Source organism: Lycium barbarum, chromosome 7 (assembly GCF_019175385.1).
Source record: "Lycium barbarum isolate Lr01 chromosome 7, ASM1917538v2, whole genome shotgun sequence".
NCBI lineage: Eukaryota > Viridiplantae > Streptophyta > Magnoliopsida > Solanales > Solanaceae > Lycium > Lycium barbarum.
This window is the reverse complement of record NC_083343.1, coordinates 130452561-130520795: the sequence shown is the minus strand read 5'-3', so window position 1 is coordinate 130520795 and position 68235 is coordinate 130452561. Positions and strand designations below refer to the sequence as shown.

The window sequence follows — 68235 nt, the reverse complement described above, 5'->3', positions numbered from 1 at the left end:
TGGAGCAGTGACTTGTGAACCCCTTTTAAATCTCAAAATCTTGAGCAAACTAAATAATTCAGTGACCTTTAACGCTTTTTATTAATATTGCAATCAAATCTCATGAAGAAAAGAAAACATCTATCCATGCTATGCATATGTGGAGCTAAGCAGTAAAAAAAAAACTCAAAAAATAATTTCAATCCTTTAACATCTAGTCCAGAACAAAAAGTAAACCATGCAAACATTTTTTATCCACTAAGTAAAATTCCATGAGCACTCTATAAATCCATTTAAAACATCAACATGACCCAGGTTTAAAACGAACAGAAACTGTAGCAAAATTGTTTCCTACGAACCAATATTAATCATTATTTTGAACAATTAACAGATTTTTAAGAATTAAGAGTGTGAAAGTAAGCCTCAAAGCTTTAACCCAAGCTAAAAATATGTACATGAACAGAAATAGAAACCAGCCAAAAATAATGGAAAGAGACGACTAAACTATGAATAGAAAAATAAGAAGACATCAAATGTTTTTTTTTTCTTTTAAAAAAAACGGATTCTGCAAATAACAAACTAAAGCCATGATTTAGTATTACTAAGATAATCAAACAACATAGATCAAAACTAATTCATTCTCTGTCCAAAATATAAAATAAGTATGAAGCTCATAGCATCGGATTTATAGTCATGCTCAAATATGTTCATATAATCAGATCCAAATGAGATTTAAATACATATGAGAGTATAAACAAAGAAAGAGCATATGAACCTCAAATCAGACCGGAATGAACCTGCTGTAGACTTGGACCTCGACAACACCAAGACCGGACAGCTTCGAACTTGACAACAATTAAAATTTTTTGAGAATGAACCTATAATGATCTAATGATGAGTTTCATGGTGTATATGAAGGTATTTTCAGGTGGGTTTTAATGATGGAATGGAAGTTTTGGGTGGTTTTAGGTGGAGGAGGTGAGATGATTTTTGGTGGTGTGGTTGTTAATGGTGAGTGAAGAAAAGAAGAAGATATTGAGGATTCTCCATTTTTTCTCTGTTCGTCACCTTCTCCCTCTAAAAAAAAAAAATCCTCCATTTTTCTATTCTCTATCTAAATATAATGATCCCCCGTCACACGTGTTCCCTCCCATTAAAAATCTATTTTTTTATTGTCACGTGTTCCCTCCCATTAAAAATCTATTTTTTTATTTTGTCTTTTTGTGTGATGTATGTGTATATATTGTGAAGTAGTGAGCAAGAAAAATTCAAGCGGGCTACGTATGGAATATGTTCAAGGTGGGATGGTATATGTGAGGTGTATGAAACGTGCATTGTAAAATGGAGTGAGAGAAATTAGTTTGTTGAAAAGAATCTTATGAGGTGGAACTTTTGGTTGGTCCTCTTTTTTTTTTTTTTTTTTTTTTTGTTTTAATAAAAATCTAAATACACTTATAAGTATTTTAGCCACCTAATTTTAGACTAAGAAAAAATAAAACTTATACATTTAAATCCGGTTAAAAAGGAGAATTTTTTTTTGAAAATTTTCTCTTTATCTTAACTACGACTCTATTTTTGTTTTATATTTTTTATTTCCACAACAAAATCACTAAAATGAGATAAAATTCGAAAAAAGCAAGATTAAGCCAAAAAGAAATATTTAAGATTAAAAATCGTGTAAAACAACTCGGGGAGGGTCAAAAATTACCTGTCTACAGCATGTCCCTCTTTGGTTGGGGACGCGAAGCGTTCTCAGACAAAGACGTAGACAACGAAACAAATTTGGACCCGACCATTATTTGAAGAAAGAGAAAGGAACAACACAAAAATGTGACCGAGCCCTGGTCTTGGGCATCCTACATATACCGGGTTATAAGGGAATCAAGTCTCGTGTAGTTCAACAAACAAAAGGGTGATGGAACATAATGAGCTAGAGAGTCGAGTGAGGTCCTGTCGAGGTTCCGGTCCATGGCTCCTGTTATTACATAAAAATGAAAAATCAAGTTTAAAAAGAAAATACAAGTACAAGACCCTATCTATGCTGCTTTTCTTGGATCTTGACTTGAATCTTCATGCTTGCTTCCGAATTTAAAATTTAAAATCATCTTTATTCTCCAGGCGGGGCTCCTGCCATTTCTGACTAAACTTGAAACCAACTGAAAGTACACCCCTTCTTCAGGTTGGCTTCTGAGCTTGAAACTAAAAATTATCCCTATTCTCCAGGCGGGTTCCTAATGCCTTGATGGATCATGCTATTTGAAAGTGCTCCCATGCTCCAGGCGGGCCCTGGCTTTCTTTCCACTCTTCAGGCGAGTCCTGTACATTATCAAAACAAATAACACGAACAAAAAAAATCCTGTCCCAGTTTGCACCAGGAATTTTTTTTGGCGAGTGTTAGGACAATTATAACCTATAAAATGATTAAATTATGAAAGTAAAATCAAACGCTCCAACTAGGAAGTGTCTCTCCTGACTAAACTAAATCTCATTTTCTAGGAGGGCCCTGATAAACTAAATCCCATTTTTCAGGAGGGTCTTGATAAACTAAATCCCATTTTTTCCAGGAGGGTCCTGATAAATTAAATCCCTTTTTCCAGAAGGGTCCTGATAAACTAAATCCCATTTTCCAGGAGGGTCCTGACAAACTAAATCCCATTTTTCAGGAGGGTCCTAATAAATTAAATCCCATTTTCCAGGAGGGTCCTGATGGATTAAATCCCATCTTCCAGGAGGGTCTTGATAAGCTAAATTCCATTTTCCAGGAGGGTCCTGCTAAACTAAATCCCATTTTCCAAGAGGGTCCTGCTAAACTAAATCCCATTTTCCAGGAGGGTCCTGATAGATTAAATCCCATTTTCCAGGAGGGTCCTGATAAGCTAAATCCCATTTTCTAGGAGGGTCCTGCTAAACTAAATCTCATTTTCCAGGAGGGTCCTGCTAAACTAAATCCCATTTTCCAGGAGGGCCCTGATAACTACATCCCATTTTCCAGGAGGGCCCTGATAACTACATCCCATTTTCCAGGAGGGCCCTGATAACTAAATCCCATTTTCCAGGGGGGTCCTGATAAACTAAATCCCATTTTCCAGTAGGGTCCTGATAAATTACATCCCATTTTCCAGGAGGGTCCTGATAAAGTAAATCCCATTTTCCAGGAGGGTCCTGATAAGTAAATCCCATTTTCCAGGAGGGTCCTGATAAGTAAATCCCATTTTCCAGGAGGGTCCTGATAAATAAATCTCATTTTCTAGGAGGGTCCTGACTTTGATTCTTATAATACTTGCGCCTTGCATTTTCCAGAAGTACCTGCAGTTAGCGAATAAAATTTCTGCCCCTGTTTCAAACAAAGAAAAATTTGTTTCAAAACTTTGTGGTTGGTTTGTGGCTTGGCTGTGAAAGCAACTGCTTTTGCACTCATCTTGTTTGGCTCCGCTTTGAGATAGTTATCGCATCCTGTTGACCCACGGTATTACTGACTCAAACATGGTTGCCAAAATGGCTCAGAAGTAACTTTAACACCAGACTATACATCTCTTGTTTCATAATGTCCGTCAACTCAAACTTTATTGAACCTTGTATTTTACTGAATCCAGAACCTATTAACGGTCGACAGCTGGTTGAGTACCTTATGCTGACTGAATTATGTTACCTTTATGTGCTAGCCAAGATGTTTTGCTTCGCAATTGGGAAAACTGGTAGCAAGTTTTGTGATCCTTTCTTACTTATCTCGCAACAGAATGACTCAAAAGAAAAAGCATGAAATCCATTGACGAAAGAAAAATAAAAGATAAAGATGAAAAGAGGTTAACAAAAGGATGTCCCCTCCAAGAAAGAAAAGAACGGGGAAAACTTATCTGAACGTTGTAGCCAGCTCCAATGATATGACATGCATTTTGGCTTAATCAGTCTGATTTGTCCATCCTAATTATACATAAACTCTTACTAACGCTTTGACTTCGAAACCGAATGTCTACACCCAACAACTGCGTCAAAATCAAGGCCTTCATACAACTAGTGGTGCCCGAAAGTTTTTTTACCAACAAGTCTCACTCATTTTCAATTCTCTCAAATCACCATCACCTTACGGTGCCCGTGAGGGTTTTCACCTGTAAGACTCTCTCATTTTTATTTTTCATCTCACCATCGCCTTATGATGCCCGTGAGGGTTTTCACCAATAAGACTTTCTCATTTTCAATTCTCTCAACTCACCATCGCCTTATGGTGCCCGTGAGGGTTTTCACCAGTAAGACTCTCTCATTTTATTTTTTCATCTCACCATCGCTTTATGGTGCCCGTGAGGGTTTTCACCAATAAGACTCTCTCATTTTCAATTCTCTCAACTCACCATCGCCTTATGATGCTCGTGAGGGTTTTTCACCAATAAGACTCTCGTTTTCAATTCTCTCAACTCACCATCGCCTTACGGTGCCCGTGAGGGTTTTCACCAATAAAACTCTCTCATTTTCAATTCTCTCAACTTACCATCGCCTTACGGTGCCCGTGAGGGTTTTCACCAATAAGACTCTCATTTTCATTTTTTTCTTCCATTTCCCTTATGCTGATGCCAATGATGCAAATGCCTTATACTCATAGCTTGCTCAGCCTTGACATTCTTAATGATTGATCTGAAGGTCTTTTATTTGATTGTAACGTGGCTTTTGGATAGGGTTGGAAATAAAGGATGACATGGAGGCTCAAAGACAATACAAAAGTAATAAGGGATGAGACTTACAACGTTTCGAATCGACTCAAAAGAAAACAATAACTTATGTCCCAGTTTCTTCGAAACGAGAAATTTTGGATTTTCTTTGGTTGGACCGAACCCCAGAATAGGGCTGCATACATATCCTGCCGAGACAAGAATCAGGTCAAACGTAGTTTAGAAAATTTGTTTTGATTTTGTTGTTGTTGCTCTTTTTTTTATTTATGAAAAACTTGATTCCAGACGAGGGTTACGAAAGAAAAAATAAACTACGGCTCGAAAGGGGTAGCAAGGGACGACATAATGTACAAGTAGCAGAATAGAATGTCTTCATCATATCAACCCTTTAAAAATATCAAGCAGCAAACAAGTAATCAAAAGATAGGGAGATGAAAATCATACATAATATCTTTTCACTGCATCTGCATTGATGGACGTTTCAGACATTTTGCCTTCTATGTTTGTCAGATACAAAGCACCATTAGGCAAAGCCTTCTTCACCACGAATGGCCCCTGCCAATTTGGGGCGAACTTGCCTTTGGCCTCGGCCTGATGTGGAAGAATTCATTTTAACACTAATTGACCCACTTCGAAATGTCTGGGATGCACCTTTTTGTTGTGTACTCGTGCTAACCTCCTTTGATACAGTTGACCGTGACATACCGATGTTAATCTCTTTTCATCAATCAGACTCAATTGCTCTAAATGGGTTTTGACCCACTCATCATCATCAATTCCAGCTTCCTCAATGATTCGAAGGGACGGGATTTCAACTTCTGCAGGTATAACCACTTCTGTCCCGTATACCAACAAATAAGGAGTTGCACCTACTGAAGTGCGAACAGTCGTCGATAACCCAATAAAGCAAAAGGCAACTTTTCATGTCATTGTCTTGAACTTTGCACCATTTTGCGGAGTATCTTTTTAATATTCTTATTAGTAGCTTCCACAACCCCATTTGCCTTCGGACGATATGGAGTTGAATTTCGATGTGTAATCATAAACTGCTGACATACCTCATGCATCAAATGACTGTTGAGATTCGCCGCATTATCTGTAATCATTGTCCTTGGGATTCCAAACCTGCAAATGATGTTGGAATGAACGAAATCCATCACGGCTTTTTTAGTCACCGACTTGAGAGTTACTGCTTCCACCCATTTTGTAAAGTAATCGATGGCCACCAAAATGAACCTATGCCCATTGGACGCTTTCGGCTCAATTGGCCCGATCACATCCATCCCCCAAGCTGCAAAAGGCCATGGAGCAGACATTGGGTGTAATTCTGAAGGAAGAGAATGTATCAAATCACCATGTACCTGGCACTGATAACACCTACGAACGAAACGAATGGAATCCCACTCTATGGTGAGCCAATAATAGCCTTCTCGGAGTATTTTCTTTGCCAGAACATACCCGTTCATGTGCGGTCCACAAAGTCCTAAATGTATCTCAGTCATGATAGTCGAGGCCTCTTTAGCATCTACGCACCTCAAAAGTCCTAAATCTGGAGTCTTTTTATACAAAATTCCTCCACTTAAGAAAAATTCACTTGCCAGTCGTCGAATAGTTCTCTTCTGGTCATTGCTGGCATGTGCTGGATATTTCCCCGACTCGGTGTATTCTTTAATATCATGGAACCAAGGCTCACCATCAATTTTCTCTTCGACTGTATTACAATAAGCATGTTGATTGCGAGTTTGTATGTGTAAATGGTCAATGTGAGCCTTGTCTGGGTGTTGGAGCATTGAAGACAAGGTGGCCAAAGCATCAGCAATCCCATTATGAATCCTAGGAATGTGCTAAACTTCACTGTTATGAACCATCTACATAGATCTTGCAAACACTGTAGATATGGTATAAGCTTCAAATCACGGGTTTCCCACTCTCCTTGAACTTGGTGGACTAGCAAGTCTGAATCCCCCAATACCAATAATTCTTGAATTCCCATGTCGATAGCTAACCTTAAACCTAAAATGCAAGCTTCATACTCCGCCATGTTGTTGGTACAATAAAATGGAAGCTGGGCTGTTATAGGGTAATGTTGTCCTGATTCCGAGATAAGAACGGCCCCTACCCCAACTCCCTTGATGTTAGCGGCCCCATCAAAGAACAATTTCCAACCCGGATCATTATCCGAAATTACCTCCTCGATGCATGACACTTCTTCATCAGGAAAGTACGTTTTCAACGACTCATATTCTTCATCCACTAGGTTCTCCGCCAAATGGTCTGCCAAGGCTTGGGCCTTCATCGCGGTCCGAGTCACATAAGAAATATCTAACTCCGTGAGTAATATTTGCCATTTTGCAAGCCTGCCCGTGGGCATGGGTTTCTGAAATATATACTTCAAAGGATCCAAGCGGGAAATAAGATAAGTAGTGTAGGACCAAAGCTAATGCTTCAACCTTTGTGCAACCCAAGTCAAAGCGCAACACGTCCTTTCTAGATGAGTGTACTTAGCCTCATAAGTGGTAAACTTCTTGCTGAGATAATAGATTGTCTGTTCCTTCTTGCCTATAACATCATGTTGGCCCAATACGCAACCAAACGAATTGTCAAGAACCGATAGGTACAATATTAAAGGTCTCCCAGGCTCGGGAGGAACCAACACAGGTGGATTCGACAAATACCTCTTTATTTTGTCAAACGCTTCTTGGCATTCGTTAGTCCATTCAATCGCAGCATTCTTCTTTAACAACTTGAAAATGGGCTCGCAAGTTGTTGTGAGTTGAGCAATAAATTGACTAATGTAATTCAACCTCCCAAGTAGGCTCATTACCTCGGTTTTGTTCTTTGGCGATGGTAACTCCTGAATAGCTTTGATCTTTGCAGGATCCAATTCAATACCACGCCGACTGACTACAAACCCCAAAAGTTTCCCTGACGGGACTCCAAATATACATTTCGCTGGATTGAGATAAAGATTGTACCTACTAAGCCTTTCGAAAAATTTCACCAAATCCTTGACATGGTCAGGCTGCTTTCTTGATTTGATGATCACGTCATCCACATATACTTCAATCTCTTTATGCATCATATCGTGAAATATGGTGGTCATCGCCCTCATATATGTTACCCCAGCATTCTTCAACCCAAACGACATGACTTGATAACAATATGTACCTCATTCTGTGATGAAGGATGTCTTCTCTGCATCATCATCATCCATAACGATCTGGTGGTACCCTGTGTAGCAATCTACAAAAGACGCAATCTCATGCTTAGCAAAGTTGTCTAACAAAATATGGATGTTGGGCAATGGAAAGTCGTCCTTCGGGCTTGCTTTGTTTAGATCACGATAATCCACACACACACGCGTTTTGCCATCCTTCTTTGGAACGGGGACAACATTAGATAACCAAGTAGGGTATCGAGCGACTCGAATGACTTTGGCCTCAAGTTGCCTTTCGATTTCTTTTTTAACCTTCACACTCATGTCTGATTTTAGTTTCCTTAATTTTTGCTTCACAGGAGGGAATGTGGGGTCAGTTGACAATTTGTGAACCACCAATTTAGTGCTTAAACCCGGCATGTCATCATAAGACCATGCCAAAACATCCTTATATTTAAACAAAGCCTGGGTTAATTCTTTCTTGGAATGTGGTTGAACATGCACACTTAGCTTAGTTTCCCTGAACTGCACATCTGCATTACTGGACCCCCTCTAATTTCAACCATATCAGCTTCAACAAACAAGTTATGGAAACACCCAATCAACTCAAAATCCACGTCCAGTACTGGCTGGGAAGACCTGCTGGTATTCTTGACGAAGGACTTATAGATCGGTGGCACAGGCTTAGTAAGTTACCATGCTTCTTTTTTTCGCTTTTTAACCCTCTTTCTATCTTCAACCGTTGGTTTGAACCCCAGACCAAATGGACCCGGATTCTCTCGTGGACACACCGGATAAACCATACCTTGTAGAGAGTGTTGACACCCAATTTTGACCCTCCTTTATTTCAATTCATTTCCTGGAGCTTCTAATTTATTGACGAGCTAAACACTTTATTTTCACTACTATTTTTATTGCTATTACTATTAATATCGTTACTTTCATTTTCACTATTTTTACTATCAACATTACTAGCATTACTTTATCACAAATTTCAAAAGGGTTCTTTATCATTTCATTCTCGGATTTGGACTCGTTTAAATTAATTATAAGTCTACACTTCATTAAATCTGTATTTTTTACATATTAATCACTAATTGTCATTATTATACATATACAAGTTAATCACTAAGAAGCCCAAAAGAAATTAAATTGAAGGAGAAAAGGCCATAAAATTTCAGCCAAATTGAACCCAATCAGCCCACAAAAACTCCTTTTTCAGACCAGCCCAATTGGCCCATTTTCACCCAAAATGCAGCAACCCATCTTTTACTCAACCCAATCAATAATTATTTAATTCATTATCTTAAACCCTAAAGAAAACTAAGAGCCTTACTATATAAGAAAGGGACGGACAGAGAGACAAGGAGGAGGGGGAATACCCTAACAAAAAAGAATCATACACTTAGCAGCCGCAGTCAGCAAAAAAACAAAAATAGAAAACGTTAGTAGCTCAAAACAACCCAAACGCAACCAGCTCTTTAACCCCTTTACCACCATGAAAACAAGTTGTTAACCACCATAACTCCATTTTAGCGCCACCACTGTTACATTGGAAAAACAGTTCGCTCATGTCTATCACCTCAAAAACAGCCATTTAAATAACTTGAGCCATCTCAAACATCATCGAAACCCAACCCATAAAAACACCACGAAACGACAATTTTCGGCGAGATCTTGTTCGAGGTTTTCCGGTCCAGCTTCGATTGCAACTTCTTGCTGGTCGAGTTCGGTTTATTTGTTCACGACAGCTGCTAAGAGTAGATCTGAGACTTCAAAGCCCTTGTTCATTGCACCACAAAAAGGTTAGATCTTAACCCGATTTTATTTTCACCAGGTTACTATATTTTGGTGCGTTAGCAGTCATGTATCTATGTTATTGATAAATAGGAGGTTAAAAGGGTATATTCATTTAGTTTTATGCGTGTCAAGAGAAGATATGATCCGGACTGTTTTTATTTAGTGCCTATATTAGTTAAGTTTGAGTCTTTAATGCTTCTAAAAAATATGCCATATTAAGATTGTTCTCCATATCCTGTTGTACTGAAATGAGCCGTAAGATGATATTGAAGTTATATGACTTAACCTCTCTCTGTACTGGTTTATGTTTATTATTTAGCACAATAAAACTCACGCCTATTTTCTTTCTCCATGAATCAAATCTCTGATGGCATGTTTAAAACATATGTAAAGGTTTTTTTTTTTTTTCAAAAGAAGCTTGAGTTATAATTCTTCTTAATGAAATCTATCGTTTGTGTCCTTCACCCTGGTTGACATCGTAAGTACATGTAGTATGTTACGAATATTTGATTCTGAATGGGAAGATTGTGTTATCATATAGTAAGTTTTGTTTTAGTTATGTTAGATTCTGAATAGGAATATTATTTAGTATCATATGTTATCATATAGTAAGTTTTGTTTTAGTTATGTTAGATTCTGAATAGGAATATTATTTAGTATCATATGTTATCTGAATAGGAATATTATTTAGTTATCTGTGTACGTGTGCTGGGAGTTCTATTAATAAGCATAAAGCATGGATATGCAAGCTCAATAATTTGTTTAAATTATCGTGCGTAAAGCCGAGATATTTATTTTTCTTTTTTGTGTTGTTGTATTTCTTTATCCGTTCGTTTTGTTACATAAATCAGAATTGAGTGTTTTTTTTTTCTTTCTATTTTTTCTAATTTCCATTCCCTTCTTTTCTTTCGCATGTACAACCGGAGCCGAAGAGTTTCACTTTGAAACTCAACGATACACCTTACGGAGTTCGCACCCCTTTCATCGTCTACCCTCTTACTCTCTTGAGCCGAAAATGGCAGGACATTGCCGTCTTGCGACAGCCAAAAAATGGCGTTTATCATTTACATTACTTTGGCTACTCATTATAGTGTTTAAAATTTCCTCTGTGACTAATCCTTTATTTTGTTTTGTGATTGACTATTAGGATCGACGCTAATTCATAATTTATAGTTAAGTTTCCTTTAAGGATTCACTTTAGTTAATAATAGACTAATTAGTTCTTACATGTGATACGTCCTTAGGTGTAAGAGACTTGAAACCAGTAATCAGTTTATATCTATCTAGCAATATTTGGACCATAAGCAAATCATATTTTTCAAGATCTAGACATAAAACAGGAGTCTAAAACTTTTTTTCCAGTTCTTTTCTATTTAAGTCCGCTTCAAATTATTCTAGTTATAAATTTGGTCTTTGGAATTGGAAACATTTGCATCATCTTGTCATATATTCTTTAAAAAATAAACAAATCATTTTCCTTCAGGTTTTGGTCGTTTAGTTACCATTGTCTGCAAATCAACTTTTGCAAACTCAAAGGACTTGACCTTTTACAATTTGAAATCAACTCTCTAAAGTTTCTTTTAGTAGTGTCTTAGCTGTTTTACACTTTAAATTTATATTTTTTTTAAAAGTCTAATTAATTAAGTCCGGTCGGTTAACCATTGTTAATGGGTCTTAAAGGATGCCTAATACCTTCCCTTTAGACTAATTGAACTCTTACCTAGAATCATTTGGTTTCGTAGATTTTAAAATAAAATCAACTTAGGATAATCACTTTAATTAACCTTAGGTGTCCTAATTTACCATAAATAATTAGGTGGCGACTCTTAACTTTAATTAACCCCGGAATTATCAGAATGTTGTAAACTATTTTGACTCCGGTTAAAATAGGGTATAACAGCTTGGCGACTCTGCTGGGGACTCTACCTAGGTTCTAACCATAACGGACTTAGATTTAATTAGGCTTTGTGTGCTAACTTAGTTACTTTATTTGCCTAAACTGTTACAAATTGTTTGCGTGATTAATTGTTTGTTTGATATAAACTGTTTAAGTGTTACTGCTTTAATAAATTGTCATTCCGTTTCACTTTCCTCCACATCTGGAAATTCACACTATCACACGTACACGCGAGGTGTGTTTTGCGCACTCGCAAATTTCTTTCAAAATCCCAAATTTTAGGAGAGTTGGCGTATGCGCGGGGTGCCCGAATAACGGGGACCGCGTAGCCTTCTCACTCGAGTAGTCCACTCGGGAACCTTGCGTCTAGTAAACCCGCTCTTAGTCAACCTAGGATAGAGCTAAACCAACACCCTTTATTAAGAGCATACATTTCATGACCTAGGAGGTTTAATACCCTTGGTGTATTAAACCCATTAGACTATTTTACCCAAACGTCCAAGCGGGTTCACGACCCCAAGTGACACTAAGCATACTTTATGTGCATGTTTGAAGGATAATAGTGCCTAAGTATTGACTACTTGCTTCAATTAATTAAACTTTAGGAGGGAGGGAATAACTGACGTCTCTATGATAGGTATGAATTTGCATTGGAGTACAACAAACGACGAAGACCAAGGGCATCACAAAATGGAGCTAGATGTCATATTTACTTTACTTAGATTAGGAAACATCTTATGTAATAAATATCACATTACTTTTGTACTTTATTTTGGGAAATGGAATTTGTTTAATTAATCAAAAGCAGTGGGATGACGTATTATGGCACACTTTACCCTTCAAACAAACGTTAGGCCTACCTCTGGCACAAAGAGGTCACATGCATATTAGGACGCGTTATTGTTTGATACACTCATTTACAACTTGTTTGACTATTTGTTACATGACTTACTTGACTTTACGTGATCATGAATTTACCTAGATACACTCGTTTATGTTTCTTTTTATTTTATTCCCAAAGAGTTGATTCGTGTTGACGCTCGAGCTGGCTGACCATCCTTACCTCACAAGGTCAAAGACATCATCATTACCGCGACGTAGTTGGGCTATTCAAGGAAAAGAAATTATTATGTCTGATCCAGCCGCATCTATTTCAACTGGTTTGGAAAACATCGTGGTCTCTAGTGATCCCCCCCGAGACTTCTGAACACAGAACTACTATTCAACATGATGAACACATCGCCCGCCTGACTCAAGAAATTGAGAATCTACGTGGAGAACTAAATCGAGTTAGGGACTTGACCAATTTATCCATCACACTCCAAAGTCCACCCCCTGAACCTAGAAATACTGTACCAAACCCACCTCATTTTCCATCACTCGAATCTCCAGTTCCTGAACATTTTCCTCCACAAAACAATGCACCTACCAACAACAACTTACTTCCAATCACCCCCGCAAATCCACCAAATCCATCATCTGTCTATACCCCTCCACAGAGTCAACCACCCACCTACACTACCTATGCTACTCCTAATCCACCACCCGTCAACCCACCAAGTCAATCGCTGGTTCACACTCCCTATGTTCCTTTGCCTACCAACACTAATCCACCACCTGCAACTACTCCACTAAACCTACCAAATCAACCACCTACAAACACCACTTATAACACACCACCTCCAGTCCAAAACACTCCCACTGTCCAGACTTACCCAACCCAGCATATACAAGGGGCACATTTTGTCACCCCAAATACACAGTATGTTCCTCCGGTATATGAAACGCAAGCCTTTACCAACCCAGTAATGGTCAGGTTCCAACCCGAGGTAGATCAATACGAGGAAATGGAAAAGGATGCAAAAATAGGGGCAGATAACATATTGCTAAAAGAGATCCAGAGTCTCAAAGAAGCGATCAGAAACCTTCAAGTTGCTAGGGGAACTAAGAGTGTAGAATACAAGGATCTCTATGTTCAGCCTGACATCGATTTACCCGTAGGCTACAAACCGCCGAAATTTGATACATTCAATGGAACAGGCGACCCTCATACACACTTAAGGGCTTATTGTGACAAACTGGTTGGAGTGGGTAGAGACCAGAACATAAGGATGAAGCTCTTCATAAGAAGCTTATCTGGCGAGGCTCTTACTTGGTATACACAACAAGACGTCCGTAAATGGCATGGTTGGAATGACATGGCGCAAGGCTTTATGGACAGATTCAGTTTTAACACCGATATCACGCCAGATAGAGTCTACATGACTAAGTTAACCAAGAAGTCAACTGAGACGTTCCGCGAGTATGCGTTACGTTGGAGGTCAGAAGCGACCAGGGTTCAACCCCCGATGAGTGATAGAGAAATGACTGTCACCTTCATTGAAGGCCAAGCTGGCATATTTTACGATAAAATGATAGGCATGATGGGGCAAAAATTCACAGAAGTTGTATGAATGGGAGAAGCCTTGGAAGAAGGAATCAAATCAGGAAAAATTCAGGATCTTACAGCTTTGCAAGCTGTAAGCAAAGCTATTCAATCTGGTTCTATCAGTGGGACTAAAAAGAAGAAAGAAGTCGCAGCTGCCGTCATGAACATCCAAGGGCATAGGCCAAGCCAAGCCGTCACATACTTTAACTATCCACAACAACCTTTCTACCCTTACCACTACGGTGAACCCTACCAAGCTCCACTATCTCCTTACCCTGTCTACCACACCCACGCAAATTACTACCAACCCCGAGCACCTTCATATCAAAACCCACGTCCATATCAATCCGTTCAAGCTCCAACTTACCAAAATCGACCACACGCTACACCTAAAACCCGTCCAAACCATGACATCAAAAATACCCGTAATTACACTCGGTTCGCTGAACCCTTGGCTCAATTATTCGAAAGACTGAAAGCTGCAGGTCTGATACAACCAGTTGAAGGGAAAGTTCCCGATCCTATTCCAAGACGGTTTGATGGTTCCAAGTGTTGTGCATACCATTCTGGAGTTACTGGGCACGACACTGGGGATTGCTTTGGTCTCAAAAACAAAATCGAAGCCTTGATCAAGGAAGGAGCGATCAAGCTCACTGGAGCTAGGCCCAATGTGGAAAAAAATCCTTTACCTACTCACGAAGACACCAAGGTAAGGATTTGAAAGAAGCCATTGCGTCAATCAGAAAGGTGGAAAGGGGCATGTCATCAACTTCTGTCGCTCCCGTGGGAACAATCCAAAGACAAACACACATGAAGATTACTGCTACAACTACTCACAACACCAAGGCACCGACCATACGGGGTGCCAAACTAGGAGAGACTCTGAAGACTTGGACTTGTACTCCGTCCCTGATTCGCCGAGAGTCTTGGTAGTTTGAACATGTAGTGAATTTGTTTTTTTAAATTAAGACTTGAATCATGCCCAAAATTTGCTTTGCTTCATCTTTTGGAAGCTTAATTGCAAAATCTATGAATGCATTTTCTGATTTTCCTTAAACGTCTATTATTGCTATTTTTTTTTATATATTTTTTTACTTTATTTATCAAATCTTCCAACTCTATGATTATGACATAAGATGAAGACAACATACATCCTCGAGAGAGTAACAAAGAAAACTAGAGGACAACACAAGATTCCACTTGGAAAAATTGAAATAGCCGATAGACAATGACACAAGCATGAAGGCTATCAGTCAAGAAGAAATCAAGGACAACATTAGTTTAGACAACCTAGTTTGCAACCTTTCCTTTAACAATCCGTACGAACTACGCTGACCTGATTCCCTCGGCGGGGATACGTAGGCAGGCCACATAGGGTTCGGTTGCACTATAACAGAAAATCCAAAATCCCTTATGTAAGGAGAACTACGCATAGCCTGATTCCCTCGGCGGGATTCGCAGACTTTCAACATACGGGACAGTCATATTTAGGTGGAAAGCCAACAAACTTTTTACCATTTACACAACAGAACTACGCCGACCTGATTCCTATGGTGCGATACGTAGGCAATCCACATCGGGTTCGGTCCCTTTATCAGAAAATTTCAAACCATTTCTATGTACCTTACGAACTACGTTCTGACCTGATTCCTTTGGAGGGATACGTAGGCAACCTATATAAGGTTCGGTCACACCATAACATAGGTTTAGTACGCCTTGCTGAATCAAAACTGGGGCATATTTTGAAAGATTAGAGTTAGATATCGACAAGATTAAGGCTACCAGACAGGAAGTATTATAGACCAATTACTTTTGAAGTGTCACAATCAGAAGTTGGCAGAAATATTTTACAACTTACATACATATATTTACATATATATCTTTCCTTACATACATATATTTCACAACTTATACACGTACAGTACATTTCCTTATACATATACTTACATACCTACCTTTCAAATGAAATACTTTCTTGCAATTGTTTCACTACTGTTCACCTACCGAGGCTTGAACGGAGATCACAAGATCCAAACAAACAAGACGAATGGAGCGCCAACAACGTCAAGCTTCGAGTCAACACGAATCAACTTTCCCCTCCTAAACTAAGCATGTTTCTTTGAGTGCAGGAATAAGAGACCGCGAGACCGACAATCAAGTCTATCAATCATGGCCGAAAAACATCATCTGGCCCATTATGGCCTCGCCTTAAAAGCCAAACGGATTTATTTCTAACTTTATCTTTAATTTTATTTTATCACAACAACTTTATGACTTTATTAACAGATACACACGTTTTGTAGGTTGTCGGGATTGAAGGCAAATCAAATCAGGATTACGTGTCATTAATTCGGCCTATCACGATACCATCAACATCATTAGCCGAACGGCTACACTATCACTTTATTTTACCAATTACTTTTACTTTAAATACTTTAACACTTTATCCTGAACTTTACAGGATTGCATCAAGTCTCCGAAAACAACCGGAGACATCATCCTGAACTTTACAGGATTTGCATCAAGTCTCCAAAGACAACTGGAGACATCATTTACTTTACTTTATCCTGAACTTTACAGGAATTGTCATCAAGTCTCCGAAAACAACCGGAGACATCATTTACATCTTATCCTGAACTTTACAGTATTTGCATCAAGTCTTCGAAAACAACCGGAGACATTATCCTGAACTTTACAGGGTTTGCATCATAACTCCGAAAACAACCGGAGACATCATTTACATTTTTATCCTGAACTTTACAGGATTGCATCGAGTTTCTGAAAACAACCGGAAACATTAACTTGAACTTTACAGGGATCTTTATCATTCACTTTACCAACTTTAACGACTTTACCCTTAACTTTACAAGAATTATCATTGAGCCTCCGAAGACAACCGGAGACATCATTCACTTTACGACTTTACCCCGGACTTTACGGGAATCTTCATCAAATCTCCAAAGACAACTGGAGATATCATATCATCGAGTCCCGAAAACAACCGGAGACATCACATGGCTACACGGCCTCATCTGCATAAGCCAAAACGGCTACACTTTTACTTTACTCTTTACTTTATCACTTCACTTCATCATCTATTTTACCTACTTTAACAACTTTACCCTAAATTCCGCAGACATCATTTATCATCGAGTCCCGGAAGACAATCGGAGGCCTTATCACTATCATCTTCAAACGGCAACTGGAGATATTATTACATCTTCAGCATAAACATCACGCATTCATTCAAGTCCCTGAAGACAACCAGAGACAACATTTGGACACACGACCTCATTATAAGCCACGCGGCTTCATCTTCAATCCCACACTCATATTTATTATCATTTTACACTCTTTATAAATTTTGTACTTTCAAACTTTGTCCTAGACTTTATTACTAATTTTGACATGAATTTCAGTTTTGACAGAAAATACAATCTACATGCAGAGACACAGCGCAACGTGCAACTTTATCTTACGCAGTGAACTGGGGCAAATTTGCTAAATAGGGAATATCAAACTCACAAGCAAGGGTCACGGATCTACTCTCGAACTCAATTCCGTCTACGTCCACAAACACGTGATACGTAGGTTAATTTCTCTTTTATATCCATCGCTAAAACTCTACTCAATCAACTCTTTTCACAATCTTGTATCTTTTTCTATATCCCAGTTTCACCATAACTCAATACTGGGGCAATATTTGAGAATCTACATCGTGTCTAGTAGAGTCCAGTTATAGGTGTGTTGCACGCCACATAATTAGGAGGCTATAAGCATATGTTCCATTCTCGGACATTCTTGTCACCTGTCCACAACTCTTGCAAAGTTACAAATCCATAAATAACACTCTCTCAACGTAAATTCCGAATTACATACAGCTTGATTCTCGTGGAACCCAAGATATGTAGGCAACTCAAGATTAGGTTCGGCAATAATTCCTTCTGCCCTCACAATATGTTCCACCAATTCTCCTAACCCATATTTTCTCCAGTTCGTATTTGTTGGTCGGAACAAAATTGGCTACTACGTCAACTTCTTCGCCCGAAAACTCTTACATCGTCTCCGGTCGAAGAGGGGCATCTATTGACACCCAATTTTGACCCTCCTTTATTTCAATTCATTTCCTGGAGCTTCTAATTTATTGACGAGCTAAACACTTTATTTTCACTACTATTTTTATTGCTATTACTATTAATATCGTTACTTTCATTTTCACTATTTTTACTATCAACATTACTAGCATTACTTTATCACAAATTTCAAAAGGGTTCTTCATCATTTCATTCTCGAATTTGGACTCTTTTAAATTAATTATAAGTCTACACTTTATTAAATCTGTATTTTTTACATATTAATCACTAATTGTCATCATTATACATATACAAGTTAATCACTAAGAAGCCCAAAAGAAATTAAATTGAAGGAGAAAAGACCATAAAATTTCAGCCAAATTGAACCCAATCAGCCCACAATAACTCCTTTTTCAGACCAGCCCAATTGGCCCATTTTCGCCCAAAATGCAGCAGCCCATCTTTTACTCAACCCAATCCATAATTATTTAATTCATTTCCTTAAACCCTAAAGAAAACTAAGAGCCTCACTATATAACAAAAGGGACGGACAGAGAGACAAGGAGGAGGGGGAATACCCTAACAAAAGAGAATCATACACTTAGCAGCCGCAGTCAACAAAAAAAAAAATAGAAAACGTTAGCAGCTCAAAACAACCCAAACGCAACCAGCTCTTTAACCCCTTTACCACCATGAAAACAAGTTATTAACCACCATAACTCCACTTTAGCGCCACCATTGTTACATTGGAAAAACAGTTCGCTCATGTCTATCACCTCAAAAACAGCCATTTAAATAACTTGAGCCATCTCAAACATCATCGAAACCCAACCCATAAAAACACCACGAAACGACAATTTTCGGCGAGATCTTGTTCGAAGTTTTCCGGTCCAGCTTCGATTGCAACTTCTTGCTGGTCGAGTTCGGTTTATTTGTTCACGACAGCTGCTGAGAGTAGATCTGAGACTTCAAAGCCCTTGTTCATTGCACCACAAAAAGGTTAGATCTTAACCCGATTTTATTTTCACCAGGTTACTATATTTTGGTGCGTTAGCAGTCATGTATCTATGTTATTGATAAATAGGACGTTAAAAGGGTATATTCATTTAGTTTTATGCGTGTCAAGAGAAGATATGATCCGGACTGTTTTTATTTAGTGTCTATATTAGTTATGTTTGAGTCTTTAATGCTTCTAAAAAATATGCCATATTAAGATTGTTCTCCATATCCTGTTGTACTGAAATGAGCTGTAAGATGATATTGAAGTTATATGACTTAACCTCTCTTTGTACTGGTTTATGTTTATTATTTAGCACAATAAAACTCACGCCTATTTTCTTTCTCCATGAATCAAATCTCTGATGGCATGTTTAAAACATGTGTAAAGGTTCTTTTTTTTTTTTTCAAAAGAAGCTTGAGTTATAATTCTTCTTAATGAAATCTATCGTCTGTGTCCTTCACCCTGGTTGACATCGTAAGTACATGTAGTATGTTACGAATATTTGATTCTGAATGGGAAGATTGCGTTATCGTATAGTAAGTTTTGTTTTAGTTATGTTAGATTCTGAATAGGAATATTATTTAGTATCATATGTTATCTGAATAGGAATATTATTTAGTTATCTGTGTACGTGTGCTGGGAGTTCTATTAATAAGCATAAAGCATGGATATGCAAGCTCAATAATTTGTTTAAATTATCGTGCGTAAAGCCGAGATATTTTTTTTTCTTTTTTGTGTTTTTGTATTTCTTTATCCGTTCGTTTTGTTACATAAATCAGAATTGAGTGTTTTTTTTCTTTCTATTTTTTCTAATTTCCATTCCCTTCTTTTCTTTCGCATGTACAACCGGAGCCGAAGAGTTTCACTTTGAAACTCAACGATACCGCTTACGGAGTTCGCACCCCTTTCATCGTCTACCCTCTTACTCTCTTGAGCCGAAAATGGCAGGACATTGCCATCTTGCGACAGCCAAAAAATGGCGTTTATCATTTACATTACTTTGGCTACTCATTATAGTGTTTAAAATTTCCTCTTTGACTAATCCTTTATTTTGTTTTGTGATTGACTATTAGGATCGACGCTAATTCATAATTTATAGTTAAGTTTCCTTTAAGGATTCACTTTAGTTAATAATAGACTAATTAGTTCTTACATGTGATACGTCCTTAGGTGTAAGAGACTTGAAACCAGTAATCAGTTTATATCTATCTAGCAATATTTGGACCATAGGCAAATCATATTTTTCAAGATCTAGACATAAAACAGGAGTCTAAAACTTTTTTTCCAGTTCTTTTCTATTTAAGTCCGCTTCAAATTATTCTAGTTATAAATTTGGTCTTTGGAATTTGAAACATTTGCATCATCTTGTCATATATTCTTTAAAAAATAAACAAATCATTTTCCTTCAGGTTTTGGTCGTTTAGTTACCATTGTCTGCAAATCAACTTTTGCAAACTCAAAGGACTTGACCTTTTACAATTTGAAATCAACTCTCTAAAGTTTCTTTTAGTTGTGTCTTAGCTGTTTTACACTTTAAATTTATATTTTTTTTAAAAGTCTAATTAATTAAGTCCGGTCGGTTAACCATTGCTAATGGGTCTTAAAGGATGTCTAATACCTTCCCTTTAGACTAATTGAACCCTTACCTAGAATCATTTGGTTTCGTAGATTTTAAAATAAAATCAACTTAGGATAATCACTTTAATTAACCTTAGGTGTCCTAATTTACCATAAATAATTAGGTGCCGACTCTTAACTTTAATTAACCCCGGAATTATCAGAATGTTGTATACTACTTTGACCCCGGTTAAAATAGGGTATAACAGCTTGGCGACTCTGCTGGGGACTCTACCTAGGTTCTAACCATAACGGACTTAGATTTAATTGAACCCTTACCTAGAATCATTTGGTTTCGTAGATTTTAAAATAAAATCAACTTAGGATAATCACTTTAATTAACCTTAGGTGTCCTAATTTACGATAAATAATTAGGTGGCGACTCTTAACTTTAATTAACCCCGGAATTATCGGAATGTTGTAAATTATTTTGACCCCGGTTAAAATAGGGTATAACAGAGAGGCCCCCAAGCCTTTTCCTGGCTCAAAACCATGTTTCAACATTTCATTTACCACCATAACAGATGTTGAAGGCAATTGTGGTCTCGGAATGGGTTTCCCTTCGGGGATCTGCTCAGCTGCCACTATCTCAGAAGCTTGATACACCAGTGTTTCATTAGCATTATCCACTTCAATAAAGGGAACAACGGAGTCTTTATAAATGGACAAATCCCCTTCACCGTGAACAATCACTTCCTGCCTGTCATATTCAAACTTGATCATCTGATGCAATGTGGATGGGATTGCCCCAGCTATATGTACCCATGGTCTTCCCAACAACATATTATAGGAGGCATTGATGTTCAACACTTGAAAATCTATGGTAAAATCAGCAGGCTCTATTGTAAGCACAAGATCTACCTCACCGATGGCATCAGTTTTCGCTCCATCAAAAGCTCTAACATACACGTTGTTTGGTCGAATTCTTTCAGTACTTACATTTAGTTTTTGTAAGGTTGACAGAGGACAAATGTTTGCACCAGATCCCCCGTCAATCAAAACTTTAGTGACATAGGAATGCTCACATTTTACAGTAATATGAAGGCTTCGGTTATGTCCAGTACCTTCAACGGGTAGTTCATCATCTGAGAAAGTGATCCTATTTTCCTCAAAGATCCTCTCAGCAATTTTCTCCAATATCTCGGTAGGGACATGGGCTTCATTCAGAATCTTCAACAAAGCTTTGCGGTGTTCATCTGAGTGTATTAACAAAGACAACAAAGAGATTTGAGCAGGGGTTTTCCTTAATTGCTCCACGATGGAATAGTTTGGCAATTTCATCTTTTTCAAGAACTCTTCAGCTTCTTCCTCTGTTACTGGTTTCTTAACGGGCATTTGGCCCTCCCTCACCTGTTTGGTTTTCCTTAACTCTTCCGAAGTAAAGCATCTTCCGGAACGGGTCAGGCCCCCTACTTCGTCTACCTCTTCGATGATTTCCTTCCCTTGGTAAGTCACCATAGTCTAATTATAATTCTAGGGAACCACCTTAGCATCAACTATTGGAAGTTGTGTCACTGGCTTAATAATGATAGGGGTGGTGAGCGCCCCTTTGACAGTTAAAATAGGCTTGCTCGACACCCCTGGCACGATCAACTTTGGTTTCCCTGACTTGCCCCAACCTTCTCTGGAGCTCCTTTCACAATCAATAAGGGTTTCATCGCGTCTGACTGGATTGGCCTCTTTGTAACCTCATTTACCCCCAAAGGTGCTGCCACATTTACTGATTTCTCCACGCCTGCTTCAATCTTCGTTATAGGCTTGTACGGAACATTAGACCCATCACTACCATAGATCAACTCCAACATGTTTGTTTCTTTATGATTTGGTAGTGGGTTTTGATTGATATTTTGTATGTCTGCATTTTGCATCACAATTTGCTGCGTATTAATCAAATCTTGGATTGCTTTCTTCAAATACCAATATTTCTCTATATTGTGTCTCGGGGTATCAGAGCAATAAGCACATCTCTGAGAGTAATCAAGATTTTTCGGAGGCGGGTTTGGGATCCTTCCTTCAATTGGGCTTAAAATATTTAATGCCCTCAGCTTCTGAAACAAATCAGCATATGATTCCCTAATGGGAGTAAAGTTATCCTTAACCGCGTTTGCCATTTTGTACTCTGGCCTGGGCCGACAATTGGATCTGGGAGGGCCTTGGTAAGACTGTGGAGGTGGAGGACGGATTTGCGGGGTTGGTGCGCGCCATTGCGGGTAAGAAGAGGGCTGGGCATATGGTTGCGCACTGTATATGGGATACTGAGGGGGCGAAATAGAATATTGCGGGTTTTGGGGAGGGAAGTAGTGTTGTGGGTAATTATATGGATCTTGGGTATAGTTTTGGGGTTGGGGTTGAGTGTATTGGCGAGGCGGGCCCCTCGGATTTCGCCGTGGCCCAGGCGCAACTGTAGCTACATCTTCCTTTTTCTTCTTTCCACCAAAACTCCCTGAACCATTTTGAATGGCTTGGGTTGTTGCCCTCAATGCGGCAAAGCCGACAATGCGTCCTGTTTTGGTTCCTTCTTCTATTATTTCTCCCATTTTAATGGCCTCAATGAACGGTTTTCCTAGGGCCGGAATCATGTGTTGATAATATGTCTCATCTTAGGCCTGGAGAAAAGTCTCCACCATCTCTCCTTCTCTCATTGGTGGCTTTACCCTTGCAGCTTGTTCACGCCAACGAATTGCGAACTTCCTAGAACTTTCGGTAACTTTCTTCTTCAGGTTGGTTAGAGACTTTTTATCAGGAACCAGATCAATATTGCACTGAAATTGTTGCACGAACTCATTTGCCATATCATCCCAAATATGCCATTTCACAATGTCCTGATCAATAAACCATTCTGAAGCTAAACCAATCAGACTCTCCCCAAAGTAAGCCATGAGCAATTCCTGATTACCCCCAGCTCCTCTCAGTTGGTTGCGGTATCTCCTCAAATGAGCTATGGAATCACCGTGCCCGTCGTACTTGTCAAACTTCGGTGGCTTGAACCCCGGAGGTAAGTGAACACTCGGGAACATACACAAATCACTGTATGAAACGCTTTTATAGCTTCCTGATCCCTGCAAGTTATTCATAGCTTGTTCTAGACTTTTCATCTTCCTAACCATTTCATTATGCTCCACATTCTTAGTAGCAACCCCATACTCAGCGCCAAGATGCGTAACCGCATTCTTAGCAGTACCTCCATATTCATGGCCAAGATGTGTAACTGCATTCTTAGCAGGTCTTTCAGAATCGATTGGAGGACTAAAGTGTAGAGTTTGATGATAAGGATCAGGAGCCCCAAATGCAAAATTGGGTGCAAAATGCTGCATTTAACAGATGTCAGATGGTGGCTCAACGTTTGACCTTTGCATAACCGCAGGTGGCGGTATTATGTAAACGGGCCTTACATTTGCAGCATGCATGGGTTAGACAGTGGGTATGTGTAGGCAGGCACAGTGGTTGCAATCCCGAAATGATCAGTCCTGATTGATACCCTTGGAGGACGACCTACAGAAGTTTCCGCCGTATTGGGCAAATTGGTGTAATGACCGAACCCAGGTGGGTATACCGGGTCTTCCGCAGTAGACAATGGTGCTTGTGAGTATGCCTGTGCAGCAGAAGTGATATCGGGGAACCCAGGGATTGACTAAGGAGGCTGCTGACCATTCGACCATCCTTGCAACATCTCAATCATTTGTTGCCTGAGAATTCTATTCTCCTCAGCGATGGCAGATTCCTGTTGAGCCACCCATTCTGTTTCATCCCCCGTGTTGATCATCGGTAGCGAAGTCCCTTCCGTCATTCCGATACTGCCTTTGCACCTTGTGAAATAATGATGCGTTGCCAGTATGGCCACAAACCAACCACTTTTACCTTAACTCTTCTCTATAAAATAGCCAATGTTAGGGTTAAGCAATTCATAATCACTCATTCATATGCATGTATCAATTCTACCATGGCAGGCCCTATGTCTCATCCTGGCTTATCTAGGCATAACCTCGCTCTTTTTTTTTTTTTTTTTTTTTTGCGTCACTTATCTCTCTTTCCTTCTTCTCCCTTTCTTTCTTTCAACCTTTCTTTTCCTGTCTCCTTTTTCTTTGCAGGTTTTAAAAGCTTCGATCGAACCCATTGGAGGTTGCCTACGTATCATGTTGAAAACATGTATCGGATCGTAACGTAGTTCGTATAAACTCAAAAAATGGGGAAGATATTTAACACTTTTTTTTCAAAAAAGGTAGGGCCAAACAGGGTTTAAAAAAAATGGTGCGAAAGTCAGTGATATTTATCTCTCTCGAACCCCTTTGGTTATCCTAAAGCTGGTCAACAATCAGGCATTTTCCAAGTATATTATAATTAGCACATTGGATGCACATGTTGGTCTGATAAAAAGGTCACATGTCCTAGTCAGACCCGACCCCTGTGCCGAGTCCACTAAGTCAAATGCACGTGATGCAGATAAGCGTAGCCTCCTAGGGATACCAGTTCTAGGTTTTCAGTTCTGCTAGGTTTAAGACCTAATGGCAAAGGTGTCTAGACTGGGCCACCCAAGCGAACAACTCGAGCCGGGGAGGGGCAATACTGTCGGTAGCAGTGTTATTCCGACTTCATTGCTTATCCTGTCCCGCCTAACATGTATGACTAAAATCCTTCACCGGGCGCCAAGACGTTCCGGCTTTATCTTGACAGAAAGTTAGGATGCATAACTGCATTCCTGTGCCCGTGTGTGAAATGTTTCAGAGATTCAGAAGTGTGCGCGAGAGAAAACAGTTTAAAATACAGTTCAACAATATCAAAGCAGTAAATGAGCGGCAGTTAGCACATTAGGCTCAACAACGCACACAATAAACCCAAATAATGATAATAAAAGCTAAGTATAAGGCAATATCACAAAGCTCGAAATCTGGTATTCCCCAGCGGAGTCGCCAGAGCTGTCACACCCCTTTTTGCGCCCCCGTGCTATAAACGCGCAGGTTTTTATTATTAGAGGGTTTGTCCATTTGGAGTGACGGTTTTGAAAAGGGATTATTCTATTTACAGAGTCGCCACTTGGAATTGAGTTTTGGTGTTCCAAGTCACCTTATGAATCCCTAATCAAAAGAAAATGACTCTTTTATTATTGGTCTACGAAAACAGAAGACCGGGTAAGGAGTTCTGTTGACCGGGGAGAAGGTGTTAGGCATTCCCCGAGTCCCATGGTTTTAGCACGGTCGCTTTATCGACTTATACTTAGCTTAAATCATTTTTGGATATATTGCGTTACAAGCCTTGATTTGCTCGTACATTTATTGTTGATCTTTTTATTGGTTTTAACTCGGATGCGTAACCGCATTCCGGATCTTTTAAGCGTCTCAAAATAAGATGCATAACTGCATTCCTACTCGAGACAAGATTAATTATTAAAACGAGTTTAGCCAAGGTGCGTAACCGCATCCTTGAGTTATTAAAAAAGGGTCTCGAAATAAGATGCGTAACCGCATTCTTAATCAAAACAAACGACTTGAAACGTGCCTAAAGCTCTTCTAGCGTTAAAGGCAATTATTTGTCTCTAAAATCCGAGACTTATTATTATTTGGTTATTATTTTTTTAGTCCTTTTTCACTCTCGCTCCCTTACAATTGGTTTTACCACTCCTTTCTTTTATATTTGGCAATGGGGTTTGAAATAATTCGCACCTCATCTCGCTCATCTCGCAATTAGTTAAATGGACCTTAAATTTAGGCATAAGCCCTAGTCTTTTAGTACTCAGACGTATATGCAAACATGGCCAAAATGATAATTTATGATAGCGACACGACAAATTAATTTAGGAAGATCATAAAAATAAAAAAAAATAAAAAATATACAGACAAATAATTAGACATGATGCTAACCCACTTACTTGAACCTGTGGAAATGCACACACTAAGAACACCATAGGACGCTAAGAGTTTAAAGACCCATGAAAATACTATGATTCTAAACTTTACTAGATTGTTTTACTAACTTGCAATCTCACTCAATATGATAAAGTCATTACTCAATCTAACAAGAAATTTATTTGCAACGTTAAAAGCAAAATCATAAACTAAAGCCAAAACTTTTATTTCTAACTAAACTTTCACATGGATTATTCCTTCAGTATATCCCCTTCTCCGCCACTTGTCTCATTTTTTCAACTTTCATTAAACAAACTTACTAATAACAACTCCACAATATTATTCATTAAATAAAATATAACAAATTCAAACAATAAAACGTTGACCCTGTAATGAAAGTACTAAGCATAGAATTATCAAACAAACAAATAATAAAAAAATTGATAAATTAAAACAGTAGGAGAAAGGATCTTTATTGCTGAACAAACTCCACCGCGTACATGTTAATTAAATTGAGATAAAATAATGGACCTTAAAGAGCGTTCAACAACGTTGAATCTGCAAGTTTGGACCAAGACTCGACAGCGAACCTCGAATCAGAAACCTCGAACAAGAACCTCGATGACGGACAGCTTTGCAACTCTCTTCTGTTCAGATCGAAAAACCAAGACGGAGATAAAGCAGTGGTTCTAGGGTGGTGTTGGTGGTGTTACAAGTGGAATTTGGGGCTATTTATTGAGGTGGTTTCTGGTTTTTAGCAGCAACTACATATGGATGATGAGGTTTATTCCTTCAAATCTGGAAGGAGATGTGAGCTTTACTGAAACTATGGCCGTGAAGAAGATGGGACGAGAATATGGGTGCGGCAGCTGATTTTTAGGTGTGAGTGTTATGGAAGTCGGCTCAGTATTAGCTCCCCTCTTTTCTAGGGTTTTATCCAATTTATAACACGTAGGGTTTAAAAAATAATGAAAAGGTTTTTTGGGTCCATGGGCCTTGGAATGGTGCAGATGTATTTTTATAATGTAAACGGAATTTTTATTTTTTTCTTTTGTTGTTATTTTTATAAAGGGTGCATATGCTAAATTATGGGGTCCATAAGAATAAAATTTCCCTCCGATATCCCTATTAATTTTTCATTTTTCATTTTTTCTGCTGGTCCCACACCCAACAATATATCCCAAAATAATGTGACCCTTTGTATATGAAACAAAATCACGGGGACCACCTAAAACAAAATTCCCCTTATATGTTGCCCTCTTCTTTTCTTTCTCTCATTTTTTCTTTTAATTGTGTGGGTTCCACCCCCTAACAATAATATTTCAAAAAAACGTGACCCTTTCCCATTTTGATAGATTTGTTATGAAACTTTGTCATTTTGTGGTGAGGTGGTGTAATCCTATTTGCTCATTTTTTATTTTTTATTTTTTTTTATTTTAAAAGTGTAAAAACAAAAAATATTTAATAACTATTTCTAGATAACTAAAAAAAAATACTCTTAAAATAAATAACTGGCTAAGCAAAATTAAAACCTATAAAGCATTTTTTTTTTTGGTAATTTTTCTTTCTTTAAAACACAAAATTTATACTCTAAAAATAGCAAATATTTTTATTCTTTTTTATTTTCGCAAATAATCCTACTAAATAAAAATAAAATGAAACTAACACGTCAAAATTTAAATTAAAAGAAATATTTAAAAACTATAAGGTTAAACACACGGGGAGGGTCAAAATTACGTGTCTACAAATTCTTGTGTGCAGATCCACCTTCTTTCACAGCTTCTCTAGCCAATTCTTTCCATTTCTTAGCATTATTTCTCATTTCTTCCCCTTTTTTGTTACATCCCGTATTCTCATGCGTTGGAAAGTGTGCGAGTTAAATGATATTAGTAACGGACACGAGGTTATCTCCCCCTGGTTAAAGTGATGGTACACATGTATCGTAAGGATTTGAAGTTAAACCAATCGAAGGAAATAAGTTTTGTTGAGTTCAACATTTATTTGAGTGAAATACGATCCAAGCTATAATATCCCGTATTTTTGGACTAGAAAATTGAATCGTCCAACATGAGCAAATTTACCTGAGCCCGGAGAATTCGATCATATCCAAGAATAAAAATCAAGAGCTCGATGTATATAAGGGATGAAGTCCCAAAATGATTTAAGACAAAAAAAATGCGACGACGATGATTGAAAATAATATTTTATATGTGGTAAATGAGGCTATGGACTATGTTATACTACATGATTATAATAATGAGTATATGAAGGGTGTTAAAAGTGATTAATATTAAAGTGAATTGAGATCAAGAATTGATTATCCGGATATTGGTTAAATGCTGGAATAAAATGAGAGACAAGGGACTTAATCGTTGGATAATTTTAGTGGAGGACTAGACTTTAATTATGAAATTAGTGGATAATTTTAATCATGAACCACTTTCCACGTGTAACTCTTGTAAGTGACTATCATATGACTCACTTTATAGTTCTTGACTTATGTGGCAGCAAAAGGAGGTCCTACTTATATAGACAACAATATATATACTATATGCACGTATAGGCTTAGAAGGGGTTAGAAAAAAAAGGGTACTTTCACTTCAACACTTTAGAAGCCTAGCTAGTCTTAAGTGAAACTAGCTTTTACGTATGCTGCTAGCAGCAGCTAATTCTATCTATGGAAAAGCTCAACCATGCTCCCAAACACCTCTAAATATTTCTAAAGGTTCCATGGTCATCCTAGAAAAATTCCTCACGGTTTTGGAGTGATTTCTCCATGGAAGGTCCTTGTGATGTTAGGTAAGCTCATCCTTCTTCTTGTGTTGGGGATTTGAGATTCCTTCAAATTGAAACAAAGTTAAATACAACCGATTTTGGTGTTTTGCGGTAAGACCCTACTCCATCTATGTGGAACTAAGGATATACAAGTTACGGCTAGCTTGTAGAATCGGAAAATTACAGTTCTGATGTTATTGTCTCTTGGGCTGTTTTGGGTAATGTAAGGTGCTGGCATTATTGTTGTGATGTTGTTGCATATTGGATCGTTTTAGGAATTGAAAGTCGTTCATGTTATAGATGAACAAGATTGATGGTTTAAAGGTGTTAAATGTTAAAAATTATAAATTGAAGAACTAAACGATACACTTGAAGTGTTAGTTATGTTGTGTAGAGATGTTGAGCTGATTTAGTTCTGTCGAACGGTTGGAGATACTGATGGATACGTAACCATGTATTGGTTGATGAAGTTATGAGGTTTAAAAGGGAGCTAGATGAAGATTATGGCGCAGAAGTTCGTCTAGAATTGTTTTCCCTTCATCGGCTAGTTACTATGCTTCTCGTTATTTATGGAAGTATTGCCTGGATGGTTGTCGCTTGATTTTCTAAGGAAGCTGATCCTATTACCCTGTTGGGAAGTCGACAAGCAGGTATGTAAAGCTATCCTTTCTTTCTTTTTGACATGATTTATGTGAGACAAGCTCATATTCTTAGAGACACTAGGATGGCTAATGTTCTTGATTTCTAGAACCTATTTCATTATGTTTTGATACGTGTCTATGATTCGTAAAGTTCTATTTGATATAATCCATAGTGACATTCGAGGGGTACTTGACATTACTGTTGTCTTTGATACTCAAGTGTTAGTTCATTCTACTTAATATATTGAGTCTCAGATGATGATTTAGTTTGCATATGGTTGCTCACTACTCTGCTCGTGCATGCCGTTAATATATCTTTCACCGAGTCTCGGGCCGGGTATGTTTTCGTGCACAGTTTCACTGCATTGTTCACCGAGTCCCTCACTAGAGGGTCGGGTACGTGTATATATATATGATGATATGATTATGGCACCGAGTCCCATGATGGGCCGGGTATGGTATGTGATGACTTTATTCACCGAGTCCCATAAAGGGCCGGGTATGGTATATGATATAGACATGCATGATTCTCATCTCGTAAGGTACAGGTGCACTGGTATCTTTGATTATCATGCTTGCCTCCTGTAATATTTTATTCAGTTAAAATTTACTTTATCGTATTTCATGCTTTATATACTCAGTACATATTTCGTACTGACCCCCTTTCTTCTGGGGGCTGCGTTTCATGCCCGCAGGTACAGACACTCAGTTTGGCGATCCTCCAGCCTAGGACTTTTGCTTAGTTGTTTGGAGAGCTCCATTGTTCCGGAGCCTAGATTATTTTGGTACAGATCTTTTGATGTAGACTTATGCATATCCAAGGGCACGGCGGGGCCTTGTCCCATCATATTTCACTTTTATACTCTTAGAGGTCTATAGACATATATGGGTTGTATATAGGTTTTGGTCAGCTGTGACTCCTCAGGAGACAGGTTTACTATGATATATGGCGTTATGAATCTTTAGTTGCTTTTACAAATTTCCATTCCATCCTTAGTTTCAGTTTGAATATATCTAACAGGTTTGTATATGAATGTCCAGCTCAGGCACTGGTCATGGCCCATGGGGTTGGGTCGTGACAAAAGTGGTATCAAAGCAGTTCATCCTCGCAGTGTCTACAGACCATGTCTAGTAGAGTCTTGTTTATCGGTGTGTTGTGCACCACATCTATAAATAGGAAGCTACAGGACATTTAGGATGTCACTTTTCCTTCATATCTTAGTATCGTGCGATAGAGCCAAGAGATAGGAAATGATATCCCTTGTATACTGACCTTTGATTTCAGCAGGAGAGTGGTGTCGACAAGAGAAGGTAAATAATGCTACTGGGAGTTACAGAGGCTTATATTTCATTGAGGTTACGTTATCAGAAAGTGTATATACAGAATGGCGACTGGTCATCATCAAGGTTAGTAATTTGTAAATATAGTAAGAAAATGGATTGAATGTATATATATTGATGATAAGTTCAGTTATAAAGTGTGAACAGAAGAAGCTGAAGGAATCAATAAAAAGATAGGTAAGCGGGGTATATGTCAGATACGGTATGAATGTTGCAGGTATGATTGAAACCTGCAGTTAAAGATTGAAAGGAAAAGTAAATAGAAAAGTATAACAGGTATAGTTTGAGTTAAACATACGAGGTAAGTTCATCATTTTCGTACGGTTGTTGATATTGGGAGCCCTGTGTGGCTATCATATGATATATATATATATATATATATATATATATATATATATATATATATATATATATATATATATATATATATATATATATATATGTGTGTGTGTGTGTGTGTGTGTGTGTGTGTGTGTGTTGGCCCTGTGAGGCATTGTTGGTATTTCCTGTGTGCAGGTTTTGGGGTAGTAAGAAATATAGAGGAAACTCTACCAAAATTTTCCTAGAAATAAAGAGAGAATGAGATATAGGTTCGTTAGACACTTAAAAGAATATAATTATCATGTCAATCAAATTCTATAATATAGGCTTAATTATTGAATTAAAATATTATTTTGATAATATTATTTATTATTTGTTGATGTTAATTACCAATTATCATTTGCTATTTAAAAATTTCTTCGTCCAATTATAGATTAAAAAATTATTTTCTCCTGTAATTTTGTATCGTACATGCTGGCAAAAATAAGTAATTAACAAAGATTTCACTTAAGGTAAGATTAGGTTTAAAATCAAAAGAATAAATACAAATAGACTATCTTTGTTAAATATACTTAAAAATGAATCAAAATTGTAAATTATAGTCCGAAGTACGTTAGTTAATTATGCAAATTAAGAAGAACTATAAATATTATAGTTATAAAAACATTGTAGTTAAAGAAACCAAACAGTAGTAATACTAAACAATTGCAAAAAGTGGAGTATATTTTTTACCTTTTTAATATTAAAATATTTTGCAAAATACCGTATAATCAAAGACAAAATAGTTAAATTCAACATGAAAAAGTTATTACAATGTGAATTTCATAAATGATTTATTAAATTAAGAAAAAGAAAAAGAAAAAGATATTATTTTTTAACATGCATCTTTTGGAAGGAAAATGAAAGCTTAAAATAAGAACAATTTAATTTTATGGAATTTCAATATTTTTTTCGTGTGTTTAATTTGAGAAAATATCTTGTAATATCAAGGGTCTTAATTATTTATATTTATTTATAAGTTAACTTTATTGATTTCATCATACAACAATATTTTTTCGCAGTAAATACTTTTGACATGAATGGAATATTGTAATATTTTTTGGTAAAAAAATAAGTAAGTTTAATTCAAAAAACAAGTGAAATTAATTTAACATATGAAAAGCCGAATTTGGATCATCGGAGATTTTAGTCTAAAAATATTTAAGTAAAATAGAAATTAGAAAAGCCAATGTTTGATTTTTTTTTTTAAATTAATATATAAACTAAAAAAATGTTTTCCCTTAACTTTCGGATAGAAGTCTATTGAAAATATCTAATTGATGTTGGAAAAACAAAGGAACAATAACAGAATTTTTTTACAAAATATCTACAAATTGAATTTTGTAAGATCAATCCGAGCCAAATGACACTAGTTTTTCTACTATATAGAAGACCCATGATTAGAACGACCAAGGGCAAAAACGTGATTGTTCTTGATGATATTTCAATTGCACTCCATCACTTTTCCACTCCAAGTTTGTCACACCACTGACAACCATAAGTCCGTAAGTATCTATTCTTCTGCTATTTTTTGTCTTTTCAATTTCTCTTCAGATTAACTATTTCTTGGTTGTTGAAGGAAATATTAAACATTTAGTTAAAACAGATTATGGTTGTAACTCCATTTGCTTTAGAATCTTTTCAAAATTTCAAATTCTGTTCATACCGAATTTGATTGCTTTTTTTTTTTTCGTTTCCAGCCACGAAAAAAAAATCACTTTTCGTTTTCATCTCCTGTTAATTTCTTCCATTTCCATCTTCTGGCCCTATTTGTGGAGGTATACTCTGGTAATTTGGTGCTAATACTTGAGTTCTTGACCTAATTTTTATACAAGGTTGTATCATATATATACTATCTCAGGTATATATATATGATAGAATGAAGTGCTGGTCAAGAGAAAATTTGGGCTTCCTTTGTGTCCAAGTTACTACTTATCTTTCGGGCTAATCATTCAGGTATATTGTTGTATTTACTGTTGTAACTTTCCTAATAAAACTTATGTTTGTTGTATATATATGATTAAGTTTATTATTATTGTGGTTAGCTGTTGAACTGTATATCTTAGGAATTCCTAATTAAAAGCGTTTTACCAAATTTGGTGCATATTCATGTACGCACTACAAGTTGTACGTTCAGCATTGGTCTATAAGCACAGAAAAAAGGTTGGATGCATTTAATATAAGGCATAAGCACAGGATCTCACAGGTTCTGAGGTTTCAAAAGGAAGTTGGTGATTTTAGTTATATGTTGAATACCATTCACTTAATGGAAAGGGGTTGTATTTAATGTTCTAACCTTTTAATCATTAACCATCAGTTCATTTGAAATAAGCAAGCATATATATTTTTGTAGGGGTTGAAGATTACTGTTAATGTTAAGGTTCTATAATGAGTATCTTAACTAAAGCGCATAGTCCTTCATTTTTTATTTTTTTTTGGTATCTTTTGTATTAAAGTCCCTGTAGTTGTTTACTTCTCCACTATTCTCAGAGTTGTTCTTCTCGAGTTGTTGTTTCGCTTTTCAGGTTAGCTATTCCTTTAAATAGATTCCTCAATATTGGAGCTTAAGTTAATGGGAATTAATCTATTGTGCTTATGGAAATTGATACTTTTGAATATAGATAACACCTTGTTAATAATCTTCAACTTTAGGAGCCTATGCTATCTCGAGAGTTGATAGTGTGGTTTAATTCCACATAAGTCGTCATAGTCCTCCAACATTACTTTTGTTGTGATAATAATTGGCTCTCTTCAACGGTAATTGCTTTAATTATCTGAAGCTTATCCTATTCAAGTAATTCCCCACCTGTCCCACGTGTGAATTTCTGCTCTTACAAGGGCCCTGTTTTCGTTTATCAATTTACCAAGTTGAGTGCTATGTTTTTATTTCCTTCCCCATTTGTTGCAAATGATATGGGAAATAATTACACCATCTAATTTTTTGGTGTTGTACTGAGTGTTCCTCTAGGCATATTTCTTTCTGCCTGATGAGAATGAATAATCGTAATGTTGCAGGTTTTCAAGACGATTGTCGTATGGACACTTGTGAGAAACAAATTCCCATATTTATGGATCCTTGACAAACAGAAAAAGTCACATGATAAGAATGTCAAACGCAGTAAAATCTATGATCATATGACAATGGCCAAGAAAAAAGCATTGTTATTGCAACAACACCTCCAAAATTTAGAGGCAATAATTGCCTTCTTGCAAACACAAATAATGTCAACATCTCATGCATCGTAATCTTGCTATTAGTGCCTCTTGTTCTATTTTCAGAATAGGTTAGAATTTCAAATCTGCTATTTCTTTCTTTTCTCATATATCTCATATGAGAAAAGAAAATAAACAACGGTTATGCCGATGTTATCTGTATGTGTATAAGAATAACTTTTTCTTTATAAGAAAATCTAATATTAGATCCAGCTTGTCCGCTCCTTTCTTTTATTTTAAATGTTTTCATGTAGTAGTTTCTGGGCGTTGCAAAGGGAAGGATGTGGTTCATCTTTTTTGTGTTTTCAAAAAAGGTGTGCCAAAGCCGTCCTCCTCATTTAAGTTTCTTAGGTTGCTTTTTGATATTGTTTTAAGAATTGAGTAGTTCAATTAATGACCTTATTACTATCAATGACATTTGATTGAAAAGTAAAATTTGTTGTCTGTTTTCTTTAAGTTAGTATAATACACTAGAACTTTTTTGCATGTACTTGATCTTCTAGCTTATGCTCGATGAATGGGGGAATTGCAGAACGAAGGGCTCCAAAGAGTCCAGCCTATTTCTGTAGAGAGGGGATTATGCTCCTGGCTTGAAGGTACATTTAATCACATCTCACAGCTCTTTTTTGAAATTTTCTTTCCAGAAGAATTATAATTTTGCTATATTCTTTTCTTAATTTTGCAACTGATGATGTATGAATGTGTTAATAGGTACTCAAGATAATTTGACATCAAAAGTGTAGAATAAACTACGGAAAAGGGCCAAAATTACCCCTGAACTTTGAAAAATAGTTCATCCATATCCTTCGTTATACTTTAGGGCCAATTATACCCTTACAGTTATACTATGGGGTCAATTATACCCTTCTGTCTAACTGTTGCCACGTGGCATCATCCCAGCCCTTCAAAATTATTTTACCCTCAAATAATTTTTTACTCACTAAAATAACTCAATCCGACCCGATTTTTTTTTTCAGCAAAAATAATATGGATAATTTTTCCAGAAAAAAATATAAAAATTATCCGTATTATTTTTGCTGAAAAAAAAAAAAAATCGGGTCGGATTGAGTTATTTTAGTGAGTAAAAAATTATTTGAGGGTAAAATAATTTTGAAGGGCTGGGATGATGCCACGTGGCAACAGTTAGACAGAAGGGTATAATTGACCCTATAGTATAACTGTAAGGGTATAATTGACTCTAAAGTATAACGAAGGGTATGGATGAACTATTTTTCAAAGTTTAGGGGTAATTTTGGCCCTTTTCCGAATAAACTATAACAGTTGATCTGGTTTTTCTCCATTGGAACTGTGTTTTCATGAGTGTTGGATTTTCTTAATTTTTGTGGTTATTTCACAATCATTTGCTAGAAATATCCATGTATTAGAACTAAATAGGCTTGAGCATTCTTGTAAAGGATTGTGGGAATGTTCTTGTCCAGGGATAAGGTTGAATACGGATCATGTCTGCTCTAAAATTTTGGTGGTCCTCCTTGTGTTTCCTGGTATGACGTACATTCAGCGTTACATAGCAGAGAAATGGACAGATAGCCATAGGGGAAATGGGTGAATCCTGTCATTTCTACAGGACACACCGTTTTGCCATCTCCGGAGTTCGAGGACTCCTAGTTAGTGGGCTTGGATGAACTCCATTAGGTTTCCTTAAATTTCCTACTTTGACATGATTTATGTCCAATTCCTAAAAATTGGAATGATCTAGAGATGTTGCTTCTCCAGGATAGTGTGCATGAACAAGCATCCATGGAATGTAATTCACAGAAGGGAGCAAATTTTACTGTACTTGAATATATAAATTATGAAACTGTTTCTTGTGTTTCTATACGTTGAACTTTCTATTTAGTGATGGAGTTGTGCTTCACTTTCGTTTCTCTAAAATCATGGGCAATCACTTTAAGGATGCATACATATTTACATGTCTCAATTGTATATCTCACATAGATGTTGTGTTAAGATTTAACACAAATTAGCACATGTCTCATCCTTAAATTGTCAGAGATTAATTTTAAAATGCAACTGCTTTTGAAAAAACGCGCATGAACAAGTAATGTACCAAGAATGTCATTTGTACCGCTATCTTCCTGGAACTTGAATGTAATTTGAAGAAGAGAGCAAATTGGTTATTCTTCAATGAACCGAACTACAGATTCTCAAATTGTTACACATATGCTCCAATCTAATATGTAGGTTTGTGTTTCACTATTTATCAAGAAGGAAATGGCGCTTTTATATGTGTAATGTCATGGTTCCTCTAAACTATTTATTGTCACTTCCTCCGTTTCATAATTAGTGTTTTTAGTTTGAGTGTATCCCTTGAGAAAATTACTCACTCCTAGAAAAGAAGAAGTGTTTCTACTAACTTGCTCCTAATCAAATGTCTAGAAAACAAATAGCTCTTTAATGGGTTCTTGATTATGTAAAAACTTCATCTATTTAGATACGGGTAAAATTGGAAGAAGAAATTCGATGCATTCTTAATTTTGTGAAATACCATTTATTTTAAAACAAATAAGAAGGTAAAAACACCACTTATTTTAAAACGGGAAGAGTATTTAAAATTTCAATCATATATCTTGGGTGAATGCAAGTTAAGATTAGAAATAAACGAAATAACATCGTAATTCAAAATGTTGGGCCCATCCTTAGCACGGGCAGAAAATCAACCCCGTAATCCACGGAGCCATACCATCTTCAAAGGTAAAAGATTCTTACATTTATTAGTAGTCTCTACTAGGAGTATATTAGAAATGGGAGTTGGAGGACCAACAAGGACGAACACTGCAATTTATAATTGTACTGGGAGCAGTGTCAGTTGTACCATAAACTTGGCCAAAGTTTATTGGACATTGAATTTGTGTGGCTTTTTGACAAACACGTGTACTGTACTTAGTGTTTCACCAAAGCACCTCTGCAAACACAATTTCCAGTTTCCACACTTACAAATTTCCTTCATTTGCATTGCCCCTCTTCTGTTTAATTTCGCTGAGACAGCGTAATGAAGATAAAATTTCGGTGCTCAATCTATTTATGTTGCTCAATTGCTCCAACGAATCCAAGAAATTAAACGGCACTATGAGGCCCTTTTATTCCTTAATATAATTGTCTCTTATTTGTTTCGTTTATTTTCTGAGCATAAGCGTTCTCACTGATACATATAGGGAATTGTAACTGGCTTTGGAAGAATTTGTGGACGCTATAGGGATACTATGCGACAATGGATACTGCCTGGTGAATCTGCCCAAAAGGTGTAGATTTTATTGAATTATGTACTGATATTTCTATGATCTTTCGTCAGAATATGACTAGGTTTTGCAAATTTGCTTTAAACAATTGCTATTGACTATAATAAAGATGAAGTGAATAAACTTATAACTCAACCCCGCTTTCTTATTGACAGTTTGAAGTGGTTGTATGGTGCGAAATAGCTAGGTTTTGATATTCCGTATATAAATTTATACTACATTTTGAAACACTTCATGATGAACGGATATGTGAATCTTGAAACTTTTTACGTTTCAATGAGCTTGGTGTGATTAAAAGAGAAGACAAAGTTGTTTTATATTATCTGTTAGACAAACTTGTTTTATATTATCTGTTAGTTATTAACAATCAAAAAGAATATATGTTGGTTATTCCAAAAAGGCTTATAATTGTCCTGATTCAGTTAGTGCTTTTTTCTTCTTGGAAGGATAATGCAAAACATTATTTTTCCTTTTAGATGAGTTTTCACTTTTAATAGCTTATGTATATACCAATGAGCCATTTCATATGTGATTTCTATGGCATTAATTCGTATAGTATATATTGTCGACTAAAAGGTACAAAAGAAAAGAGGCATAAGAAGAATGATTAACCCAAAATAGAATTAGACTGACTCAAAATTCTATCAGCACTGTGAGATGAGTGCTATTGGAAGGAGTAGGTGGTTTTTGTGGTTTCAGGGATATTTGTGGCTAGCATCCCACAGTGAGTTAAGGCATGATTTTTCGAAACTGAGTATTTCCATGTTCAACATAAAGTTTATCTGGAAGATAAGGTTGTGATGCTCATTAATCTTTATTTCTACGCTTGATTTTTCTTTTTCTCATGCGAAATATATTCTGTTGAGAAGATATGCATAATTAGAAACCGGAAGCTTTGGTGGAATGGAGAAATGCCCAACTTTGATGGGATGGAACAGGAATAAGCGGAGTGGAATTTCTAGCTTTCTGGAATGAGGCTTTGACTGCTCAGTTGTCAATTAAATTCCATGTTCTTTGTTGGTAAAAAGGCATATACCATTCAAGATTAACTGTATGCCATGGGAGGGAAATGATGATTGTCCTACTATTACTGCTCTTGCTGCTTTTGGGCTATACTCCACACTGCCAATATGCTAAAAGCTCTAGAGCTTTGACCTACAGTCGAGGTGAAAGAAAAGCAGTTACAAAAACGAGATACAGGGACCGAGTGGAAGAGTTATAATCTATAGGCCTGTCCGACAACATCTATGTAGTTGAAGTGCAAGTACCACCAAGCTTAATTTTATTTTTTCTTCAATATAGCTTTAAGTAGCCATGTGACTAGGAGGTCACGAATTCGAGCCGTGGAAATAGCCTCTCGCAGAAATGCAGGGTAAGGCTGTGTACAATAGACCCTTGTGATCTGACCCTTTTTCGGACCCTGCGCATACTGCGAGCTTATCGCACCGGGCTCCCCCCCCCCCCCCCCCCCCCCTTTTTTTTTTTGATAGCTTTAAGTAGCCGGCATTTACTGTGTTTTAGAATATTATTATCACTTAATTTTATGTTTCATTCTGCCAAACGAGTGAGCTCTACGTAAACAACGATCCATGTACATTCTTATGATAATGCTTTATATGACATCTAATTGCAATAGGAATATATAATCTGGGAAGAAAAGTATTTAGAATCTCCAGGTCATTATTAGTAGATGAATAAGGATGAGTAAGATGGAATAAGATTCATCAAACATTCCAACTAGAAATAAATGCCAATCAACTTTATAATGATGGAACCATCTACTAACATATATGTGTCCTACCTATAAAATATGGTGTAGACTAGAGAGAGGATCACGACTAAAAGAATCTGATCTCATAATTGGTATATGCTTATTAATTTATCCATGAAAAGCCCTGTGAAATTGAAATGAGGAACACACATTTTTTGTAAATTGTGGTACACTGTAGTAAAATGGCTTTCTCCATCAAAGAGTTATATACATGAAGGTGTTCTCAGGAGCCTTTAGAAACTAATTGGTCTTGTATGATACCATTGACAGACAAAATTTAAGTAAAGAGGATTCTAAAGACTCAAACCATTTAAATATGACTTGTGTGGACTGAGTTAACAGTGGTAAATAAGCCTGCAATATTGAAAATTCATGAAAGCAAAAGAAAGACATAATTACTCTGAGCTGGAAATGATTTACTTTTGGAACGATTTTGTGCAACATTAATTGGCAGTTGAAGTTTATCGATGGAAGTCGGATGTGCCGGAGACATTAGCATGGAGGATAGCACAATATGCACTGGACAATTCCAAGAGCACAGAGCATTACACCCTTTCTAGAGTGTTCACAATGGTGGAAAGTATGATCATATTACTGTCAATTGTAGCCAATATTTGGCATTTATAGTGTTGTGCTGTCACACCCCCAACGAGGAGTAATGACAGGCTCCGACTCGTAATACGAAGTCACATGACTTATCTGTTACTTGGACATCACATACCATAACTCAAGAACGTTTGCTCGCGGAAAAGGAGCCAACCTAAAGGTATTCGATAAATCAACATATATATACACATGCGGACCGACAAGGTCGCTACAACATCAAGTATATCTCAAAGCCGACAAGGCAATCAAAACATATCAAGAAACCAAAACAAAGCCGATAAGGCCATACATAATATTTACATATCCCACAATGTCCATGAGCCTCTAAGATTATACATATGAACACATATTACACCAAAAGAAAAATACCAAAAGATAGCAAGCCCGGAGTAGAGGTACTTGCTAGCACTGCTGAAGCTGGGAAGTCCTACTGTGGTTGCTCTTCAACAAATCTGTCAAGGCTTGCAGCACGAAATGCAGCGTCCCAAGCAAAGGGACGTCAGTACGGATAAAAGTACTGAGTATGTAAGGCAGGAGGGCAACAACACAATTGAGATAAAATGGGACATTAGTATAGGCAAAGGAAAAATTGAACATCTGGAAGTAGCACAATATGCAATGCACGATAAAATCATTTGTATGCTCATATGTACATATATATATATAATAAATAATATCCATGCCCGACCATAAGGCTAGGTGTCATATATGTCAAATCATGCCCGGCCATTAAGGCTCGGTGTTATCATCATTAGCCCGCGTCCAGGCCTCCCGCGTCCGGGACAATATCATAACATGCCCACTGCAGTGGTGTGCGCATCTACGCGCCATGCCCGGTCGACTATAGCGCGGCACGGTGTAGTAAAATAGTGCAATACATATATATATATATATAGGTATATACCATTATTGGGATGGACTGAAAAAAAAAAAGAACCGCGCAGAGTTCCGCTTTCCTTCCGCGATGCGGAAGGAAAGCGCAAGGTTCTGAGGCCTTCCGCGATGCGGAAGAAAAACGCAAATGCCTGAAGCTTTCTGCGCAGACCTCTGTTTTCCTTCCATAACACTGTTCTGAGGCTGGTTTTGCATGAGAAAATCAAGGATCTTATTCTTGGCCTTTCAGGGTGACATAAGGTCGTTAACCCCCGAATAGTTTATGGAATTCATCTCGAGTCCAAAGGAATAATCGAAGACGACGAGTGAAATAATGTCTTAAAACCAATCAAACAACAAGACCTTAAGATTTAAATTACAATCATAGGAATGAAGTAACATTTGTTATGGAACGCTCGTGTTTAAGTACCAATTGGATTCATGCCAAAGAATGAGGAAAACAACACCTTACATACCTTATCCGTCGCACCACCACTTAAGAATTCCTTATATCGACGCTTGCCCTTCACCCGAGCCTATATATCGAGAACGATATCATTAATCACACCTTCATCATAAATCCATCAACTTATAAGTATTAATTGTGGAAGGCTAATTTTTGCATATTTTCATCAACTCATGAGCACCAATTTATGGAAGTCCAATTTGGGTTACAAAAATTTGGACAACATTTCCCCTATATCGTCGACTTCTTCCAAATACCCAGAACAACTCCCAAACAATGCCAATAACATCAACAACAACATTCTTAACATTCTACAAGACAAATATATGTATTTTCACTCAAAATCTTCTTCAAACCTCAATCCATAAGCCAACAACATCAATACAACAAACTACAACTCTTATTCTTGTAACTATTCCTTAATCAAAGTTAATAAGAAAAAGATTAAATGATTCATACCTTATTTTTCCCTAAAGTGGCAAGATATTCAATACCCACTTGTTTCCAATCTAGCTTCAACACAAAACGATATGATACTCGCGACTATACGTTGTCCGGACTTCGATTAGCACTCTAGAGCTTGAATTTTACTCAAGATTCTTACTTTTAGGTAATATTTAAGAGCCTTTTTGGAGTGGAATTTTCTGGAAATTGTTGGAGAGTTTTGGATGAAAAAAAAATGAGGGTTTGACCCTTTTTATAGGGGCTGGCCGCAGCACTGTAGCTACAGTACTATAGCAGTGTTGTTTCTGCTTGTCGACTCAGTTTGTAACGTCTATAATGCTCTACTCCGATATCCAATCGACGAGCGGTTTGTTGCATTATAACCTAGACTCGACGTACTTCATCTTAGAATTTTGAAACACCTTAAAACTCCTAATATTCATGGAGATATGCCCCTCCAAAGTTGACTAAAAATCCTGTTTCCAATTTTTCGAGACACTTAATTTCCTTGATTTGCTTGGTCCCCGAGTCTTCCATAGATTATTATATGAACTCAAACCCTCGTAACCATGAGATGAATGTGCCACGTCTAGACTTAACCAACTAACGCCCAATAGATTCCACGTACGCGACTACGAGGCGTAACATGTGCTTTTTTATGTCAGATAACTTACTGCGAGAAATTAGAATTTAACAATTCTTAGTAGTTGCAAACAATGATCTTCATAGGTTAGATATTAGTTGAGAAACAAGCAAGAAATATGTATGCAATTTGATTCGTTATGTTTGGTCTTGTTTGATCATTCATTCATTATGAAGCTATATTGTTTTCTCTTTCTGTTCTTTTATCTTCAGTCGTTTCTACTATCTTGATTTGGCCAGTATTTGGCCTTTGTAATGCCCTGCTTTTATTGTCTTTTCTGAAATCCATGAAGAAATTGACATGTACCAATTGTTGATAGTTGTGAAAAATTAGTTCTTTGGTTATAAAGTTTCTATGGTTATTTAAGGTTGCTTATGAAGATTTTGGAATGTCTACAGAAGTATAGACAATTGACATTAACAGCAACATAAATGTGATGTCTACACAGTGTAATCAACATAATTGTTGGAAGCACCAGACAGGAGCGTCTTTGCTTCTACAAGCATCAACTACGTATTGTACCTCATATGCTTTGCCAATCAATAGTGTAGCACAACTTTGAATTTTGTCGAGGTTATTGTGTCGCTCTTCTGCAACAGACTGTAGATCGGGTTGCAAGCTCTCAAGTTCCTTCAGAACTATTTGAATTCCCATTTAACGAACTTGACTGTATCTGTTGAATCTCCAGTTGAGCAAAAAATAAAGTCAAGTCGTTCCAGACGATCAAAAAGACAACTCTTTGAAGACAGATATTGGTTAGAAGACATCTTTTCTCACAAGTGGTGAGTGATTAAAAGAAACTGTGGTGAAGTTTGAACTGCAAGGAGAAGAAGGAGAGCAACTTCGATGGTTTGATACTAAGCCTTTGCATACAAAACTATATTTTATACTACCTGCAGCTTAGGTTCTTTCTTCTCTTTGAATTCCTCTTTGATGAGAATTTTATATTCCGTATCAACTGTATTAGTTGCCAACTATCGTATAAACAATCCACAAATATTTTAGTTATACACTGATACTCAACTATCATGATCTGCCATATGCGTCCACGGAATTAAATTTCAATTCACATTTTATACAGCAATTTGCATTAGTTGTTACATTAAGGACAGTTGACTTTAAGGAAGATCAGCATCATTTACCAATCACTTTTTTATGTTTCTGTAATATTTATTCTGTTTCACCTAATCTTGACCCTTCTAAAGTACAGGTCTTTTTCTATTAGGATTGGATAACTTATATTTGATTATCTTAGGATTGGTCCACTAAAATTTAGTTTTACAGCTTAAGCAAATATTGGTAGACTATGTATGCAGTTTAAAATTATAATTTTAGATGCAAACTTCTCAATAACTGATAATAAAATGCTCAAGCAAAGCACATAGGTTAGTGATTAGTACTAAAAGAAAAATGGACTAAAAATAACAAGTCTGCAATTTTTTCAGCTAAAAGCATACAGCGATGGAGAGAGTAATAAAAAAGAGAGTAATTAAAGTATGGGATGCATGTTGCACGAGATTCCTTTTGTTATAATGTGCAATGACAAGCTAATAGAAATTTGCATTTCATATCAATTTTAATGATAAAGATGGTAGACTTCAGAACAAAGAGTAATTAAAGACTTAAAGTCATCTCTCACCATTAGAAATACTCATATGACATTGATATAAAGTATCATATCACATGGATCGATTAGTTATCAGATTGACAATAGACTTTAGATATAGAAGGAAACTTCTATCATATATGATCACATCATGTTGACAAATTGAAGAGTATCTATTAAATTTATTAAAATGAGAAGAAAAAAAGTCTAAATTTATTAGAGACAGCTCATATAACTATAGTTCAACTGAGATGTTTATTCATAGATACATGTGAGAGTTAAGGAGAGAAAGAGAGATTAGGGAGAAAATTGCTCTGTTCGAGAGAACCAACAACTTAGAAGGGACGCAATGAAATTTTTATTACAATTTACGGAACTAAACAATTAGCAGTACGGGATCACTCAAAAAAATGAAAAAGGTAAACACAAAATATAAGAAAAGTAGCTTGCTTCCATGGAAAATTAACTCAAAAGCATTTCTCCTTCTCCATCTTAAGGGGATGCAAGCACAACCTTGAAACACAAGATTTATCTCTAACCATTTACAACTTCCGCATCTCCTCCCATTTTCATGTATAACTTTTATCTCCCAAACTCTTTTTCATTATTCTACTTGTTTTATTTTGTAAGAAATGAGTAATTTTTTCTCTTCATCCAATGTATTTGCAGCCCAAGGTTGTCCACCTAGTCTGCATGTATGAAAATTATATGATCGGAACAGTGGCGGATTCAGGATTTTCATTCAGGGTGTTCGGAAAAAAGAAGAAGCTAAATATACACTGTAATTTTTTGCTGAGGGTGTTCAAAAGTTAATATATGCACATAAATACAGAAAATTTACCCTATATATACACTGTAATTTTTTGCCGAGGGTGTTCGGGTGAACACCCTCGGCTCTTGGTGCATCCGCCCCTGGATCGGAATAGAATTTCCTTTTGGCCCAGAGGCAGAGCTAGTGCTTTCTTACAGGTTCGACAGAACTCAGTAGCTTTAGTCTTAACTCTGTACTTGTATCAACGAATTCATTGAATATAGAGATAATGGTCAAAAATATACTTGAACTATCAATTTTTTGCGAGTTTCACACCCTAATTGGCAGTTGTTCACTTTTATTCTTGACCTATCACCATGTACCCCTTTTCATACCTGAACTATCATCATTTATGTATCACCATTTTGGATTTTGGGTTCTTTGATCAGAGAAAGAAACCAACAGAAAAGAGTAGACAACGCTTTTTTTTTTTTTTTGGCAACTAATTATAGGCTGCAGTTATAGCTGATATTCGTGGCGGTTTAAATATTGCGCTACTAAAAGGCGACTTCAATTATGGACTCGAACGACACCTTTTTAATATATAGAATACTATGAACAACCGATCTAATTAACATAGAATTGCTATTGAAGCATAAGTTAGAGTTCAAAATAAAAGAATAAAAAAATTGTCTTACTTGATGAAGAAAAAGAAGAGTTATGCTGTTGATGCGATTGGAGTGGCTACAGCTCCCCAGTATTGTGCTTTTGTCCCAATTTACATGACTCTAGAATAATAATTTAACCTTAAAACAGTCCGTCCCACATTTTTATACAGTATTTAATAATAATCTAATTTTAAAATTATCATTTTTTATCCTTAATGAAATAATTATAAAATATATATTTTGTGACTAGTGGAGAGATCTGAGTATGAGGAATGATACTGCTAGATTTTGACTTGGAACACTACAACTAAAGGGTATCCAACAGAGGAGCACCTCCACCCACGACCGATAGGTCCAGGGTTCGAGTCACAGGAAAAGTATGGAAGCACTATAAATCCTCCAAATGTGGAGGGGGGGGGGGGGGGTAAGAAAAAAGGTATCCAAGGCTAGAAGCTGTTGGACATATGTTGGTACAAAAATATAGATAGCAAAGGATACAACAGTTACTACGCTTTAATCCCAAGCAAATTGGAGTTCTCACTGTCCACGACACTCCATTTAAGTATATCTCGGTCAATATTATTTTAAAAATTTAAAAATTACTAGAAGTTCTATATATTTTCCACGAGTATATAATTCTCTAACATGATTACGAGCCTGTTTAACTGAACTTCTAAAAATCTTGATACTACAAAATTATCTTATTGTAGCTTTTTTTCACATTTATTTCCATGGAAAGACTTGTGTATTGACTTAAAAGATATCTCATTCATTTGGAATTGTTCCTATCTTCTCATTCTCCACTAAAATTGCTAAATTGGATGTAGAAATAGGAGGGACAACAAGTAGCCCCCAGTATTGACTTATGCATTGAGTTGAGCTATGTCTTGTTCAGAATTATATCGACTTAAATCAAAGTGAAACATCACTTGAAACGGTAATTTGTCCATTGTAACTTTCTTTGAAATTTCCATGGAAAGACTTTGTGCATTGACATGAGTGAAAGACTGGACTATCCAATTCTTATTGTAGCAATTTGATTTCTTTGGATTCCATAGCACCTTTGAGAAGACTTGCCTCCTTTTAACATCCATCGGTGAAATTTCCGTGAGGGGACTTGTGCATTGACTTGAGCCAAACATCTGATTATCTTATTTTTAGTTTAGCGATTGGATTAGCTTATTGCATTCATTTCAACGAAATAGAAATAACACTACAAGCAAAATGACAACAAGGTGATTTAGATTTCTTTGGATTCCACAACACCTTCGAGAAGACTTGACTCCTTTGAGCGTCCACCTGTGTTGTATATATATGTATAATATCTCATGAATTTTGATTTGTGAATAACACAAAAGAACAACTTTCTTGCTTTCTTCTCCCAAATTTTTACAGGAATAATATATTTCTTGCAAAAATGGGTTATGGACACCTCCCTTTTCTACTATCTTTATTTCTCTGTCATGAACTTGCTTTTTCTTCATCCATACCACATCTGTACCCCAAAGATCAAAGTCTTGCCCTTATAGAATTCAATCAGACCTTTGTTGTAGATGCCTCAATCACATTTTTTATTTGTGAATTCAATGGTCAGAAATCTTATCCAAAAACGAGTTCATAGATATGAACGGAGATTGTTGCTTATGGGATGGGGTGAAATGTGATGAATTTACTGGTCTTGTTATTGAACTTGACCTCAGTTGTACCAGTCTTATTGGAACAATTGATTCAAACAATACCCTATTCTAACTCTCTCATCTCCAAAGGCTTAACCTTTATGGGAATTCCTTCTTTTTGGAATTTACCCTAAATTTGGCAGGTTTTCCAGCTTGCCTCATCTTGATCTTTCCTACTCATCTTTTTCAGGTGAAATTCCTTCTGAAATCTCCCATTTTCCAATTTACAGTCTCTTCTTTTATCAGATTACCACATTGGGCGTAGACTTAGACCCCACAATTTTAAATTGCTCCTCCAAAACTTGACCCAATTAAGAGAGCTTGATCTTACTCAAGTAAATATCTCTTCAACCATACCTCCAAATTTCTCATCTCATATAACAACTCTGAGGCTCGCTAACACAGGATTGCTAGGGATATTACTTGAGAGTATCTTTAACTTGCCAAACTTGCAAGTTCTTAACTTAATTGGCAATGATAAGCTCAGCTGTTATTTTCCAAAGACCAAATGGAGCAGCAGTTCATCTGTGAGGGAGTTATATCTCTCACAACTGAATTTTTCTAGTAATATCCTACCTGAATCTCTTGGCTATCTAACTTTATTGCAGTCCTTGGACCTTCATTCATGCAATCTCTCGCGGCCTATTCCGAAATCTCTTTGGAATCTCCCCCACCTAGAATCCTTGTACCTTGGAGATAACTATCTTGAAGGACCAATTCCTCTGTTTACAAGTGGACTGCGAAATCTATCTTACCTTGTGCTATCAAGTAACTCCCTAAATGGAGCAATACCATCATGGGTATTCTCACTTCCATCACTTACTAAATGAGACTTGAGTTTTAACCACTTTTCTGGTTAGCTTAAGGATTTCAAGTACAATTCATTAGTCCATAGTGATTTAGGAGACAACCAGCTGCAAGGTCCTCTTCCTAAGTCACTTCATAACCTTGTTAATCTAATAGAACTTGATCTTTCATCTAACAATTTTAGTGGCAATGTAGATGTAAACCTCTTTTCAAACCTCAAACAACTTTCCTCTCTGGATTTTTCATATAATAGTATTTCACTGACCAATGAGAACAAAGTCAAGTCTACCTTGCCGCGGTCTCTTTCACATTTAGCATTATCGGCTTGTGATGTAAATGAATTGGATTTTTTGAGATCAACAAAGAATCTTTATTCCTTGGTGTCACACCCCTGCCAGGAGTATGACGGGCTCCGACCCGTAGGCCGGGAACCACCTGACTTATCCGTTACTTTGAACATTATAAACCATAACTCAAAGAACACATGCACGCAGAAAAGGCCCAACATAAGAATATCCGATCATTCAACACATATGTGCATATGCGGACCGACAAGGTCGCCACAACACAGCGTATATCATAAAGCCGGCAAGGCTAACAGTAATGTATCAAGAGCTCAAAATAAGGCCGACAAGGCCACTAATATATTATACCATAATATGAACCGGTGGAGCTACAAAACATCTAACTATACACACACGTCTACGAGCCTCTACATGGAATACAAATGATCATAAGGACAACACCAAATAGACTGCAGCCCCGAAGAAAGTGGAGTGCTCCTGAAAATCCACTGATAGAAGACCTATGGGTCTGATCCATCTCCCTGCCTACTTGCGGGCATGAGCGCAGCGTCCACAAGAAGGGACGTCAGTACGAATAATGTACTTAGTATGTAAGGCATGAATAACAATATAATATAGATATGAAAGGTAACATGGATTATAAGAGATAACCTGTACATCTAGATGCCTCATAAGGCGGATGCCATGCATGCTTAGCCTTAATTTTTTTTCTTATACATATACATAGTACCATGCCCGGCCATTAAGGCTCAGTGTCATATATATAGTATCATGCCCGGCCATTAAGGCTCGGTGTCATATATATAGTATCATGCCCGGCCATTGAGGCTCGGTGTTATCATCATTAGCCCGCGTCCGGGGCAATATCATAGCATGCCCACTGCAGTGGTGTGCACATCTACGTGCCATGCCCGACCGACTATAGCGCGGCGCAGTGTGAGAAAATACATACATATATATATAAAGCATGCATGAGAACCAAATAAGAGCTATAAATACATCAGAGTGACGTAAGGTCGGTAACCTCCAATTATATTATGAAATAATCATCATCGTTCTATCTCACCTTGAAGGAACAATTATTATAAGGCGAGAGCAACAACAATGAATAAAAATCAAGAAAATCACGAAAATAGCTCAACATTCTCATATTTACATTGAAATCATAAGCTTGGGACATTTAAATATGAAATCATCATCATCATCGTAATCATCATAGAAACATTCTCATCTTTAGCATCGTCATTAACATTGTAAAAACATGTCCGTTGTTGTTGTCATAAAAACTTATAGAATCATAAATCTGACTCGGAAAATAGGGACATTTTGGAAAACATTTACGGATTATCGGGAAAGGAATCATGCCTTGGAATCATAGACTTATAACTTTTGAAAACAAAGAAGTTATGGAAGCATTTATAAAATCGTAACATGGGAATAATGCCTTTGAAAGAAAGTGACGAGCCTTAACATACCTGGAAGATAACTTCTCGACTTCCAACTTACTTCCTGTTTTGCAATTCACTTAAGATCATTCATAGACTCGTAATCTACATATACAGCCATTTATACTATTGTTAGGCTCATCGTCATACGCTCGTCTTAAACCCTTAATTTAAATCCATTTAGAATCTGCCGAAATTCGGGCAGCATCTCCCCTGTTTATATGCCTAGATCGAAATCACAATTCAATAACCAACAACAACAACAACAATACCAACATCACAACAACGTTATCAACACCAATAGGCTCCATAAAACATCTCACACGATGTTTTCCAAGTTTCTCAACTATCCAACTTATTATACGGCTATGTAATAATTTTATCTCCATAAATAAACTGAAATTAATATTAATAAGGAGAGATTCATACCTTATTCTTTCTAGAGCAGCAATATGTTCAATATTTACTTTGAATCCTAGCCAATTCCGCCGCAAGACAATACTATAATCACAACCGCACGTTACGTGGACCTCGATTAATACTCCGTCACTTGAAATTACTCAAAATTCTCACTTTTGTGATGTATATTTGCTCTTATGCTTGCTGATTTTTCTGGAGTATTTGAGAGGTTTTTATGAACAAAAAGAGGGATTTTAACCCTTTTATAAGTGGGTAAAGTCGGTGGCACTGTAGCAGCACTGTAGCAGCGCTGTAGCAGCGTTGTTTCTGCTCTATCAGCTGAATTTGTGACATCCATAATTCTCTACTCCGATGTCGTATCGACGAACGATTTATTGCGTTGGAAACTAGACTCGACGAACTTCATTTTAGGCTTTTGTTTAACTCCAAAACACTTCATATGCTAAGAGGTATTCGTCCCTCAATTTGGACCAAAATTTTCATACGAAACTTTCCATGGCTTGTACCTTCCAAAACTTCATGGGACGTCTTCGATACTCCATTACTATGGTGAAGTACGTGGCATGCTCATGCTCCGAAAGTGCAGGGTGTAACACTTGGATCTTCCAAATAACAAGGTTCAAGAAAGAATTCCTGATTGGACATGATCTGATTGGAATCTTTCAATGGTTTGTCTTAATCTATCTCACAACATGTTGACAAGTTTTGACCAGATTTCTCTTCTTCCTCTAGATTCTATTGATTTGCATTTCAATTCTATTCAAGGATTGATACCTATCCCACTGCCTAGAGTAAAAGCTTTCGTCTTGTCAAATAATAATCTCAATGGGGAGATCCCTTCTTCTGTTTGCAATTTGACATCATTAAAAGTTCTAGATTTGGCAAGAAACAATTTGAATGGAGCAATTCCGCAATGTTTGGGTAATATTAGTGACCTCGAGGTTTTGGATATGCAACAAAATAGTCTTTCTAGGATTTTCCTAACGACATTTAGATTGGGAATTAAACTTAAAATCTTCAACTTGCATGACAATAAGCTAGAGGGAAACATTCCAAGATCTTTGGCCAATGTCAAAGAATTGGAAGTTCTTGATTTAGGAAACAATCACCTAAACGACACATTCCTTATGTGGTTAGGGACTCTTCCAAATCTACAGGTTTTAAGCTTGAGATCCAATAAACTGCATGGACCCATTAGAACTTCAAGTAGTACGAAATTGTTTCCTAAGCTTTGAATGTTAGATCTCTCTTGCAATGCTTTTACGGCCGAGATACCAACAAGTAGCCATGACTAGAATTAATGAGACGGTGAAAGCACCAAATGATGAATATTATGAAGACTAGGTAACTGTGGTTACAAAGGGATTGGAGCTTAAAGTTGTGAGAATCTTGTCTTTGTACATCACTATGGATCTTTCAAGTAACAAATTTGATGGGCATATTCCTAGTATGATGGGAAATCTCACTGCGTATGTTGAACTTATCCCATAGCAAATTGCAAGGTCATATACCAACATCAGTTAGAAAATTATCTCTAGTCGAATCATTGGACCTTTGATTTAACCAGCTTTCGAGAGAATACCAGAAACATTTGCTTCTCTTACATATTTTGCAGTTTTAAATCTCTCCCGCAATCATCTTGAAGGATGCATCCCTCAAGGAAATCAATTTAATACCTTTCAGAACAATTCATATGAAGGTAATGATGGATTACGTGGATTCCTAATTTCAAGAAGTTGTGGAAATAACTGGATACCAGATACAAACAACACAACAATTGTGTCGGCCGATGAAGAAAGAGATTCGACATTTCTAAGTGAGCTCAGTTGGAAAGTGGTTCTTATGAGATATGGTTGTGGACTATTTATTGGATTCTCCATAGCATATTTCATGCTTTCTTCTCGAAATCCAAATTGGCTTTCTTGGATAGTTGAAGAATTAGAATACAAAATCATTATGAGAAGGTGAAGAAGTTGAGAGGTCAAATGCATTACAGAAGAAGAAGAAGAAATAATGGTGCCTGTGTGGGATCCAGCCCATATTTTGAGGAAGAAAACATCTTCCTTGTCCATGGCAAAGGCAGGAATGTGGGCAAGGATTTCAAATGAAATCTTTAGTGTGGAAATTTGGCACCAGCCAAATTTAATGCCAAGAAGAAAATTGGCTCACTCCATCCCTATAAATAGGGAGCTCTCATTCAGTTTACATATACACCAAAACAAATCTCAAACAATACATCTGAGTGATAGCAGAGTGAGGTGTACCATAGACTGTGTAAGAAAATAGTCTGTGAAGAAAAATAGAATGTGAACGATATTTTAATGAGGTGGGAAAATCAAAAGAGTGTTATTTCTTTTGAGGATGTAGTGGTCCTAGGATTATTTGCACTCGTTACTACATAGTGTAAAATTCCTTATTATAGTGATATCAGTTACTCTTCTTGGTTGTGATTTTTCTCTTATTCAGAAGGTTTTTCACATAAAATCTTGGTGTCATTATTGCTGCATTTTATTCTTATTGACTTAACCATAACTTAGTGTTCCGCGTTTATCACTAATACCATGAATATTATTTTTGCGGGTCTATTTTATTCCCAACAAGTGATGTCAGAGCCAAGGTTCTGTCTGAGTATGCTCTGTGGTTGCAGCATAGTCTGAACTTCCATATCAGAAAAGAATTACTTTGGTCTCCTAATAAATAGTATTTATATTTGTGATAAACGATGGAAGCCAACACTAGTAGAATGGTTACTTTGAGTGGCGTAAGTTATGCCATTTGGAAGGGCAAAATGGAAGATTTGTTCTATGTCAAGAATTTTCATCAACCTGTCTTTTCCACTAAAAAGCCTGATAATAAATCAGATGCAGAGTGGAATTTGTTACACAGGCAGGTTTGCGGCTTTATTAGCCAGTGGGTTGATGATAATATGTAGAACCATATTTTTGGGGAGACACATGCTCGGACCCTATAGGAGCATCTTGAAAGTTTTTATGCTCGGAAAACTTGAAACACCAAGATGTTTTTGATAAAACAGCTGTTGGGTTTAAAATACCACGATGGTTATGAAATTACAGATCATCTGAATATTTTTTAGGGGATCATAAACTAGTTATCTGCTATGGGCATTAATTTTGATGAAGAAAATCAAGGCTTGTTCCTACTTGGTTCCCTACCAGATTCTTGGGAAATTATTAGAACTTCATTATCAAATTCTGCTTCGGATGGTGTGATCTCTATGGATCTTGCCAAAAGCAGTCTTTTAAATGAAGAGATGATAAGAAAATCTCAAGGTTACTCCTCATCAGATGTCTTGGTGACTGACTCTAGAGGGAGAGACAAGAATCGTGGTTTTCAAAATAGAGAACATAATAGAAGCAAATCCAGAAGCAGACTTAAAGATATTGAGTGCTATCATTGTGGGAAAAAAGGGCACACAAAGAAGTTCTGCCCGATTTTGAAAAAGAAGAATAGAGACAAGGAGGAAAAGAAAGAAATTGGCAATCGTATGGCCACCGTCACTACAGAAGATATTATTACTGTCCTTGATGCGGATCTGATAAATATTGCTTGTGATGAGTCAAGCTGGGTTGTGGACAATGGTGCTGCATCTCATGTGACATCAAGGAAGGAATTTTTCTCATCCTATACTCTGGTGGCTTTGGAACTTTGAGTATGGGTAATGCAACTGTATCTAGGGTGGCTGGTGTTGGAACGATTTGTCTGGAAAATAGTATTGGAACTAAACTAGTTTTAAACAATGTAAAGCATGCACCCGATGTTCGTTTGCACGTGATCTCTGTTGGTGTTTTGGCTGATGAGGGATATGTCAGTACCAATGGTGCTGGAAAGTGGAAGCTTACTAAAGGTTCCATGATTGTGGATCGTGGAAAAAAGCGTCGTGGTCTATACTGGACTACGGCCTCTCCCTGTGTTGATATGGTGAATGCAGTTGAGAGCAACAGCTTCAACATTATGGCATAAGAGGCTTAGCCATATTAGCGAGAAAGGACTAAATGTTCTGGCCAAAAATAAATTATTGTCAAATTTCGAAAGTGATAAATTAGAAAAGTGTGAGCACTGCTTGGCTGGAAAAAAAATAGAGTTTCTTTCAAGTCTCATCCTCCTTCAAGAAAGACAGAGTTGCTTGAGTTGGTGCATTCAGATTTATGTGGTCCAATGAAGACAAGGACTTTGGGTGATGTATTTTACTTTGCTACTTTTATTGATGATTGCTCACGGAAACTTTGGGTCTACATCTTGAAGACTAAAGACCAAGTGTTGGGTGTCTTTAAGTAGTTTCAGGCTTCAGTTGAAAGAGAAACTGGAAAGAAGCTGAAGTGTGTTCGTACTGCTAACGGTGGTGAATATTATGGACCGTTTGACGAATACTGCAAGCAACAGGGTATCAGACACCAGAAGACTCCTCCTAAGACTCCTCAACTTAATGGTTTAGCAGAGAGGATGAACAGGACCTTGATGGAAAGAGTCAGATGTTTGCTTTCTAAAGCAAAGTTGCCGAATTCCTTTTGGGGTGAGGCTTTGTTGGCCGCTGCACATGTTATTAATCTATCCCCTGCGGTTGCTTTGCAAAGTAATGTTCCAAACAGAGTTTGGTATGGCAAGGATGTTTCCTATGACCACTTAAAAGTGTTTGGTTGCAAAGCTTTTATACATGTGCCTAAAGATGAAAGGTCAAAATTAGCTGCCAAGACAAGGTAGTGCATCTTCATTGGTTATGGCCTTGATGAGTTTGGTTACAGGCTATATGATCCAATTGAGAAGAAGGTCATGATAAGCGATGATGTTATCTTCGTGGAGGATCAAACCATTGAAGATATTAACAAAGCGGAGAAGCTAAAATATTCAAGTTCTAAAGGTTTAGTTAATCTTGATCAAGTCCCTCATACAAATGCTAATGATGGTGGTGGGCTCGATGACGATGACGATGCCCAAAATCATGTTCCAGATCAGCAGGTTGATGATAACGATACTGCTATCGATGAGGTAGATGCTCCTACTCATGAAGTCGTGGATGAGTCAGATATTTCACTTAGAAGGTCTACTAGACAGCATGTTCCTTCTTCCTATTATTCACCTAATGAGTATGTATTACTCATTGATGGGGGAGAACCTAAATGTTATGAGGAGGCTATGGAAGATGAGCACAAGGATCAATGGATTGAAGCCATGCAAGATGAGATGAAATCTGTACATGAAAACCATACTTATGAGTTGGTAAAATTGCCTAAGGGCATGAAAGCTTTGAAGAACAAGTGGGTTTTCAAAGTTAAAGCCGAGGAACACAGCTTGAAGCCCAGATACAAAGCTAGATTGGCTATTAAGGGATTTGGTCAAAGGAAAGGTATTGACTTTGACGAAATATTTTCTCCTGTCGTGAAAATGTACTCCATTCGGATAGTACTTGGTTTGACTGCTAGTCTTGATTTGGAGATTGAGCAGATGGATGTGAAAACTGCTTTTCTTCATGGTGACTTAGAAGAGGAGATTTATATGGAACAACCTGAGGGCTTCAAGGCAAAAAGCAAAGAAAATCTTATATGCAAACTTAAAAAGAGTCTATATGGATTGAAGAAAGCTCCCAGACAGTGGTATAAGAAGTTCGAACTTGTAATGGGGGAGCAAGGCTATAAGAAGACTTCTTCAGATCACTGTGTGTTTGCATAAAAAATTTTTGATGATGACTTTATCATCCTCCTGCTATATGTGGATGATATGTTGATTGTAGGCAAGAATGCTTCCAAGATTGACGAGTTGAAGAAACAGTTGAGTAAGTCTTTTGCAATGAAAGACTTGGGTCATGCTAAGCATATTTCGGGCATGAGAATTACTCATTCAAGAGATGAAAGGAAGCTTTATTTGTCACAGAAAAAATGCATAGAACGTGTACTGGAGCGCTTCAATATGAAGAGTGCTAAGTGGGTTAGTACACCTCTTCCTGGTCATCTGAAATTGAGCAAAGAGACGTGTCCTACAACAACGGAGGAAAAAAAGAGAATGGACAAGATTCCTTATTCCTCTGCCATTGGAAGTTTGATGTATGCAATTGTATGTACTCGACCAGATATTGCTCATGCAGTCGGTATTGTTAGCAGATTTCTCAATCATCCAGGGAAAGAGCATTGGGAAGCTATGAAGTGGATACTCAGGTATCTAAGAAAAAGCTCAGATGAATACTTGTGTTTTGGAGGATCAAATTCAATCTTGAAGGGCTATACATATTCTGATATGGCAGATGACCTTGATAATAGAAAATCTACTACTGGATGTTTGTTTACTTTTTCAGGGGGAGCTATGTCATGGCAGTCGAAGTTGCAGAAGTGTGTTGCACTGTCTACTACAGAAGCAGAGTATATTGCGGCTACTGAAGCTGGCAAAGAGATGATATGGCACAAGAGATTCCTTCAAGAACTTGGATTGTAGCAAATGGAGTATGTTATCTATTGTGACAGTCAGAGTGCAATAGACTTGAGTAAGAACTCCATGTACCATGCGAGAACAAGGCACATCGACGTTAGATATCATTGGATTCGTGATCAGGTAGAGAACGAATTGTTACTGCCATACCCCATTTTAACCCCGGGAGAGTTAAAGTTAGAAGTACGACATATTGGAGATTCCTGTTTTGTTGTTTTTAAGGAGTCGCCACCTAATTATTTACGGTGAATTAGGACACCTAAAGTTTATTAAAGTAGTTATCTAAAGTTGGTATTATTGTAAAGTCTACGAAACCAAAAGATCTGAGAAAGGGTTCAATTAGTCTAAAAGGAAGGTATTAGGCACCCTTTAAGACCCATTAACAATGGTTAACCGACCGGACTAAAATTTAATTAGGCTAAGCGTAATTATAATATTATAGACAAGAAAATAACTTTGTAAATATTGCTAAAGTTGGAGATAGATAAGAATGCTACTTAAAATAGGACTTGTAGGAAACAACAATATACATAAAAGAGTTTAGTCATAATAAACTGAAAGAAACAGGATGTATAACGTTTATATGTATTTAGAGAAAAAATAAATTATGCCGATTAATAAATCAGAACAGTCGTTTGTAAGATTAATATTAATAAACTTTTTAAAGGGTTTTATGGGAAAAAAAATATTAGTTCAATATAAACTATGTTGTAGAAAAAAGTACTAGTTTACTATAAACTATGTAAAAGTCGTTTCAACAAATACGTGATTCCAATGTTGGAAAGGAATTAAAGTGGAACAGTTATCCATGGGAACTAGTTTGCTTTTTTTTTTATTTCTCAAAAATAAGTTAACGTTAGTGTAAAATTAGTAACGCGTTAAATTTCTAAGATAGTAAGAGTGAATCTTGATTATCAAAATATGTAGTCATGATATTTTAAAAATCAACTATTCTAATAAAAATAAATAGTATAGATACTATAAATAATTCAACATAAAAAAAATGAAGCCTATGAATTAATTGTTAGCTCTCTTTTAAATTAACTACCCATCGTATCAACCCACTAATTCCACTAAGGTTTATTCTAGCTAAGAAAACAAACCAAGTAAAATACTAGTTGTACAATATAACTTAAATGTACGAAATAAAGAGCAAATGGAATTAAATGGGTTCAGCCCATTTTATAGAACTGTTGCGACTGTTTGCTGTTGGGTTTTGGCCCAGCGAATTTAGTGTATGGCTGCGGATTCCATGTGGTAGCGGTGTCGTTGAGTCTCAAAATGAGACTCTTCGGCTCCGGTGTGTCATGCAAAAGAAAAGAAAAGAAAAGTGGGATTAGCAAAGGGAAAACATAGACAGTCGACTAATAAAAGTGATTTCACGTAATAATTGAAATGAACACAGAACACCTATTTATCTAACCCTCAGAAGAGGCATATAAAGATTGCCAAAACACAGAAAACTTCATTCTACACATATCATTTTATATCAAGTTACACACGCAACAATCCATGATACTCATGATGTCAAGTTTGCAATTAACTCTCAAGTGTATACAGTCTCAAAAGCAGTTTCATGTTCAACTAAGTACATGGACTTATATGAGAGAAGCAAAGAAAAAATTATACTCAAATTCCAGGCAGAGACACATACAAGAGGTGATTGATATGCTCACATGGAATTCTTATGTCCGAGTAGGACAAGGGAGCATGCCCGTATTCAATCCTAGATCTTAACACAACTCCATCTTAGGGATGATTAAGGAAGGAATGGCACGGAAGATACTTGGCGTGAGAAATATTGCTTCGGATTTTACTCTCACAGTATCAAAGTAGGTGACACGATCAAATTCAAAGGGAAAGGGGGAAAGGAGGACCATGAAATCAAACAAACACCTCTTATGTCATTAGTTTGTAAACTTAAATTTTAGTTCAACATTTTTTAACTTAAGCAGGCAATTCAGGAGAAGGAAAATGCACAGATGGCCTTACAAACTGCATAATTATCCTATTGTGAAGTAAGGGAATTCAAATAGCAGCCAATTTGTTCACAGAGTCTTAAACAAAGAAAACGACTTATACTATATCCTTTCTGTCTTTTGAACACAGAAGCATGCTTGTTTTGTTGTTTTATAAGACAGTTCAAGAGAAACAAAGGACAAGGCTATTTCTTCTAGTTTTTCAGAGGCAACGAATCAAGCGACAAAGAATCCCCGACTTCTATTCAAATACATAGTCTTATCTGAGACTCTAGATCAGCACACAATCCATAATGACCCATACATAAGTAAACAAATAGTTTAGCAATTTTTCTCAAAGTAGATGATATGCATTCTAGTTGAACACCCCGAACCAAACAGATGACTGGTCATATACGCTCATGCACATAATCAAACAACAATACATTTGCAATGTAGAGATGAAGAAAAGAAAAGGTGGACAGGCGGAAAACATGAGATGCCTTACAGGTCTGAGTCAAAAGGATCAAAGCACCTGAACGAGCTACTTCTCAATTCTAAACTCATCTTCTAAATGAGAATCAAGTAAAGGCATATTCTAAATTTTGAACTTGGCGAAACAGTTTTGCTAATTCTTAGCTTGTCCCTCTAATTGAACTAACACTAAATAAGCCCAGTTTTCATGCTAATCATTATATTAAATAGGAATCAATTTTCAGATGTAGACTCAATCATAGTTTTAGGAATAAAGAGGTCAAAGGGAATGCAATTGAAATGTGACCTATTGTGATCCGAACAGTAGATTACCACATTTATCTGGGATGAAATACAGTAAAGGGAAAGTTATTACCATTGCCGAATACCTGGTTTATGGATGCTATAAAAGAATCACAAGTTGCTAACATGTGCATTTGGCATTTAAGAACAGCAAAGAAACTAGGGGGCAAACACATATATAAACTAAACAACGATGGTCAGTACCAATACATTACTGACTATTACAGATAGCCATAGTTCATAGTAGACTGACTGAAATCTTATCAAACATGACTGAATTGAGGTCTTAGACTTAACCAACTCCTGACTAATTAGTTTTAATCACATAAATCACATTTTTTAAAACGAGGAAGATCACAATTTGATAAGACGATTCAAACACTGATAAAGATATAAACCTGCATAACTAATAGGTTGCTGACATAAAACCGGCTTATAACTTAATCAAAAATACCCAAACGAGCTTAAAATCTACATAACCATTCATCCAAATGCACTTAAAGCTAAACAACTACAGAACTCAACAAGACAAGATTAAGTTAAACCAAACTGATACATGAACCTATAAATGTTACTAACTAACAAACCGAAAGTAGACTGATTAACAGGAGTCTACATAATGTTATTCGGCTGTAAAACGAAAATTAAACCCAGATATGAACGCACAAGTACTGTTGACTATTAAACTGCAATGAACTACATACAAATATATACGAATGCTATCAAACTGCCCACTAAGATCAGATCAAGCTAACAATAGAATACACATGAACGAATTAAAACCGACGGAAACGACAAACATATGTAAACATATAAATACTTACTAAACTACTAAAATTGAAACTAAACAGGTTAAAGAATGATTGTTTACCTTCTGTTGGTGCAGTGAATGGGGCGTCGACGGTCGTCAAATCTACTCTCTCGTTATGAATAGACCCGAACACGACGACCAATTCGAACCTCAGATTGGAACAGACCCGAAAATTTGTATTGAGTAAATGTTCAAGAATAGTTGATGATTGATCAAAAAAAATGTACGAAATGTGAAGGTAAGCTCTGGGAAACGTTGAATAATCGTTTCCTCAAGAACCTAAGACCCCAAAAACCCTTTAAAAACACTGAATCATCTTTTTTCCAAAACAACTCAAATCAGATCCTCTAAAAATACCCCCCCTCATTTCTGCTCGATCTCTCTCTCTTTATAGGGTGAGGAGAGGGGGAGCGTATGGGAGAGACGATGGTGGAGAGAACGTGAGGGACAAAGGAGTGTGGATATGCAGAGGAGTGGGGAGGAACGTGGGGTGTGCAGTGGTGAGAGGAGAAAAAGACGATAGAGAGAGAGAGCTGAAGGGGATGGGGGGTGTCGGCTGAGGGTGAAAAAGAAGGGGAAAGGGATTAGGGTTGGAGTGATAAAGGGATGGGCTGGACCGGGTGTTGGGCTGGATCTGTTGAAAACATGGGTAATGGGCTGGTCCGTTTGGGCTGGCCTATTAATTTAAATATGGGCTGATAATGTGGGTTGAGTATTAAATGTTGATCCGAAAATATGGGTCCTTCTTCCTTTATTTAAATTATTTTGGGTTTCTAATTTAATAACTAGTACGACATATACTATGTAAAGACAATTAATAATTAATATGTAGAAAAATAAAGATTTTGCAAAGTGTTGTCTTGTAATTAATTTAACGACTCCAAACCCGAAAATGAAAACGATGACGAACATTTAAAATTTGTGATAAAGTAACGCTTGTAATGTTGAAAATAAAAATAGTGATATTAATAGTAGTAGCAATAAATATTTTAAAAAAATAAAGTATTTAGTTCGTCAGTAAATTTAGAAAACCCGAGTAAATTAAATAAAAGAGGGACAAAATTGGGTGTCAACAGTTACAGGTCAAGAAGATTCACACGAGTGAAAATCCTACAAATATGCTGACCAAGGTGGTAGAGAGACAAGTTCGATCTGTGCAAAGAACTTGTCGGCATGCACTCAAACTAGAAGCTAGTGTATCCTCCTTCAAGTGAATGGGACTGGACGGGGAGATTTGTGAGGTCCAGCCCATATTTTGAGGAAGAAAACATCTTCCTTGTCCATGGCAAGGTCAGAACTGTGGGCAAGGATTTCAAATGAAATCTTTAGTGTGGAAATTTGGCACCAGCCAAATTTAATGCCAAGAAGAAAATTGGCTCACTCCATCCCTATAAATAGAGAGCTCTCATTCAGTTTACATACACACCAAAAAAAAAATCTCAGACAATACATCTGAGTGATAGCAGAGTGAGGTATGCTATAGACTGTGTAAGAAAATAGTCTGTGAAGATAAATAGAGTGAGCGATATTTTAGTGAGGTGGGAAAATCAAAAGAGTGTTATTTCTTTTGAGGGTGTAGTGATCCTAGGAGTATTTGTACTCATTACTACACAGTGTAAAATTCCTTGCTAAAGTGATATCTGTTGCTCTTCTTGGCTATGGTTTTTCCCTTATTGAGAAGGGGTTTCACGTAAAATCTCGGTGTTATTATTGCTTTATTTTATTCTTGCTAACTTAACCATAACTTAGTGTTCCGCGTTTATCATTAATTCCGTGAATATTATTTTTGTGGATCTATTTTATTCCCAACAGCCTGGACAAGTTCCCAAAGGCACAAGATTTAAGTTCAAAACTTTCGGGTATAAATTCATATTAAGCTCTATACTGATTCCTTTTTTTTTAATTGTAGCTGGTATATATCTTCATAAAATATTTCTTGTTTTATTAGCTTTCATGATAAAGAAGAAACTGCAAAAGAGTGCAAGTGTATGCAAATGGAAGAGTTGAGAGAAGTGAATGATTTCGTGGGAAGTAAATGACGGATCTAGCTTGCAAATTGTGTTTCCATTACTTCATTTCTATAAAAATGTGTTAGGATATTAACAAAATTGCTCTGTATATTAAGATAATTGTTCTGTATCTAACTCTTTCGTTTTATTTTTTATGAAAAAAAAAATGCAGGCAATAAGTTGGGAGAAGTAAATGGACATAGTTTAATAATTAAGAATTGGAAAGTCACTGGAAATATGGGATCAAAGTGAAACTTCTTGGACGATAAATGCTTTTTCTTTTTTTCTTTTTTTGGTGTTGTGGAGGTCGCACTCCCTTCTTTTTTGTCTTTTTTTTGTGTGTGGGGGAAATATGAGAGAATATATTCTAGTACTTAATAACTAGTAACTACTACGATTGCAGTATGTTATTTTAATGTGCATTTTCATATTATGTTATGTGATCGAAGTTATGATATTAAAGAGAGAACTTGGTAATCATTTACTATTTGCAGATGTTATATATTGGGGAGAGGAAAATTAAAGTAAATGTTCAACCAAGAAGAACAAACACTAAGGTAGAGGTCCCCCCTTCTGTTTCTGTTAAGGAAGCTTTCCTCTGGTGTAGATAACATGAATTATACATTTCAATCTATCTATCTATATAAACCAGTTTTTCATCACGTGTGTTGCACGCATATGCTAAATTATCTCAGAGCTTTTGTGTACTAAAAGATCCAAATCTTTTTCTTAGAAAAATAAAGAACTTGATCAATGACTTTCCAAAAGCGTATGCTTACCCAATCTAATTAATCCACAACTCTTTCATCATTCTTAGCTAACTCGATACTTTAATCAAACAGGGTATTAACCTCCTTTATGTTTGATTGACTAAATTTGTTTAGTACTTTTCCATAATGATATTAACTCAATACATAAGCTTCACAAATAAATCTTGATAGCTAATACGATATCAACCTTCCAAAAATCTTTCTTTAAAGGGAGAATCACCTATATATACGAAATTAGACCCATATTTAGTAAATATAGCAAGAGAATTCCGTTTGCCAAACATAGCAGGAGCTTTTATTCAAAACATATATGAAATTTCGCTCAAGACTTAGAAATTTCGCTCAGAATTTCATTATGTAAGAGGATTTCCCGCCAGCAGTCTTCTCTTCCTATCACTTCACTTCGTTCTAGAAATCTGATCTCACCGGGCCGGGCGAAGGGGAAGAGAGCTGAATGTTGGAATTTTATCCACATTCTTTAACCTCCAAGCCGAGGCATAACATTTTGATCTCTCTCTTGAGGTAATTTCTTCATATTTCATGTACTTTATTTTAAGAAATCAGAAGCAGAGGCATGCTCCTTCATTTAGATCCATCTTTGAGATAGTTCAATGATATAACTTTCAGATAATAAGGTGTGTTATGTACTATGAAATCCCATAACAGTAGAAGTTCCTTTTTTCAAAGGCTGAATACGTATGCCGTATGCGGCACTTTAAATTCGTCAGGATTTTCCATTTAGACACCTAAATTTAGCCTTGTTCCCATTGAACACCTTTAACTCAGAGACACGATGTGCTGATGTGGCGCGATGCGTAGATCTCAATCCTTAACAGCGCGTTGGATGCCTCCGAAATGACTAATTAATTTATTTTTGGAAGGCTGTCCATTATAAAGATAGAGGTAAAGTTTGCATACATCCTACCCTCCCCAGACCCGCTTGTGGAATTACATTAGATATGTTGTTGTTGTTCGTTGTCCATTGTTTACTCTTCCTAGCTAATTTTTTTCTCTACTCTTCACAAGAGTGATGACAAAGGTGTTCTCGCCGCTTCTTGGTTTCACGCCTTTAAAAATTGGCCTTCCTCTTCATTTATATTAAAATGCGATAAATGTATTTTAGCTACTTGTTGATGAAGATGAGGGGGAAAAAATCAATGGCGAGGAGGGGGAAAACGGCAAAACAATTAACTGAATGGCTTCAAAAACGTAAGGACAACACTGATTTCCAGCCTAGCGGCATCTGCCAACGGTAATGGCGAATGAAGTTAATGGAGTTCACGATGAAGATCATTTATAACATTTTACATGTTTTTGTGTGATAATATAGTATGACTTAGCTGAATTTTCATAAACTTGTATCGATGGATTTATTGCTGACATAGGTGATTTATTGCTAACGGATGAAAATGAAAAGGTCTTCAGATTTTGATTTTTTTTTTCTTTTGTTTAGCGATGTGTTTTTTTCTTATTGGTCTTGTTTTTCAGGTTGGCAGCGAGTGATATACAATCACCTTAGTTTGTTTGGAGATGCAAAATGTGTGTTCAATTGACACAGATTGTCTTTACTCCACTTCGAGTATTCAATAGGAATACTCCACTTCGAGTATTCAAATCCGGACCAGTCCAAGCGCAGCATATGCGTTCAGCTCTTTCCAAATGTACAAAATACAGTTGTTACATTAATCATCATATAATTGAAGGGATATGCATGAAAACTGAAAGCCAAAAATGACGTAGTTTTCTACTGAATGTCACTGATTCCTAGACCTATGTGATTATGCTGATTCCCAGGCACCAGCCATTCTCCTGTCTTTTCAAATTGGTCCCTTTGCATTTGGATTTACAATTGGCTCTAGTTTCAACTTCTACCATAGTTATTTATACACACGCAAACAAGTTTCTTCTCAAGAAAAAAAAAATCGAAAATACACAACATTAATATTAGACATAATCATTCAAACTAAATAACCTACGTAATAGGCTCTTTATTTTATTTTATTTTATTTTATTTTATGTGTCTTCATTTAATTGATCAGGCAAGAAAGATATTTTCTTTTAATTCTTTCTAAATTTATTATAATTCTAATTAACTAAAGGTGTGTATGAATGTCGTTCTTATCGGGTCATCTCATAAGGGATGATAATTAGCCTGTTAACCCATTAGCTAGTCCTTCTCCTAAAACTCTGATACCAGCCACTATGAGTGTTGAAAAACAAGTCTTTTCACTAGGCTAGTGACGACAAGGATTACATACAAAAAGATATATCTGTGCATCTTAGGGATTTTTAGATTGTGAAAACAAGGGAGATCATCGGTCTTGTGAGTATTACCAACGATCCGTAATTTCAGTCGGGTTGCTGCACATGTTCCACTTTCGCTATGGAGAACCCCATAAGTCTTCTAACTAGTATTTACGAATTAAATTTTACAATACCTTATTTGAGGTTGAGATAAAAAAAAAAAACACATAAATTAAAATGGGGAAATAAGTCATTTTTGAAGTTGAGAAAATCTTTTCCTTAAAACTCCAAATAGTATCAAATGCCCTTTAACACTTACATATTATTCCTCCTCCTTCAAAATATTTGTCTCTCTTTGTTTCTTGTATTTAAATTATTTGAATTTTATTAATTAATATTTTAAAATATCTTTTTGTATAGATATGAGAAAAATTATAATTTATAACACTTTTTATATAACTTTCAAACATCTAGATAAATTATAATTTTAAAATAACAAATTGATCTGCTCTAATTTAACTTTGAAGATTCGAAATTAAATTCTCAAAAAAAGTGACATATATTTTAGGGGCGAGAGAGTCCTATGGTTTTGTTTTTGTCCCTTTAAATTAGTTTTTGTCCCTTTAAATTAAATGTGATCTTACCTTCAAAAAGACAAAATAACATAGCATATATTGTAATTCCTTTTTTGATTGGTTTGACATTATCCTGATTTCAAGATTATCTAGTGTGACCTACTAACAAACAAACAAAGCATATTTAAACAGACTATTTCGTCTTCTTTCCACAGTGTTATCAGAGAACGCGGCATCTCGTAGGTGTGTCCACCATCCTCTTCATTTTATTACGTGTCGCTTCACCATTTTACAACACAATCGAGCATATGCAACCTAATAAAAAAAATGTATATCAGCTTGATTATTATAACCAATTTGTTAGAATATTGAAGTTTAGAGTTGTTTTTTTTCCCCTCATATCCAGTATTTGTTATTAGCGGTGGAGCCTCGACTAATCCAAATTCGCGTCGCGTAAGATATTTTCTATATACAAGGCTAGGCTTGAGTTAAGACCTCTGAAAAAGAGTGAAGGGATCATATTCATCCCATCATAATCTTTATTGGTGAAGTTTAAAATTGTGCTAGTCTAAAACTTTATATTTTATCCTAAATTGACATTTTCAATCAATATCAATTTATTGTGTGTCTAAATTTCTTTTCTGTATCTTAGAGCATAATATGTTTTCTCTTTTTCAATTCGTTTAAACTAACATATTTTTATATATCAACAATTTTTGACAATTTTCTCTTTAACGGGATGCTTTTATAATTACATAAGATTTCGTGATATGTTTATGACCACATATTCTGAGCGTAAGTTTGGTATGTGATAAATTTTCTTTACATCTTTCTTAAACACGACCACTTATAAATCAAAATAGGGAGAATTTCCTTTTTCTTTTTTAAACTCTATACTAATCTAAGACCACTTATAAGTTGAAATAGAGAGAATACATTATCTAGAAAAATATTTCTGTTCATTTTTGTATTAGTCTGTTATTATGCGTTCCACTCTGTTTGGCGGTATTTATTTATTAGTCCGATTAAAAGAACGACACATTTCGATATTTTCTTTATGAAAAGTTTTTATTGACAAACAAATATTATGACGTGCTTTCAAAAAAAAATTATAGCTACACAAAATATTATGACATGCATATTCAAAACTATAAATTTTAAAATTATTTTTCCTTAAACTTTGTATCGAGCTAAACTATGTCAAATAAAACAAAGTTGAGGGAGTCTCCCCACCACTAAAACCCTATATAAATCCTTCCACTCTTCACTTCATCTCCCAAAAACATTCCCATCAAATTTCAATCACCAAAAACATGACAAAATCCACAAAAATCATCTCCTTTCTCATCACCCTCTTCATAATAACATCATTTTGTTCAACCCCATCAAAAGTTCTTGGAAGAAAAGTTGGGGGAAGAAGTCCAATCAAGGATGTGAAAACAAACAAAAAAATTCAAGAATTGGGTAAGTATTGTGTGGAAGAGTACAACCAGAGTTTAAGGAAGTACAATCACATAATGCAGAAGGACAATGTTGAGTTTTTGATCTTTGCTGAGGTTGTTGAGGCAGAAACACAAGTTGTTTCTGGGATCAAATATTACCTTAAAATCTCTGCATTTACCTCGGGAACTCCGAAAATATTTGATGCTGAATTGGTGATAAAATCCTGGGAGAAAAAGAAGGAACTAGTTCACTTTTCACCTTTTCCTACTAATGATGATAATTAATTATGACGGTATTAGTAGAATAATGTTTTGTAAACTTGCTGAGTTGTTGTGGACTTAATCTAATTACGCCTTATTCCGTTTGTTTTTCTTTAAATTCTTGTAACCTTTTATTTGAATGTAGTATGTGTGGTGTAGAAACCAACAAGAGTAGTGATATAGCGGTAAGTACTTCTTATCTCTCACCACAGAAGTTTTGAGTTTGAGTCATGAGTATGTACAAAGTCACTTTTATATTATGAAGCTATTTAGCCTCTAATGTGGCACTTTTTGCGCGAATTCAGAATTGATCGATCATAATGCAGGTACCGGACACTAAATATAAATGAAAGCAAGACTACTCGCGTGATTGAAATTTAGTTGATCTCGATCACGAATGAAAAAATAAAATAATAATGCAGTGTTAACAAGT

General features: G+C 36.5%; 1 long non-coding RNA gene across 13 annotated transcripts; it reads left to right on the top strand.

The window, feature by feature from the left end:
* The first annotated feature begins 29028 nt into the window (after nt 1-29028).
* LOC132604421 (uncharacterized) lies at nt 29029-38355 on the top strand. Of its 13 annotated transcripts, XR_009568730.1 has the most exons (5): nt 29029-29877; nt 30564-30653; nt 31154-33525; nt 34585-35378; nt 36222-37069. It is a non-coding gene; the product is annotated as an uncharacterized LOC132604421 (long non-coding RNA). The 13 variants fall into 13 exon arrangements; XR_009568723.1 differs by having other exon boundaries at nt 29029-29251; nt 29698-33525; nt 36222-37070; XR_009568722.1 differs by having other exon boundaries at nt 30564-33525.
* Nucleotides 38356-68235: the final 29880 nt, after the last annotated feature.